At 36.7% G+C, this 69402-nt stretch overlaps 2 pseudogenes; both read left to right on the top strand.

The window, feature by feature from the left end:
• Positions 1-24531: 24531 nt before the first annotated feature.
• Positions 24532-27369, top strand: LOC124975784 (SUMO-activating enzyme subunit 2-like; annotated as a pseudogene).
• Positions 27370-36233: 8864 nt separating this feature from the next.
• On the top strand, positions 36234-37354 carry LOC124975783 (protein DEK-like; annotated as a pseudogene).
• Positions 37355-69402: the final 32048 nt, after the last annotated feature.

The raw sequence follows: 69402 nt of genomic DNA, 5'->3' as shown, positions 1-69402 counted from the left end.
TCTAGCCAGAGCAATTAGACAAACCAAAGAAATTAAAGGAATACAAAATAGAAAGAATTCAAAGTATCCCTGTTCACTGATGACATGATTATATATTTAGAGGTACCCGGAAATTCCACCAGAAAACTTTTAGAACTCATAAGTGAATTCAGTAAAGTAGCAGATAACAAGATCAATGCTCATAAATCCAATGCATTTTTATACATAAGTAATGAATCTTCTGAAAGAGAAGTTAGGAAAACTACCCCATTCACGATAGCCTCAAAAAAATAAAATACTGTGAATCTGTCTTGCAAAAGAGGTGAATGACCTCTACAATGAGAACTACAGAACACTAAAGAAAGAAATTAAAAAAACCTTAGAAGATGGAAAGATCTTCCCATGTTCTTGGCATAGGCAGAATTAATATTGTCAAAATGGCCATACTACCAAAAGTGCTATACAGATTTAATGCAATTCCAATTAAAATCCCAATGATATACTTTACAGAAATAGAGCAAGAAATTATGAAATTCATCTGGAAGAATAAGTAATCCAGAATAGCTAAAGAATTCCTTAGCAGAAAGAGTGAAGCAGGGGGTATCACAATACCAGATCTTCAACTCTACTACAAAGCAATAGTAACAAAAACGGCATAGGTATTGGCACCAAAATAGAAAGGTAGATCAATGGTACAGAATAGAGGAACATGGACACAAACCCAAATAAATACAGTTTCTCATACTAGACAAAGGTGCCAAAAATATGCAATGGAGAAAAGATAGCCTCTTCAACAAATGGTGCTGGGATAAGTGGAAATCCATATGCAACAGAATGAAATTAAACCCCTATCTCTCACCCTGCACAAAAATCAACTCACAATGGATCAAGGACCTCGGAATGAGACCAGAGGCCCTGCATCTTATAGAAGAAAATGTAGGTCCAAATCTTCAACATGTCGGCTTAGGATCAGATTTCCTTAACAGGACTCTCATAGCACAAGAAATAAAAGCAAGAATCAATAACTGGGTTAGATTCAAACTAAAAAGCTTTCTCTCAGCAAAGGAAACTATCAGTAATGTGAAGAGAGAGCCTACAGAGTGGGAGAATATCTTTGCCACTCGTACTTCAGATAGAGCACTAATTTCCAGAATATATAAAGAACTCAAAAACCTCTACACCAAGAATACAAATAACCCAATCAACAATGGGCTAGGTAAATGAACAGACACTTCACAGAAGAAGATCTACAAGCATTCAACAGATATATGAAAACATCTCTAGTAATAAGAGAAATGACAATCAAAACTACACTAAGATTCCATTTCACCCCAATTAGAATGGCAATATCCAGAATACAAGCAACAATAGGTGTTGTCGAGGATGTGGGGAAAAAGGTACACTCATACATTGCTAGTGGGGTTGCAAATTAGTGCAGCCACTCTGGAAAGCAGTATGGAGATTCCTCAGAAAGCTTGGAATGGAACCACCATTTGATCCAGCAATCCCACTCCTTGGCCTATACCCAAAGGACTTGAAATCAGCCCACTACAGAGATACAGCCATATCAATGTTCATAGCTGCTCAATTCACAATAGCCAGATTGTGGAACCAACCTAGATGTCCTTCAATTGATGAATGAATAAAGAAACTGTGATATATATATATATGTATATATATATATATATACACACACACACACACACACACACACACACACGCACACAATGGAATATTACTCTGTCATAAAGAATGATAAAATTATGGCATTTACAGGCAAATGGATGAAATTGGAGACTATCATGCTAAGTGAGATAAGCCAAACTCAAATACCAAAGAAGGAATGATCTCGCTGATAAGCGGATGATGACACATAATGGGGAGTGGGAGGGTTTAGTGTTAGGGTTGGGGTTAGGTTTAGGGTTAGGATTAGAGAGAGTGGCAAGAATGGAGGAAGGAAGTACTGTATAGAAGGAAAAGAGGGGTGGGTGGGGTGGGAAAACAACAACAACAACAACAAAAAACTATTACCCTAGGTAAATGTATGATTACACAAATGGTATGCCTCTACTTCATGTCCAAATAGAGAAACAAGATGTATCCCATTTGTTTACAATAAAAATAAATTTAAAAAAGAAAGAAAGAAAGGAGGAAGGAAGAAAGGAAGGAAGAAAAGAAAGAAAGAAAGAAAGGAAGGAAGGAAGGAAGGAAGGAAGGAAGGAAGGAAGGAAGGAAGGAAGGAAGAATAAAAGAACTGGGAATAAACCTCATCAAAGAGGCAAAAGATCTCAACATTTAAAGTTATATAATAATGAGGAAATAAATTGAAGAAGACATAAGAAAATGGAAAGGCCTCCTATGTCCAGAGACATGTGTAAATGATATTGTTACAGTGGTCATACTACCAAAATATTTTACAGATTTAGGACAATGCTCATCAAAATACCAATGACAGTCTCCACAGAATTAGAAAAAAATAGTCCTAAGCTTCATGAGACAAATATAGGACCCTGAATAGCCAAAGCAATTCCAAGTTGAAATATCAATGCTACAGGTAGCATCACACCTGATTCATATTACACTACAGCCCTATGTAATTATTCTACATAGTACTGGTCTATACATAGATGGCCACTGCAATGGCCCAGAATAGAAGACACACAGAAAAATACACACATCAATGTCATCTGATTCTTGACACAGTTGCCAAAAACAGGATTCAGGGAAACGGCAGTTTTTGTAACCATTGGTGCTGGGAAACTGGTTATCCACATATAGAAAAATGAGGCCAGAACCAAATTCACCCTGCACCAAATTCAACTTACGATGGATTCAAGACCTTTGTATTATACCAGAAAGTACGCAACTCATGCAAAAAATCCTAGGTTCAACATTCCAGCACCCCTAATGTGCAGGTAATAATGTCAAGAGTCAATAAACGGGATTGGTTCAAATTAAAAATCTTCTGCATAGTAAAGAACTCAACTGAGATAGTAAAGAGAGAATGCGGAAGATGGGAGAAAATCTTTCCTAGCTACTGTTCTGACAGAACAGTAATAAATATTCTATATAAAGTACTTAAAGACTTAACACCACCCCCCCCAATGAGTCATTAATGAATGGGAAAATGAATTAATCACTTCTCAAAGGAAGAAATAATAATAGCCAGTAAATATTAAAAAAGGTCACCATCAATTTTAATTACACAGTTATATATCAAAATTACACTTAACTTTATTCTTGCTCCAGTTAGAAAGGCAGTCCTCAATAATACAGTTATGTGACTTCACTGGTGCATGCCTGTAATCCCAGAAGTTGGGAAATTGAGGCAGGAGGATGGCAATTTCAAAACCACCCTAAGCAAGAGTGAGGTTCCAGCAACTGAGTGAGACCCTGTCTCTAAGTAAAATACAAAATAAGGTCATGGATGAAGCTCACTGCTCAAATGCCACTGAGTTCAATTGCTGGTAACCACCCTAAAATCACAATATAACAATTATAAATGATGGAGATGCTGTGGAGATAAAGGACACTTTTGTACTGTTGGTGGGATTGTAAATTAGAACAATCACTCGGTATGTTTCTCAAAAGACAAGGAATGGAACCACCATATGATCCAGCTATAAATACTTCAGAATTTATCCTCAAAATTTAAGCCAACATACTTTAGCATTACACACATACCCATGTTTAAAGCAGCACAATTCTCAATAGTCACATCTTGGAAGCAGCCTCCATGTCTGCACACTTATGGATGAAGACAGAAAATGTGGTGTATAGACGCAATGCAAATTTATTCAGTAATAAAGAAAACCAGGTCCTTTCATTTGCAGGAAAATGGCTGGAACAACTTCAGGCTGTAGATCAGTTTCCTTCACTATGGGGTTATCCTTGGGCAGCTTTGACCCTGTAGAAGAGGTATGCTTTCACCTGGGGCTGCCCTCCTCCCCTACTGAGTCCCTCTCCAACAGTGGCCTCCAATGCTACACTGAGGACCCAGGGCCTACCCCACTCAGTCCAGGCCAAAAAGATGCACCCCCAGGTCAGCAGTCATGCCCCATCACTCATCATCTCAGCAGCCTAGAGCTGTGGGTGTCCTAGAACTGTGGACTCCTTCCACCCTTCACCAATGTGGCCTGTATATCTGCTGGTAAATTTCAGGGAATTTATGCCCAAGGAATCTTCCCCAGGTCCTTCCATATCTCTCCTGGACTGGGATCTAGCTGAATCCTCCCACAATGCAGAACTGGGGAGGGGAGATTAAGCATGAGGTAGGCCTCCAGGCTCACAGGACCACCCCTCTGGACTCTCTCTCCAGCCCTGACTCTGCTCAGTGACTTGCACTGAAGGTCATGAGCAGCATGGGGTGGACTGGGGAAATGGGATCTCCATGTCCTTAACAGGTTTTACTGTGGCACCTGGCATGGGGGAGAAGGGAAGGAGGGTGGGAAGTTGAGGAGGGGACTGAGGAGACCCTGAAAGCTGAGACATCTTATTCCCAGGCTGCTCACAGTGACTGACTGTGCAGGGGACAGGACAGCAACTCAGTGAGGAGCCAAGAGTCAACACTCTTTGGAGTTCCCACAGAGAAGCAGGAACTGGGAGGACCTTTTGTCTTCCTAGAGCCCAAGACTCTGGAGTTCCTGCTGATAGAACTGGGGCCTTCACTAGCATCAGAAAAAAGAGAAAATTAAATTTAATCACAATTTGGCCAAAACAAAGAAGAAGCTGATCTGCCAACACTGCACAGCATCACTGCCATCCACAGACCCAGAACTTGGAAACATGGAGGTGGAGACACAGGGCCCTGTAAGAAATAGGGTCATTCCCCCCAGTCCTGCCTTCCTTCCTGGGCCAAGGTGTGGTATGCCCAAGCTTTCCTCCTAGCCATGGGATGGCTGACTGCGGGAGCTGGAACCTTGGAAACAAATGGCAGGCACTGAGGATAAAACAATTTGAAACTTCTTTGAAATTCTCTCATTTTAATTGGACCCTGCCTCTGTCCCTCTTCTAGTTTTTCCTACAGTCTTGAGGGGTGTGGTGTTCCCTGTCATCAGACCCTTTAAGTGGGATTGTTGCAGAGATTCCCTCAAGGGCACCTAGAACTTGTGAATGAGAAAAGCCAGCTTGCAGAGCTGCCAATGTCTTCCCTAGTGGATTATAGGGGAACACACTCAAAAGCCTGGGCAGCACCTGGTTTGGTAGGGTTGGCACCTGGCCAGTCTCACTCTGACAATTTCTCCCTCCTGAGCAACTGTTTTGGAAGACTTTGCTGATTGTTCTGAAGTAGCCTGGGTCTGAGTTGCCAGAATTGACATGTCCTGTTCTTTGGTCTGATTGGGTCCCTGCTCAAAGGGGAAGTGACAGACTATAAGAGTCAGTGGAAAAGATACTTTTAGTCAAAGTGAGCATGAAAAAAGGTTCAAAGTGTTTACTCTGCCTGCGTGGAGCCCCGAGGCATTTCTGTGGTGTGCCAGAGGAGAGACAAATATCAGAGAAAGCTGCAAATCCTCGCACATACCACTGCCAATTCTGAGCACAAAGGCACATGGCAGACCCTCCCCTCCACATCTGACCAGGTTGGATGAGGACCTCTTTTGTTCTCCAATCCAGAGGACTGAGCCTGACCATCATCATGGAGGGCCACAGACACCTGCCTTCTGGGTTTTCCTAAAGAACCCATGCTGCCTTTCATCAGTAGGGAGGCATATATTTCTTTTGACCTCTCACTACAAACATTGTTCCCTGCAGGGACAGAAATGCCTCAGGTCAGGGTTATTCTTCAAATATCCAGGGTCAAATACTTTTAGCCAGTTATTGTCCACACCATTATGTCCCTTTTAATGATGGATTGGACACTGTCTCAGTCTGTTGCAAAATGTGCAGTCACATTCCTAGCCAAAGATAAAAACTGCCCCAGTATCCAACTGTCCTCCAAGACTCAGGAGATCCAGAACCTGCCAGAAGATCACAGCAGAAGAGACCTTGGACCTCACCCTGTAGTGTGCATGAGTCTTCCCTTGAGTGTGGTCACTGGGTTACAACAACCACAGAGTCTGGTGTAGTGGTCACACCTGGAATGCCAGTTACCAGGAGACTGAGGCTTGAGGATCCCACATTTGACGCCAACTGGGGCCATTTACTGAGACCCGGTTTTCAAATTAAAAAAAAAAAAAGCCTGGAAGAAAGCCCCTGAGTTCCACATGCAGTAACTCAACTCAACAAATGCAGGTGTGTCTTTAAACATCCATAAATGGATGTTTCAAGAGACAGCATCAGGGCCCAGGATGATCCCTGACATCCTGTGGAGGAGGAGAATCCCCAGTAAATACAGTCTCGCCATGACTCACATGCCTGGTTCTGCCCCTCACATAGCTGTCACCTTAGCTTGGCTAGGTGTGCCTACATGGGGTTGCCCTAGTTTTTATCTTGGACTTTGTCTCATCTTGACCTGGCAGGGCTCAGCCCTGAATAAGGTCTGGAACTGAAATCCTGGCCTTGTGTCTTATCTCCTCTGTACACATAGTCTTACTTTTGCTCATGGGGTTAAAGCTAGAACTGTCAAAATCCCAGAATGAGTCCACAACACTGTGGGTTTCCCCTGGAGATGAATACTTGGCAGACCATGACTGTCATCTCACTGGAACACCCAGGCAGAACAGCCCCCTGCCACAGAACAGGACCTCACCCCTCCTTCACCAATTTCTATCTGCATCCTACCTTGAAGGTTTCTGGCTATACCAGACAGTGTGGCCCTGAAGCAGATGGTCTGTGTTCTGGTACATGGCCTTCACTTGCTCCTTGGGTGCCATGGGCCAAGGGACATCAACCCCATGAGCTTCCTCTGCCATCTGGAAACTGAGGCAATCATTACTCCCTTAAAGATTTGAGGCAGATGGTCCATGACCACAGGTGTGAGGAGCATCCTGCAAGACCGAGGGCAGAACAGGTGCTCTCAGCAATTGAAACTCTGCCCTACCAGCTCCCCAGCAAGATAAATCCAGGAGTTCCTCCTGCCTCCATGCCCACAGGTCAAAGCCCACATGGGTGCCTCCCTCCCAGGACCCTGTCTTTCCTTCCCTACACCCCCACGTGCTGTGTGCTCAACTTCTCTGCCTTTCCACCCAACATCCACAGTCTGTCTCCCCTGGAGCCTCCAGAACACCCAACGGAGGCCCAGTCTCAATGCTTGGGCTTGTCCTCAGGATGAGGCCAGTCCTGCAGCTCAGAGAGGGCCCAGAGTGACTTCAAGGATAGTGTCAACTCTGAGGCCATGGCCCCTTGGGGTTGACACACAGGCCTGGCTGAGGCAGTCTTGAGGGATGAAGTCCTGTAGGAGAAGCTTCCGGGATAGCTGGGAGAGAGCCACAGGAAATGGTAAGCAGCAGTACATGGCTCTCCAGGATGAGGCAAGTGACCAGAGCAGAGCTGCATGAGGGAGGACCCCTCTCTAGCATCCCTCACATAAACAGACATTCCACCGAGACCCACCTGAGCAATGCCAGTCTTCCATGATCACCTACCTGTGCACAAATGCACATGAACCCATGGTAAAACTGCAGAATCACACATGTGCAGAGCCAGGGACACCTTGGTTGAGTCCATGCCACAGTGCCTACTCCCACTCCCGAGGTGTTCTTTGCAGTGTCACCTTGGCCCTGTACATTGTATCCAGCTCCTCCACTTCTTCACCTTGATTCTTCACCACTGGAGTGCTTCCTTCCTGGTCTGAAGAAACAATTTTCACATCATATTGCCCTGCATGGGTTCCTCCTGCCTTACTGCATGAACATCTCCTCCCCTTTCAAGTGCTTCTCAATTTTCAGACATAGTCCAGTGGCAGTGCTTCCTCTGATTGTTCCGTATGCATCAGTGACCCCAGGAAAACCAGCTTAGGACTGGGCATGTGCTTCTCCCATTTCCAACGTACTCTCCAAGTTCTTCCTACTGGCTCATTGGACTTGTATATTTGGAAATGTCCATTTCAACTCCTCCTCACCAGTACTTATTATTTTAGAATTAAGAAAAACCTTTGCACACAAAGAGGGTTGCATCTGACCTCCCATTCTGCTTTTATTTATTTTGTTGAGGGCTGGGTCCTCAGGTGTCACAGGGTACTTGTCTTTGCCCACACTCTCAGGTTTCAGGATATTCTTTTTTTCCCTGAAATCCCCTGTGGATTACTCTGCATGGAGACAACAGTGATTTCTGAAACCTCTGGCTTCAGGTACATAAGAGGTGAGCAGAACCCAACTCCTCCCAGGATTTTGCTTTCCTCAAGAGGGATGCACCAGGGAGGTCACAGGAGAAGAGTGATGGGAGGGGACAAAGGGTGGGAGGAAGCTGTGGAAGACAGCATCCATGGACTCTGGAGTGGAGCAGGAAAGGCAGTGACTGGATGAGCTACCATAGCTGGGCTATGGACAGAGCTGGCCCTCCCCAAAACCTACCAGTTCTGATGCAACTCCCTAGTCACCATGTGTGCCTGGGAACCTGTGTGCAGAATCCAGGCCTGGACCACGGGTAGGACTGAGTTCTTGGAACTGTCAGCCCACCCTGAGCTCCAGAACCAGGAACTTAGGGGGGCCACAATGGATTGCTGTTCTCCCACCTGCAACCAGAGGATATCTGCACCCAATCTTGCTCTCTCACCTGCTCAGGAGCCACATGAATCATGTTCACAGGCAAACATTATGCTGCTGTACTACAGATCCCTTCCTGGCCATGCTCAATCAGGGTAACATGAGGTATGTACAACCCAGAAATGGGCAGCCACCACCTGCTGTGGGATGGTTTATAGATTGACTTCGTTTAATGCAGTGATCTAGCAAAGTATAATAATGCAGGAATATGTATCTATGTAGCCATTCCATCATGAAGAGCTAGAGAAATGTGAGGAACTCTCTTCCAGTACTCAAAACTAGCATCCATTCCACCAGGAACAACCACTTGTCCTGCACAAAGGAGCTGAGTGCCACAAATTTTTCAATTGATCTGTTATTTATAAGTGACATTTTTCACCAAAATTCTTTGCAGAACTGCACTTAACTATCATCCAGTGATCACTGTGGAAGTTCTCTGTAAATAGAGAACAGTGAATAATTACTAGGAGTCTGATCTTATCCTTGGTGGGCCCATGGACACCGTTAGCTGACTATAGACTCAGAAGTCCAGTCATCAGGGAAGGAGGTGGTGAGTAGCACTTGATCTGTGGATACACTATGGAAAGAGGGTGTCTTAAGATTATAGTAAAACACTGATCACACATCCTCTGCACTGGGGAGATTAATAATCACTTCAAAACTTCCCTTCAGAGACCCTGTTGATTGACATCAACTGGCATCCCAGGTGGGGTGCAGGTGAGGGACCCTGGAGGCCTCTGCAATTCCAGGAAGGCTATGGGGACTAAAAGAGCACAGGAAGAGGCTCAGATTCCAAACAGGGCCTCCACTCAGCCCACACACATTCTTTCCTAAAGCACCTGCTCAGCCTGGACTTCTGTCCCTCTCCTCATTTGTACTTCTCCCACTGGGTAGAAGCAGTACAAGATGGGGATGACCCCAAACACTGGAACTAAACATGGGAAAGGAGAACACACACTCATTTCCCAGCACTTTCTGTGGGGAGCAGTTGACCAATCTGGGACAGACTCCAGGTGAATGAGGAGGCAGGCCATGAGGAGGACAGTGGCTCTTATTACCATGAATCAGTGCCCTGGAAGGAGGACAAGGGTGCCTGGTAGGAGGACAGATCCCCTGCTCACAGCCTTTCCCTGGGAGGGCTCAGGAAGGAGAAAGGATGTGCAGAGGGAAGCTCAGGTGGGGGCACAGGAAATCTCTGCCTCAGTGCTTCTGAACCTCAGCACAGTCAGCTCTGGCATAGCTATAAAAGGTCCCCTGTAGAAAGCCTGTTGGCAGACTCAGATCTATCCACTCAGTGAGAGGACAGAACAGACCAGCCAGGGCAGTCAACATATTCATGAACCACAACAAGTTGGGCCATGAAGGGCACTGTGGACTCAGAAACACTCCTGCACCACAATTGATGGAGGCAGTACACAACTCAAACAGGATCCCAGAAAGAACCCCTGACCCAGCTCAACTAGGGACAGGAAAGACAGGAAAGACTCACTCATCCAGAGAGACCAAAGGTATCCAGGAAACTGGAGGATGACCCTCACCATATTTTCATAAAGATGTAACACTAGAGAGAGTGCAGTACTCACAGGGAGGCAATTGTGAACCCTCTGCAATGAACAACAACTGGGGTTTTACAGAGGAGATGGAAGTTCCTGGCCTCTGCTGATTGAGGGTACTCGTCCACAGAATAAGAGGAGACTGAGCTCTGGCAGGTCAGGGGCACTAACTTAGAGGACCCAGAGGAGTCTGATTAATGGCAGGCGAGGGGAAATAACACAGAGGACCCAGAAGAATCTGACTTATGCTGGATGAGAGCTGAACAATAAAGAACAAAGAGGAGATTGAGCACAGAATGATATGGGGTGCTCAGTAACAAAGCCAGGGAAAACTGAGTGCCTGTGGGTTAGAGGTGCTCACACTCAAAACTCAGAGGGGTCTGAGCAAGAAAGCTCTAGGGAAATCTAGAATAGACCAGAAAGAAAACTGAGTACTTACGGGTAATGGGCACTCACACAGAGAAGCCAGAGGAGAATGACTGAGGAATTCCTAGGGAACATTGAAGCAAAAAAAAGTAGGAAAAACTAAGCAGTGTTAGGACAGTAGTGCTGACCAAAAGAACCAGAAAACTATGACCTGCTTAGTCTCTGTGTTTATGTGGCCTCTATTATTTTCTTAGCTTCTATGGCTTAAATAGTCAACAGGACTTTAGTTTTCCCATGACCTCAGGAGCTTGTTTGGCATGAGTAGCCTAAAGAACCTTTATAACTTCTAGGACCTGTGAAACATCTAAGACCTGTGTATCTGCAAATATCTGCAAAACCTCTGTAACATTTAAAGCCTCTATGGCCTGTGAAGCCTCTAACATCTGCAAAGACTTTATGTCATCAGTATCCTTAATGAACTGATTTGCCTCTATTTCCTGCACAGACTTACTGTCTCTGCAGCCTCTATGACATGGAGAGTCACTGTGACCTATGTAGACTTTATAGACTGATTTATCTAAACTACCTTAGTAGTCTCTTTGTCCTACTTAATCTGTATGACCTGAGTAGTTTAAGCATTGTGTGTGTCCTATATGATGCTAGTAGTGTCAAAGACATTTGTAAGCTTTATGACCTCAGTAGCCTCTGAGACCTATTTAGCCTATGTGTTCCCTTCAACCTCTATGATGAAAAAAGACTCTATGAAACTTAATCTTCATGAATTTTACTGACCAAATAATATGTGTTCCATCATTGGCCTCCATGTCCTGATTGAACTTAGTACCCCCTATTACAGACATACCCTCTAAGACCTGAGTTGAATCTCTGACCTATGTAGCCTTGATGACCTTAGCCTCTCTGACCTGTGTAGCCTTAATGACCTACACAGTCTACATGGTCTCAGTATTCCACATAGCCTGGGTAATATGTATAACTTGAGTACCCAAATATGTGAGCATCTCATTGATCTGAGTCCCCTCAATAAATTGATCTCATTGATCCAAGTCAACTCAATAAGTTGAGCAGTCCCTATGAATAGCGTAAACTCTAGAACATGTTACAGCCTCAATGACCTTCAGAGTCTATAACAATTATATATCCTTTATGGCCTGAAAAGTCTAGAAAAAAACAGTAGATTATTCACTATGTAGAGTATTCAAAGTAGATTATTCACTAGTAGAGTATTCACTATGACCTTGTTTTATTAACAGCCTGAGTCACTATATTTGTCAGCTTCAGAACTTCTAAAGTCTGAGTGACATCTAAGATCTACAGAGCTTTTAAGGATTGACTAGTCTCTCTACCTATGCTGCATACATTCTGTAATATCAAAATACTGTATGAACTGTGTAGACTCTATGACATATGGTGCCTCTATGACACATCTTTAGACTTTACTGCCTCAGTAGGCTGTATGTTCTGAGTAAAATTTTGTCTTGCAAAGTCCGTATGATTGTGTACATCTGAGACATGCATAGTCTCTTACATTCAACTGTCTATGTCTGGCATAGTCTTTGACTTTCAGAGCCTTTAGGGCCTGTGTAGCCTAAGTAACCTATGTTTCCTTTATAGTAATTGTAGCTACATCATGTACAACCATAGAAATGAAAAGTACTCCATTTGTGTAAAATAAATCAAAATGCATTTTGCTGTCTTGTAACACTAAATAGATAAAAAACAATAAAAATATTAGTTAATTAACCTTAGTAGCTGCTATAGTCAGTGTAGTCTCTTTGAATTATAAGACCTCTAATGATCTCTGTAGCTTCTGTGGTATTTAGTCTGTATGACCTGCATAGCCTCAGGGTATTATCCTGAAAAGTCTAAATTAACTCATTAGCCTCTATGATCTCAGTTGGTCTTAATTACCTTTGCACCTATGAGGTTTGAGTAGTCTCAAAGTCTACAAGTAAACATAATCTGTGTGCTCTGTAGACCTGCATAATCTCTATGACCTGAATTATAACTAAAAACTGCATGGCTTCTATAACCTCAAAGTTACCTCTGTGACCTATGTAATCTCTACCATTTTCATAGCCTCTGTAATCTATAGAGCCTCTATGACCTACATAAACATATGTCTTGAGCAGACTTTCTGGTCTGAATAAACTCTATGACCTGCATAATCTCTTGGAGCCAAATAGCCCCTATGGCCTGCCTATTTTCTAGATCCTGAATGGATTCTATTGCCTGATTACCTGGTATGACATTAGCAACATCTGTACCCTAATATATCCACCATGATCTGCACAAGCTCTATGTCAGAAAAGACACTCTGATCCTCCTAGGCTTTATGACCCAAGTGGCATCTATGACCTATGTAGTGTCTATGACTTGGAAAAGCCTCTACTGTATGTATGTGCTGGGTGTTTTCTGTGCTGTATTTGTGTTCTGAGTATCCTAAATGACCTTAGTAGCCTCTATGACATGCATAGCCAGTATGGCATAGTCTCTATATCCTGAATAAACTCTATGACTTATATAGCCTCTAGCATGAATAGCACCTATGATCTGCATAGCATGTATGGTTTGAATAGACTCTTTGGCCTTTTAGCTCTGTGGTTTGCATCACTTTTATGACCTGAGAATCCTAAATGACTTTAGTATCACTTTTGTCCTTAGTAGACACTAAGATTTTTGAAGGTTTTATACCTTGATTAGCCACTATGAACAGCACAGTCTCTATGACCTTTTTACCATTTATGCTGGTTATACACTATGACATACATATCCCATAAAATCTGTATATCCTGTATAGTCAGGGTATCCTGTGTTCTGTGTGCCTTCTATAAGTAGGCTCTATGATCAGTCTAACTTCTGTGGCTTTATAACCTTCATGACATGAATAGCTTCTACAAAAACGAGTAACCTTTCTGAACTTAGAGCCTAATGTCTTGAGTTTGCACTGGAGGTTGAATATTCTCTATTCCATGAGTAGACTAAATTACCTTAACAGACCTTGACCTGCATAGCCTCTATGACTTGAGTAGCCTTTTTGATCTCCTTGGCATTTTAACCTGAATTTTCCTTGTGAGCTAAGTTGTATGTATTTTGTGCATAGCTTCTACGACATCAGTAGCCTCTCTAAACTGTGTTCCCTCTGTTATTTATGTAACTTTATTGTCCTGCACAGTTATGATAACCTGGGAATTCTCTATGGCCAGCAGAGCTTCTATGGTCTAAGTTGTCTCTATGATCGATATACTTTTCTAAGTCCTGTGTACCTTCTATGTCCTGAACAGCTTCTAAGAAGTGCATAGTCTCTGTGACCTATGTAACTCCTATGACATCCATAACCTTATAGACCTGCATAGGACCTATGTCCTTGGTTTCCTCAATGTTCTTTCTAACCTCTATGTCCTGAGTGGAAAATTTAATCTATGTAACCTGCATGGCCTGCCTATCATGTATATGTGCCAGAGACTCTTTATCCAGCATAATCGATGTCCTGTTTAGCCCTTATGTCTTGAGCAGTCTAAAGGATCTTAGTAGCTACTGCAGCCCTAGTAGCCTAAATAAATTTAAAATTCCCAAGACATGTGTGAACTCTGTGTCCACTATACATATATGACCTTGTATATTTATCTGTAGCTTCTATGACCTGATTAGATTCTATGACCATACAATCTATAAACTGCATATATTCTTTGACACATGTAGCCTTTAGAGTCTATGTATCATTTTTGTCTGTGTAACCCATATGACCTGGCAAGCATGGAAAGAATATCATCTATTGCCTGCATATCTTCAATGACCAAGAACCTTGCATTAATGGGGTAGTCAGAGTCAGTATTGTAAACTCTGTGTCCATTTGTCTTCTACTTTTTTAAAGGAATTTTTTCAATATTTTATTTGTGCATACATTTGTGCATAATGGTAGGATTTGCTACATATTCACAAATGCACACAATATAGCACTATAATTTAGCTAATACTATTCCCCTGTTTATTTCCTTACCATTCACTTCTCCCACCTGCATTCTTTTTTTCCTCTTGTCTAATAATTTCAATTTACATGAGATTCACACAGATACATACCTTACTTTTCCCTTTTACTCTAGCTTCCACATATGAGGAAAAAAACAATGTTCCTTGACCTTCTTTGTGTCGCTTACTGTACATAACATAATGCTCTCAATTTCCATTTATTTACATACAAATGACATAATTTTATTTTTCTTTATGGACAATAAAATTGTATTGTGTATGTACACATTTCATTTCCATTCAACCACTGATAGACATCTTTGCTGGTTCTAGTTTGGTTTCTGTGAAATGTGCTGTTATAATTTTGGGGTACATAGATATTGCTATACTATGATGAATAATTCTTTACAATATACACTGAGGTGTGGTATAATTGGGCTATATTACAGTTTACTCCTAGTCTTAGAAATCCATACATTAATTTCAATAATGGTGGACTACTTTGCCATCCCACCAACATTGTGAAAAGTGTTTCATTTTTTTTACATCTTCTCCAGCATTTACTTTTGTTTGCATTCTGGATGATGGCCCATCTGACAAGAATGAGATGAAATTTCAGTGTAGTTTTGTTTTGCATTCCCTAATTAATAATTATTTTGAGAATTTTTCATATATATCTTAACCATTTTTTTCCTTTTTGGATGTGACTGTTTTGGTCATTTGGCTATTTATTAATTGGGGTTTTTATGTTAAATAATTTGTTATTCTTATATTTTAATTATTAGTCTTCTTTAAGAAAAGTACCTAGCAATGATTTTCTCATTATAAATTTCTTCTTTTGCTGTTCAGAGGTTTTAAAATCGATGCCATCTCATTTTTTAATATTAGGCATCAATTCTTCAGTGCTAGGGGTTCTAATGAGAAAGTTTTACATGTCCCTATAAGTTGATGTGTTCATCCCAAATTTTCTTCTGAGAGTTGCATAGTTTCTGGTCTAATTTCAAAGTATTTTTTCCACTTTGAATTGACTTTCTGTGCAGAGTGATAGATATGGTTATTGTCTCATTCAAATACATATAAATAGCTATTTTTCCCAAGCACAATTTGTTATAAAGACTGCTTTGTCAAAGGTTTTTGTCTCCTTTATATCTCTTAGCATCCATGATCTACACAGACTTTATGATCTTTAGTAGCCTCTATAACCTTCATAACATCTATTACTTATGTATCCATGACATGTGTAGCCTCTATGACTTGTGCAGCCTCTATGAAATGTGTTTCTTTTTTGCTCTGAATAACCTAAATAAACTTTATAGTGTTTAAGCCTTAGTATACCTTATAATATCTGAAGCATCTATGACCGGAGTAGGTTCTGTTTTGTGAGACTCTGTGACATGTGTAAACTTTATGACCTTAGTAACCTAAAATAATTTAGTATCCACTACCTACTGTGTAACCTCTATGATATGCATAGTTTTTTAACTTGTGTAACCTGGATTACCTGACTAGACTGAAAGTCCTTATCACCTCAGCCTCAGGGGCCAATGTATATACTATAAACTTAAGTGTTATCTAAGACTTACATAATATCAGTGACCTGCTTCATCTAAATTCCATTGCAGCTTCTGTGGTCTCTGTGGTCTGTGTATCATGCCTGAACTGTGGAACTTTATTGACCCATGTATCCTCAATGATTGAGTGTTGTATGATGTAATCAAACTCTATGAGGTGCTTAAACTTAAAAGCATGATAAGCCTAAATGTCTTTAGCAGCCCTATGACCACTGAAGCCTCTATAATCTGTAAAGCCTTTGTGATATTATTGAGTCTGGGTTCTTAGTGGACTCTATATCCTGCATATTGTCTATGACCTGAGAAACAAAAATGATCTTAGTAAATTCTATGACCAGTCTACTCTTCATGGCCAAAATTACCCCCATGACCCATGTGGTATTTATGGCCTTCATAGCCTCTAGCATAAGCATGCCCTTTGAGACCAGGTTAAGTTATCTGTCCTAAATATACTAAGTGACCTTAGTAACCTCTATGACCTGAGGAGACTCTATGAACTATAAAATCTCTATGGCATGCAAAAATGTTATGACATCAATCTTCTAAAAGAAATTAATAGCTTCTATTACTTAAAACCCTATGAAATATGTAGCATCTATGACCAAAGACCTTTGACCTGAATAGACTTTATAATCAAAGAAGCATAAATTAATTCAGTAGCCTCTAAGACCTGGTTTACTCCTAATACCTGAGTAGTGTGAGACACGGTTAGCCACTTTAACCTGAGTACCCTCAGTGGCATGAGTAACTTCAATGTCCTTAGTTGTGCCTAGGGTTTGTGAAGCTTCTACAGACTCCGTAGCCTGGATAACCTGGGTAGCCTCTATGATCTGAAGAGGGATTTTGGCCTTTGTAGCTTGCAAAATATCTATGACTGATGTATCTTTCATGACATGAGACTATCCTATATCCTGTTTATTCACAGGGTCTGAGTAGCCTCTATGTCATTTTTAGTTTCATGGTCCTTTGTAGCCACAGAATTCTAAATGACCATTATATACATTGTGAATTCTGTATCCTTCATGGCTTGAGTAGCCAAAAAGACTCTAGAAGTCTCTAATGACCTGAAAATCTCTATGATCTGCCAAGTCTTTATTATATGCTTAGCCTTTGTTTCCTTGTGGCCTGTATGATTTATGCAACCACATTGACTTAAGTAGCCTGCATATCCTTAGTAAACCTTTGACCTAGATAACTTCTATGACTTCTTCAACATCTAAGACCCCAGTCTCTATGGAGAGAGTAGACAAATGATCTGAGTAACCTCCATATTCTGGGCAGCCTTTATTAGACTAAGTGTCTTAAAAAGCCTCGCTAACTTCTATGGCCTTAGTAGACACCATGACCTTCATAGCCTCTATGTCCTCTATATCCTTAATAGCCATTATAAACTCAGTGGTCCATATGTTCAATATAGTTTTTCTGACCTGTGCTTCTTCTATGACCCAAGTATTCTCTTTGACATGAGGAGCCCCAACAACCTGTGTAGAAACTAAGGCATGATTATATGCTATATTTTGCAGTGCATTTATGACTCATGTAGCCTTTATGACCTGAATCGTCTCAATGACCTATATAGACTTCATGGCCTGAGTAGTCTCTATAACCTGCACTATGTCCATGGTATTTTTATTTCTATGACCTATGCTGCACATAAACCATATGGTGTACACCACCTTCATGGCTTGAGTAGTGTAAATAGCATCTGTAGTATCTATACCCCAGAAAACATTATGATCTGTGTAGCCTGTGTGATCTGTGTTAACTCAACAACTGCATAGCCACTGTGTCTTCAATGGCCTTTGAAAATTACTTAGCTTCTAATTCACATGAAGCATAAACCGTTAGTGTGCCCTCTATAACCTGTGTACTTTATTTGACCTGAGTGTTCCCTATAACATTAATAGCTTCTAATATTTCTCAGGCTGTAGAGGCCATGTAGGTCTTATAATCCAGATCATGCAGATTGTAGAACTATTTAGTTTACAGAGGCTTTGCATATGCATATGCATAGAGGATACTCAGACATAGAAGCAACACAGCTCCTACTGTCTAGTGGGTTTTAGAGGGCACTCAGTAATTCAGGCTATTCAGGTCATAATGGTTATACAAGTCATGCATATTTCTCATGTCATGGATGCTGTGAAGTCATAGAACATAAGCAGGTCAGTTCAGATACACAGGCTACTCAGTTTTTATGGGCCTTCTCATAGAAGCTACTGAGGTCATGGAGGCTATGTGGGTCATAGGGAATACTAAGGTCATTTGAGATATTTAGGCCAAAACACCTACGATGATTTCTGTGAAGCAACCCATCCCTCTGGAGGTCCCAGAAGCTGCCAGTTTCACATATGAATAGTCTAGCTCCCCCCTTACCCCACCCTGATAACCTGCCAGGTGCAGCCTGAAATAGGTAAACTAAAGTTTGCCATTTGTATTGCTTGAAAAAAAAAAAAGAGAAAATGAAAGAACCCTATTGTGAACCTGCCAAGATTTTTTGGGGGGAGTATGATTTTTCACCTTAAAAACCAGTTTGCTGAAGTCACTGACCACTACTGCTCCTCTTACTTGGAGTGGTAGTCCTGATGCATCAACCTGCTTCTACTCTCCCTCATACTGCCTTTCAGAAATAATTGCAGGTTGTGTCTTTTTCCAGTACTCTTGTTTATTCCTTTAATTCTATATTTTTGAGCTCATAATATCAATGTTTTTTGATCAGTGTACTTTCATTCAACTAGATTTTTTGAGTTTCTGTTATATTGCAATGGAGATTAACTTACAAAAAAAAGCTACAAGACCATTGCTATTGTGTTATGTGTATATTTTGTTGTCTGATATGATGTATATCTATGTGTGTCCTAATATCATGTACATGATATCAAAATTGACACAAATAATGAGTGCACACAAATTAAAATTCAAAATGTGGATACACTTACCTTTGATTTACATGATTTGAAAGGTTAAATTTAAATTGGGTAAACAAATAAAGGTAAAGATGTCTTTAAAAAAATTGCTGGCCCATGGGTTTCTCTAGGTGGTGAAACTAATGCTTACAAAATATCTAATATTCATTTTTTCTGGAACTTTACTTCAACATGGAGTAGAGGACAGGTACTGTTTATAAACTTGTCTGATATCTTGGTTTTTGCAGGAAAAATAAATTAAATTTCATATGTATGAGATTAATCATAAATGTATTTGCTGGAGACATCTGATTAATTTACAAAGTTGGAATGCTAACAGTAAACATAATATCAAGTACTTCTGACTTCTTAAATTCCATGGAATGATAGACTGAAACATTGTGTTCTCATAAATTGGTGAACAAATGGATAAAATTCAATATATGAAGGGTTTAAAAGTTTCAACAGTGTTTCCATTAGCGTACTGTAACTAACAATGTGTTTCATCTTATTAAAATAGAGTAATTAATCTAAGTTCAGAAAATTCATAAGGGGTGTTTCAAAATATGAAAAAAAAATGAGGTCAACAGATAGGAAAAAATAAAAGGTTCTATGTATGAAAATATATTTAGTGGAAGAAAAAATGATTCTGGATAAAAGGACTTTATGTGATAAAATACATGAGGGTCTAAGTTAGTACTACGGAAATCTGTGTGTAAGTAAAGGACAAATTTCAACAAGTTTTTGTGTAACTAAGTTGATTTTATGTATGTGAGATTGTTAAGCTATTTAAGATATTTTCCTAAGGTCAAATACTAATTCACCCATATAAAACAAAGGTTTAACCTATATGTTAAATTGACAAGGATGTCTTTGAAACACTGATTCGCTCTTAATATTATATCTGTTAAATTGTATCCTTTATAGCAATTATTCTTGAAGAAATTGGGGCTTGTACATTTAAGGTTAAACAACAAATATTAGAGTATTGTACTATATGAGAATCTAAATTTTTCGTTAAAAGGTAAGCTTGGTTAAGACAAAAACCTCAATGTAATTTTGTTAGTGTTGCTCTTCTTTGTGTATCAAATGTGTTCATATTTTTCAGGTATAAAATTCTTTACAGAAGAAAATTTAAACCACATTTTTATCAAGCTGCTGTTCTCCACACTAAATTTGCCTGGAATGGTGATTTTAAACCTATAAAAACAAATTTATTTGGAGGTTCATTCATATAATTTAATTTTCCATAACTGAACCTCAGTCTTATGTTACTTTTTACACTGGGATAAAATGTAAATGCATATCTAAAAAAAACTAAGGGCCTAATCTGTTTAAAAGCTTAACATCACAAAACACAAAAGCATTTTGCCATTTTTCCAGATAAAAGTCAAATTAGACTTTCTTTAATCTCTGTTTTAGACTTAGACTTCCTTTAATTTATGTTTTAGATATAATGTTGTATTATGTTTGCTAAGGGACTCTGGTAACAATATCTGCAAACTTCGTAGGATGACATTTTAGAGAGAGTGTGGAGAGCAATATGGAACAGCAGTGATTAAAGTTGAAGGTCTCTGATGACCTCATTGCTGTGGCATTCCAGGTGCCTGAGAATGTTCCTGTACAAGGGCACAGGAGTTCTAGCTGCTCTCAATGCCCTGCATGAGGAGGTTCTGTGCAAGAGTCCTATCAGCTCTGACCATGATCTAAGGCACATAACTCCTGGGAAAGAAGGAATTGTTTTGCTACACAACCACAATGTTTCAGCAGCTCCCTTCTCTGGTTCCTGCCCACCTTACAGTAACTTTAGACAAAGAACTTTCTTGACAGCTACACAGAGCTCCTAACACTGAATTTTGCAACTGTGGAAAAGCTACATAAATTTCTTGGTTTCCGTAAATTTCCTGAGTACCAAGAATAATGCTTACATAGTCTTTAAACTGATAGTGAGACAAATATAAATAAAGAAGTAACAGACCACTACTGCACCCTCTCTCTTGGAGTGGTAGTCCTGATGCATCAGCCTTCTTCTTCTCTTTTCCCAGAATAAGTTACTTTTTGTACTCTAATCTCTGGTGGTCTCACTGTGCATTGATAACTAGACCCAAAACAAGACATATTTATCTAAAGTTACAAATAAAATCTCTCTTGCACAAAAAAATTCAAAAATAAAAATTAAAATTATTAATAAAAATTCTAGAGAGGAAAAAACTTCAATATATAGCATCACAAATAGATTAGAACACTTTGAATATAGATTATTTAGATCTGAAAACAAAATCTATAATCAGGCAAATGAAATTGGCCATAAAAAAGATGTTATGATACTATGAAAACAATATTAAAGAAACAAAACTGAAGAAGAATTAGGATTATTTAAGACTCCAAAATGCAAATTTAAGGGACAAACAAAATTTTCAATGAAAGAGTTTTGAAAAATTGTCCAATTCTTAGAAATGATATGGAGATTCAAAAGATGTTTATAGGATGCCAAATCATTGGAATTATAATACACATACTCTAATGCACATTATATTGAAAATATTTAAAACACAGAATGAATAAAGTTTTAAACTGTAAGACCAAAGTTAGTGATCACATTTCAAGATAAACAAATTAAAATTCCAACACTCTTCTTAACACAGACTCTGAAAGACAGGAGGGTTTGGATTAATACACTAAAAATCATCGTAAGAAAATGGGTAACAATGGGTACAGGAGTCTGTACTCAGCAAATTTTTTCTTCATGGTTTAAAATTATATTAAAACCTTTAAAAATACAAATAAACTAAATTAATTAATATTCACAAAGTCTCCATTAAATAAATACTCAATGAAACATTTGCTGAAGTTACAATAAAATGAACCTGGCATACAAATTAATTACACTAGAAAAAACAGTTAATGAAAGGAGAGCCAAGTCAGAATTCAACATTATAAATAAATCAATATGAAGGAAAGAAAAGCCATCTCTCTATAATATGGGCTGTAAGTGGTTTCAATTCATCCATCAAAAGATATAGAGTAGCATATTTGGTTCTAAAGGTAAGAATAAACAATATGGTGTTTGTAAGACAATTACCTTAAAAACAAAGACATGCAGAAACTTAAGGTGAAAGGATAAGAAAAGAGGTATCATGAAAATAATACCCATAAAAATTAGGAAAGTTATTTTCATATCAGTTAATTGGAATTCAAGTCAAAATTATTCAGAATAGGCAATGAATATGACTTCATCCTGACAAGAAATTCATCCAACAAGATAGGACAAATAAAAAATTTATGACTTAAACAATGATGAATCTATAAGCATAACAAATTTTGTAGACATTAAGAATATAGTAGACAACAATACAATAAAGTTGGATGACTTTAACACATCCCACTCACCACCAGATTGACTATCAAGACATAAATTTAGTCTTGAGTATTCAGAACTAATTAATAGTGTATATCAAATGGACCTAGCAGATACCATGAGAACACATCATTCACCGATGACAGAATTCAATTTATCAGTTGTGTATACAATATTCATATCACATTTTAGGTCACAAAGCATATCTTAAAAGCTGGAAATCATCTTATCAGAAAAGTATGCAATAATATTACATATCAGGGACAACCTGAAAAATGAAATTCTCTTTAATACCAAGAGACTAATTTAATTTTGACTGATAAATTGGCAGGAGAGGAAATGGGGGCAAAAACAAAAAAATACAATGAATAAGATTAGCAATACAATGTAGCAAAATTTCTGAGAACTTACAAACTCAGTAGTAAGAAGAAAATTAATAACACTAAGTGCAAACATTAGAAAGATACAATTATACCAAATAAATTACCTAACATTACACCTTATACATGATATATAAAAAAAACATGTAAATCAATTAAATAAGGAAAATAAAATAAGTCAAGATCAATGAAATTGAGAATAAAAAACACTCTGAATCAGTGTTTTTAAAATATACACAAATTGATATACCCTCAGAAAAATTAACCAAGAGAAATAAAAACTAAAAAAAAAACAATATAAATGCAGTCTATTAAAATCCACTGAATCAAAAAATTCTATAAATTTGGTAACAAAACTGATACAAAATTTTAAAAATATTGACATATTCCTAGAGAAAAAGGACATACAGAAATTGTATTATTAGATTACAGACAATATTAATACAACAATATCATATAATGTAATTGAACAAGCTACCATATTATTACAACAAATAAAGGTGCAGAACTGGATACACATTCCTTACAAATGGAAAGAAAAACCTTATCCAAATTCTTCACAAATTGCACTATAGAATACAAAAGGAAGGGACACTACCAAAATCCAAATTTTATTCTATAAAGGAAGTATCATCCTAACAACAAAACCAGACAGTGATACATCAAGAATTACTTCAGAGAAATAACTGAAGAAAACTTCAGAAAAATAACTTCAGCAGTTAAGTCAGTGTTTATAATAACACAATTCAGAGTAGTTAAGCTATGGAATCAAGCTAGGTGCCCTTCAAAAAATGAATGGATTAATAAAATATGTTATATATGCACAATATGGCACTTGTTAGTAAATTGATCTTACAGTGGAGGATTATTCTATGTGAAATAACCCAGACCCAAAGCCAAATGTCAAATGTTTTCTCAGATAAGGAAACCTATTTAAAAATAAGTGGTAAAAAGGGAGAGAGTAAGGAAAAAGTGGGAGAACATTCTATGAAAAAAGGAGAAAGATTGGTGGATCAAATTAAGGTGATGGATTGTGAGAGAAAAGGGATGAGATAAGGTAAAAACAGTGGAAAGACTATGACTTAACTTTCCCTTGGACATATAAATATAACAAAGTGAAACTCAAAATCTTGTATATCCATAAGATACTAATTAAAATAAAACATATAGGTCTGTAACAGAAAGATCATAAAAATTACAATACAGGAGGGTAAAACAGAGGAGGGGAGAGAATAAAGAAGTATGATAGACTGAATTAGAGCAATTTATTCTAAGTTTTATCTGTTAAAATATATTTTAATGTTATATATAACAAAAAGAAGCAATAAATAATGCTTTCCTTAGAAAATTATTAACCTTACCATTATTTATAGCTATAATTCTCTAATTCAAAATTAAAAAGGAAGTTACAGCCCAGTAAATATATGCCCCACATCCACACACCCCACTCAAAAGAAAGTCAAAAACAAAATGCCTGAAATTTGATCAAATATTGTGGGCTTAAATCCCTCTTTGCATTTAAGGAATTTTACTGTTTGTGAGTCAGCTGTGTTGCCTTCAAATGGCGACTGCGACTGCAATACTTATAAAGATGGCATTTTTTATGATAATAATATGTACAGAAATTGCCCAACATTATGTGAGTCATAAGTGATTTCTTAATGTATTGTTTTCAATTTTAAACATTTTACCCTTCATTTCTTGCATTTCAATTATAATTTTTAGTGTAATTTTAATTCCTGTTTTAAAGTAAAATTTGGCCTCTGCCATGGCTAGTGAATGTCCCGCCATGGCACTGTCTCAGGGGCTTCCCTGGGAGCTGGCTGAGGCCTTGGCTGGGAGCTAGGTGCTGGTGGTGGGCGCCAGCAGCATCGGCTGCAAGTTCCTTAAGAACCTAGTGCTCACTGGCTTCTCTCACATTGACCTGATGAGGAAAGTGAGATGCAATGGGATTTAGGAATTTACCCTGAGTCATGAAGCAAGTGGCAGGACTCCTTTGGGGCTGGCGCCCCTCTACTGAGTACAGCATAGATTGATCTGGATACTATTGATGTCAGTAACCTCAACAGGCAGTTTTTGTTTAAAAAGAAACATGCTGGAAGATCAAAGGCACAGGTTGCCAAAGAAAGTGTACTGCAGTTTTACCCGAAAGCTAATATTGTAGTTTACCATGACAGCTTTACAAACCCAGACTATAATGTGGAATTTTTTTGACAGTTTATATTGGTCATGAATGCATTAGATAATAGAGCTGCATGAAACCATGTTAATAGGATGTGTCTGGCAGCTGACATTCCTCTTATTTAGAGTGGGACTGCTGGTTATCTTGGATAAGTAACTACTATCAAAAAGGGTGTGACCAAGTGTTATGAATGCCATCCTAAGCCAACCCAGAGAACTTTTCTTGGCTGTAAAATTCATAATACACCTTCAGAACCTATTCATTGCATAGTTTGGGCAAAGTATTTGTTCAACCAATTGTTTGGGGAAGAAGATGTTGATCAAGAAGTGTCACCTGGCAGAGCTGACCCTGAAGCTGCATGGGAACCAACAGAAGCTGAACCCAGAGTCTGAGCATCTAATGAAGATGGTGACATTAAACGTATTTCCACAAAGGAATGGGCAAAATCAAGTGGATATGATCCAGTTAAATTTTTTACCAAGCTTTTTAAAGATGATATCAGATATCAATTGACAATGGACAAACTATGGCAGAAAAGGAAACCTCCTGTTCCGTTGGACTGGGCTGAAGTACAGAGTCAAGGAGAAGAATACAATGCATCAGATCAACAAAATGAACACCAGTTGGGTCTGAAAGATCAGCATGTTTAGATGTAAAGAGCTATGCAAGTCTTTTTTCAAAGAGCATTGAGACTTTGAGAGTTCATTTAGCAGAAAAAGGGAATGGAGGTGAGATCATATGGGATAAGGATGACCCATCTGTGTAGCCACCCGCAGCAACAGTTGTGTGGGTATTTATCAGAGGTGGACTGAAAATAAACTACTTTTCATATATTCACTAATTTATAGAGGAAGAGAAACTATGAGAGAAAGATAGGCTTTGCTTAGAGGAAGAGAAACTTTGCTTATCAGGAAGAGAGACTTTGCTTAGAGGAAGAGAAACTTTGCTTAGAGGAAGTTTTAGAGAAAGACAGGCTTGCTACACTTATCAGAGATCTGTTTCTTCTTAGAGGTGCATCCTGCATCCTGTGAACTAAAGGATGCAACTTAGAGGTGTGTTCTCAGTTCTCCACTCTACGATTTGCCTTCTGCCACTGCCTACTGCTTCCTACTGCTAGCTGCTGCTTCTCTCTGCTAGCTGCTTCTTCTAGCTGCTTCTTCTCTCTGCTAGCTGCTTCTTCTCCTAGCTGCTTCTTCTTACTGCTGCTTCTGCTTACTGCTGCTTCTTCTCTCTGCTAGCTGCTGCTGCTTACTGTTGCTAATTGCCTTCCGCCTACTGCCCGCTTATATTCCCTCCAGGAGGTGGAGGGCAGGGCCACGCCAGTTGAGATCAGGCAAGGAGCCATCTGCCCTATCATGACAAAGGTCAAAATGAGCAGCCATGAGCAGGAGCACTCGGGAACACCTGTGCACCTGTTGTGTGCATGGACTTAATTGAATACGGCCAATGATAAATCACCTGGGTGTGCTTATGTTAATCAACCTCCTCACTGCCGATGTGATCAAAAAAACCTCCAGTTGGTTGCCAGGCACCATCCCGGCGCAGCCCACATGGCACAGTCCCCAACACATCTGCAATGGATTTTGTCACTTCTGCTGCAAATCTCAGGATGCATATTTTCAGTATGAATATGAAGAGCAAGTTTGATATAAAATCAATGGCAGGTAACATTATTCCTGATATTGCAACTATTAATGCAGTGATTGCCAGGTTGATGGTGTTGGAAGGACTGAAGATTCTATCAGGAAAAATAGACCAGTGTAGAACAATATTTTTGAATAAACAACCAAATCCAAGAAAGAAGCTGCTTGTGCCTTGCACACTGAATCCTACTAACCCCAGTTGTTATGTGTGTGCCAGCAAGCCAGAGGTGACTGTATGACTGAATGTCCACAAAGTGACTGTTCTCACCTTACAAGATAAGATAGTGAAAGAAAAATTTGCTATGGTAGCACCAGATGTCCAAATTGAAGATGGGAAAGGAACAATTCTAATATCTTCAGAAGAGGGTGAAACAGAAGCTAATAATCATAAGAAGTTGTCAGATTTGGAATTAGAAATGGCAGCTGGTTTCAAGCAGATGATTTCCTTCAGGACTACACTTTATTGATCAACATCCTTCATAGTGAAGATGTATAAAAGGATGTTGAATTTGAAGTTGTTTGTGATGGCGCAGAAAAAGTGGGACCCAAACAAGTTGAAGATGCTGCCAAAAGCATCACCAGTGGCAGTGATGATGGAGCCCAGCCTTCCACCTCCACAGAACAAGAGGAAGATGATGTACTCATAGTTGATTCAGATGAAGAAGGTCCTTCAAATAATACTGATGTCAGTGAAGAAGAGAGAAGTTGCAAGAGGAAATTAGATGAGAAGGAGAAAGTCACTGCAAAGAGATCACGTACAGAACAGATGGAAGAACTTGATGATGCCATAGCATTAGATTGAGCAGAAACCCTCTTACTACATTAGTTCATCTGCGCAGAACCATATTGTTTGTTATGTCCTTTGTTCCAAAGGGAAAATAATGACAATGGTGACTTAAAAATGATTCTGCTCCCTTTGAAAGCATTCATTTCACTAGAACTATTGGAACATTGAGGTATGCTGTATTGAAAGTAGGAGTATAGTTTTAAAACCCTTTGAACAAAGTGTGTGCATAACCAGTTATGAGATGAAACACCACAATGCATGTTGCCTTTTTAATGTAAATACCCTTAGGTATTATTTAATAGTTCAAAAATATTGTGGTTTAGTAAAGTTGATACCTGGCTATAAATATTATGCCTTTATTTTTGGCTAGAAGAAGAATTACTTTTAGCCTAGATCTAACCATTTTCATACTCTTAACTGACTGAAACAGATTCAAAGAAATATCAAGTGCTATGCATTGAAACTTGTTTTTAAATGTTAATTGGCACTATGTATATTAATGTAAAACAATGTTAATTTACTCAAATTTTCAGTTTGTACTGCCTGGTATGTCTGTGTAAGAAAACCAATTTTTGTGTATTATTACAATTTCAGGTTATTTATATTTGATGTTTTGTTAAAGTCAAATATACTGTATACTTATGGACCAAATAAATGGCATCTGTATACTTGTTTTAAAAAATAAAGTAAAACTTGTTTGAGATTCCCTCAGTTTTTTAAAAATATTAATTTTGTTATGAAAAACTGAATTATATTTGAAAACAAAATCCAAAGTACTTCTATGTAACCATTACAAAATTTCCCCAATAAATTCATGGTTATATGAGCTTTCTAGAGCAACATAAAGAACAAAATTGTGCCTTCATTGATCATTTCTTATGTCAAAGTACATGATCACCTGACTCGATTTTCTGGGTCTGCATTGTCCTTACCATCATGATAGAACCAATTGTCACAAGAAATTTGTTGACAACGTGGCAACCAGGAACACACTTTTAAAAAGCTTGTTCAAATATCCCTTGAAAAGCTCATTCAATGATAATGATTACTGGTGGGGCATGGCAGTAAATGCCTCCTGTAATCCCTGCCAAATGGGAGGTTAAGTCAAGAGGATAATGATTTCAAGTCATCCTCAGTAACTCAGTGAGGCTTTAAGCAAGTTAATGAAACCATGTCTCTAAATAAAACATATAAAAGAGCGGGGATGTTACTTGGTGGTGAAACAGAGCTGGGGTCAATTCCCAGTACAAAACAAAATATTTTAAAATTATATTTTTGGAGCTTTTCTTCATCTTACCATATCTATGTTTATTTACAAAATATTAAATTTTATGCTTCTTTTATTTTCTTTTATTTCTTTCAGTCTGATTTGGTTATTTAGTCTGATATAATTTGCTTAACATCTCTACTTTACATAGCAACAAATTCTCAACATTCTGTTATTTACACTAATATGTTATCCTGGCTTGGAGTTATCCATTATTAAATCTGTTTGCCTGATATTTATAGAATAAAAAATTCTTTTTTAAAATTCAATTTCCTTCCTTTTGTTAAAGTTTAATTTTCAAAAGATATTTATTTTATTTGTCTTGTTTTATTTTACATGTTTACATAACAACTGAAAAGTAGTCCATGTTTCATATTTCTACTCTTATAATACTATATTTTACAACAGGTGAATTCTTTCTAAATCTTTGTGATTTTATTTTGGTACAGAACAGTAAAAGAACAAACCCTGTCCTCTGACAGTAACACTCCCCCATACATATTAACCTCCTAATTACAGGAATCCACTAATATTTGATCTTTCATGGAAAAGGGGACTATGCAGATGAGAAGAAGTCAAGAATTTTAAATGTGAAGATTGTTCTAGGTCATCTGGTCAAAGTCAAGTTTATCACAATGGATTTTATGAGATGCAGCTAAGAAGGCAGTGATCTGAGTGGACCTGTGACCATGGGAATAGGTATTTGGCTGATACTTAATAAATATTAAGAACATGACTAATAAGTAGCGATTGCAGGAAGCTCTGGAAAACTGTAGGGGGAAAATAGAATATGCTCAAGTTGAGCATTCAGATAGGAGCAGCCCTGCTGTCACCTTGACTTTAAGTCTCAAGTTCCATATTGTGCTTTTGAACTCAAAAACAAGATAATACACATATTTTAAATGATGAATTTTTGGTAATTTTCTATGAACTCAGTAAGAAACCAATACAATAAGAACAACATTTGCCTATTGATGAGATGTTGTATGCATAAATTGTTATGGGGAGCAAATTAAGAACAGACTGATCACCACTGAGAAGTACAAATTTGAGAGTCTTTATTAAGCCAACAGGCTAAATGTCTATTGGGAGAACAGCCTCAACCATAGGGTTGCAGGTGTTTTTATATCATAAATCAGTCAATTAATCATAAGTGTCTGTTGTTATGATTCAAAATTAAAAACCAAAATCATGATAACTGAAATAATCAGCAGAGGAGGAAGAGTCAAACAACCCTACCTAAGTAAAAACTAAAGAATGTTTACTTACACCCAAACAATCATTATTGACATCCCTGTTAACATGGTACATTGTTTAGGAAAATTAGGAATCAAAAAGAGAACAATTTTTTATTATACAAGAATTTTTATTTTGTATATTTGTATTGCTAAACATGTCATGCTAAGTAACTGAGGAGGGGTGTTCCCATGGGAGAAAGCTAAAAAAATGAATGGTGACAGAGGTGGGGCATTCCCATTGGAGAAACATTTCCTACATAACATGGAGTCTCAGAGCAAAATGGAGTCTCTTTGGTCATTACCTATATAGCCTGGCCTGTAACGTTTCCATAGAGTCAAATCTGTCAGTCCATCACAGGATGAGATATTCTTAGAATCAACTCCAAATTCCAACATTCATCTCAACCGGTTCTACATACTGTAAATGGTATTTATGATACATAGGCATTATTTCCTGAGTCAAGCATGATTCTGAGCCTGACCACCTCTGATACTGTCATATCTTCACCACTGTGGAAATTTGGTAATGAAGTGTCCATAGATACCTAGAAAGATTATCTTTCTTTAATCTATATGAATATACACCAATCTCTGATTTTGGTACCAAGTGCAGTGAATGAATGTTGAAGTTAATGATAGAACATCCAATGCAAAATGGGCATCTACTCATTTGATGAGCTTTAGAATTTCTGCAGTACTCTAAATATGACCTGGATCCCTGAACTCTGTGATGTCATCAATAGGTTATAATGCACTGCTGAGGCCTTAGTGATAGTTAATGTCTGAACAATCAAGATGTACTGAGCACTGCTCAGGATCATTATTTAGTGGAGAGATAGCCTAGGTTCAGTTTATATATTTTCTCTTTATTTACATATTTTATTCTTAGTCATCATCACATAAGTTTTGGAGAGTGGAGATTCTGAGAAAAGGTATCCTGAACTGAGTAGCCCAATGAATAGAAGGCAAAAGAGGAACTATCTGAAAAACTTCTTCATCTCTGAGCCTGTGAGGAAATGAAAGGGTATGTGTTTTCTTCTTCTATGAGCCTAGGATAACTAGAACAGTCTTCTACAAAGAAAGATGGGAGACTTGTAGTTAGTTGGAGATGAGTGAAGTATTGAGAGATAAAAAGATCAAGGCAAGTGACTTGGATGGAAAAAGGATGGAAAAAGGGAGAAAGAAATGTTTTTCTTTTTCCTGAGGTCTTCTTGGACACAAATTGAGAAGAAGCAAACATTCAGATGATCCCCCTGTTTTCTCTCTACCTTTGTACCTAGGCCACCTGCACAATGACATTGTGTATCAGTCAATTTCATTTCAATAATCTTCTTCATTTTTAATTTTGTAAAATATTGTGTAAGTTTTCTAATAGTGATTTTCTCATTTTTTGAAGATGAAAGTGGCTCTGAGAAATGAAGGAAATAATATAAAAAGAATAGAATGTTAAATTCTACAAGGATGTATATATACCATGAAATATACACCTGTGTATAATAACTGCTTATTTTTCAGGCTGTAATATATAAATGTAGGAAATCTTATGTGGAATTCAAAGAAAACAAAGGGCATGAATACACAAACACACCTAACTAACCTTATCTAAATTGATATAACATTTGACTCTTCCTAAGATACGTGAGAGTGGTAGAAATATATATATTCACAATAAACAAAAAGCTAATGTGTTTGGTCCATTTTTCAGTGGTGGTAGTGAACAAATTGGACCCAACCCTAACATTCCAAATTCTGGCTCATATTTCTTAATGCAATCTGATAGTTCAAACAAAAATTTCTAAAACTTATCCAATATAGTCAATGATAATTTGGACTCACTTGTTTAGCAATACTCAAATGAAATCCTGAAGTGTGAACTTTCTTTGTGCACATTCAAAACCAAACGTATTGAAGATGCTACTGAGTATGAGCTGAGATATGCCAAGTATATACAGCTAACCATATCCATATTGACACATGTAACTCAAACACATAAATAGACCAGGGAAAGATACATTTACAATCATTGTTTTTACTTATTTTGTATCAAGTGCAATTATTTGCCTATTAAAAAATTACCATATACATTTGTAGAAAAAGCCTAGGCGATAGTAATTATCCCGAGAAATCTCCTTATCTCTTAAGTAACAATTCATAACAGAGAAGAAGATGGAAAGAACATGTGTTCCTCATGGTATAATTTATTTTTCTTGGACTTAGGTGGTAGATATTTTATCATTATGATCACCCCATTCAATGCAACCTTGGACATAAACATTCCACCAGACAGTAAGAAAAGAAAAGAGCATGGAGAAGTGTGGAATTTGTATAGCCCAATCTGGAATTGGCATATATCACTTCCACTCCCTTTCACTTAAAGAGAGCCTAATAACATGATCACAGCTAAATACAAGGAAACTTGATAAATGTAACTTAATACTATGCCCAGGTTGAAATAAAATATCTAGGAGTTTCTGAAAATTTAACAAATAAAACTGTGAAAATAGTCATCCATAGCATGCATTGACATAAGAAATATTGCTATCCATTAGTAGAAGAACATAGATTTTTATCCACACAGATGTAAACTATGCATGTTCACTGAATACACCAGTGAATAGACTGTTACTCTCTACCTAAAGAATAATAAATATATATAAACAACATACAAGAACCACAATACTTACTTGAATTTACTTTCTTGGTAAAGCTGGATATATTAAAAGTTGTTTAGGAATGAGCCAGTCAAATTCATGTTAAATTGTCTGAAGTTTATGAAAGCAATAGCATTATCAAACAGGCTCACTGTTGTAGGAACTTCAGGAATGATCTTGACTGACCCAGTCCAAGAGCACACCACATTCATATATTTTCATAGGTTATATGATTCCATTATTTCTCCCTAGACAAATCTACACCCCCTACTTTCTTTTTTCAATTCCCAACAATCTATCAAAAACATATTAGTTCTCTATGCTTAATTTTGTAATTTTTAGATAAGAAATTATTACTTTGTAGATGAACCTAAATTTACCAACCCTTTCTTAACTTTATACAATGAGTAATAAATCATATAAAATTTTTTCTAGTTCCTCTTATTCTCTAAATGTTAAAATGTCATCCATTTCCCTTATGATTATAGACTGCTCATTGCTACTGCTTTTGTTACATGAAACAAATGAGTGCATTTTGGACTACACATAAATGGATATTTTGACTGAGAATTTGGATCTAGACATTGATTTTTACATTCTCACATTCTTTGTTCCCTTTGATTAAAAAAGCATAATTGCTTCAGTCTCAAAAAGAAAGTTTTATTACTTTGAACTTCTAAAGAACATGAAAATTAAAAACCCACATACTGTATGCACCAAAACATTAAAGTTTTATTCACAAGAAAGAAAATCAATAAAAATAAATACGTCTCAAAAAACACACAAACACAAAACAAAAACATCATTCCTTCTCAAACATAACTATCATATTCATATTTGTAAACACCCATTCAGACACCCGATTTGCCCAGTATGCTCTGAACTTATACAGACCAAGTTCACTCTTTCACACAAACTTTTCACTTCTGACTGTGAATTACATACATGGCATAACTTGCATAAAGGAAGTTTACATTCGTGAACATTTAAATAATGGGTGCTGTGTTTGAATAACATTTTGAAAAGTAACAGTGACATGAGAACATGAATTTTATTGATTTAAATAACCAAATTTTATCAACATTTTCATTCGAATTTTTGAATCTCCAGAATATGAGAAAAAAGATAAATAGAAGTTTAAAAATAAGGAGAAGATAAACACATATATTAACCAAGGGTGGTAGGTTTGAGGAGTGTTGCTGGTAGGGTCTAGTTGGAAACACCAAGTATTGAAACATTCCATTTCCCTGTCTGAGTCAGAGGTAAATGTACAAAACAAAATAAGTATTTGTGGGATGGGTCAGAAAAGCAGTGAGGGGTACAAATGACAGCAGGTGAACCACTGTTTTAACTGATAGAATTGTCCCTGATTGACTTCTAGATTTTTCTCAGGTAATTTGTACTTCCTGCTATGCAAAATTTTACTGGAGACAAGGAACTGTAGTGTGTGGGTCTCCAGGGTCTATGACAACAAAACAAAAATTGACAAAAATTGGAAATTGTTTCCTACCACATAAACTTTTTCACTCTCAGTAATGAAGTTTTACTGGATTATATGTAGGCTATTCCAAATGAAGGAAGTCTAATCCAAACTCCTAAACAGTGAAAAAAGTAATCATAAAAGTTTGCTTATTGGCAATACATGCAATTTGCTTTCTGTACAGTTATGGGCATTATCTGATTTTAGAACTTAGCACAAGATATTCAGAAATAATGGTTTAAAATAAATCCTTAACTCCCATACAGATTCATATTTGTATCATTTTCTTTGAGTTTCAAACATACATATGTTTATTCAAATCATGTGTATTCTTCAGAGGACATTGCTTTGGTCCTGAAGAAAATGGTTCATTCTTGTGACTCCTCTTTCTATATACACACTTTTTTATGCTTACAAGGAGAAGAGTATAACAGCAATGTCTAGGTAGAGCAGATGATTTGGAATCAGAGCATATCTGATGAAACCCACCTTAGCACCTCTGCTCAGTCTCAGGCAAAAAGTTGTACCTTAGACCCAGTTATAATTTCACCTACTCTGTCATTTTTTTAGTCTATCTTTTGTATCCCATCAACAGGACCTCATCAAAAATCGCCTTCCATTTTCCTGAAATGAGACAGACATCATTATATATACATGATTATGTGAATGGTTTGTGTCTACATTGTGTACAGTCACAGAAACGAATAGTTGTACCCCATTTATGAACAATGAATCAAAATGCAGTCTGTAAAAGTAAAAATTTAAGAAAATTAAAAAGAATTAAAAAATAGCATTTCATATTATGTTGGAAGGGGAGAAATTATTTATTTTTTGGAGAAAATGTCATATGAAATAGAAGAGGTTAATGTATGTGTACAGTGTACTCAACTTGTCAGTGAGACCTAAATGTTGACAAAAGTTAAACCATGCCTAGTATTAGACCAATGATGTATGTAAAACATAGAAGACACACGAATTTTTATTCAAACATCCTTCCAACATTTCTATAGACAATGACTTGCCAAATATGAGTTAACAAACTTTAAGTACAGAGCATGTAACTACAAGGTAGATCCTTCAAATAAAAGAGAACGTTTTTAAATTTTAGAATGGCATATAATTACACAATTTGTTTGATGGCCTATTAGTATGTTTAAGTCTACATAGGATATAAGTCCATAACCAAAGCACCATCAACAATTCTTAAAATTAATTAAAATTTTAAGAATTAGTAAAATCACTCTAAAAATTTTGAAACTGGAGATTACCATGCTACATGATAAACCAATTCCAAAAATAAAGGCCAGAATTCTCTCTGATATGTGAATTCTAACACACAAAAAGGGGTGGGGAATAAAAGTTCATTGGACTAGCCAAGGGGGATAAATAAAAAGGAGGGTGAAGGAATAGAGATTCCTTAGAATTAATCGGGCATAATTTTCCTATGTTTCATACATAAATATACAACCAATAAAACATCACACCATGTACAACCACAAGAATTGGATCCTAATTAAAATGTTACACTTCATGTATATATTATATGTCAAAATGAACTTTATTGTATATCTAAAAGAACATAAAAGACTTGAACCTACATATAATATGTGCAATCATAAAACTGCTACGCATGTGAATTTTTTCTTTTTTTACCAGGGATTGATCTCAGGGTCACTTGGCCACTGAGCCACATCCCTAGCCCTATTTCTGTATTTTATTTATAGACTGCCTCCCTTTTGCTGAGGCTGACTGCACTCATGACCATCCTGCCATGGCCTCCCAAGCCATTGGAATTACAGGCACACAAAACTGCACTTGGATATGCATGTGAATTTTTACAACCACTTTTGAAATCTTTGGTGTTTCATGTAGAGATGGACATATTCTTCTGGTGTTGCACAATGAGTCATTTTTAGGCATGTACGTAGGAAGAATGTCTACGTATGCTTACCATGCGAAAGACTAATTACTGTGGCATTATGTGCACACTGGAAATAATTCAAATTATCTATTAGTAATGAATGGTTAAATAAAATAAACACCATTACTTTAAATGGAATGCAACACAAAAATTAAAATAAAACACAGTCACATTAAAAAGATATGTAAGAGCTGCGCAGAGTACAAGCGTCACGCCAGACAGCGGCCTGCAGCCTGCGGGTTGGCATTGGCCCCGCCGCCTCCCGCAGCCGCCTCGTGCTCTTGCACGCCAGGCCCGCGGCAGCCGCCACCTGTGGTCTACCATGTCCACTTCTGCTTCCACTGTGGACGGAGACAGAGCCCCCGCCCAGCCCACGTCTGAGACAGAGCCCGAAGGCCAGGCCCCAGAGCAGAGAGCGAAGAGGAGGAGGAGGAGGACAACAACGACAAGGAGGATGAGGAGGAGAAAGAAAAGAGTCTCATGTAGAAGGCAAGAGGGAAAAGAAAAAAGTAGAGAGGTTGACAGTGCAATTGTCTTCCTTACAGAGAGAACTATTTACAATCACACAAGGAAAGGGGCAGAAACTTTGTGAAATTGAAAGGATACATTTCTTTCTGAGCAAGAAAAAAAAAAAAACAGATGAACTTAGAAATCTACACAAACTGCTTTACAACACACCAGGCACTGTGTCCTCATTTAAAGAAGAATGTGGGACAGTTCAGTGGCTTTCCATTTGAAAAAGGGAGTATTCAATATAAAAAGAAGGAAGAAATGCTGAAAAAATTTAGAAATACCATGTTAAAGAGCATCTGTGAGGTTCCTGATTTGGAGAGATCAAGTGTAAATAGTGAGCTAGTGAAAAGGATCCTGAATTTCCTAATGCATCCAAAGCTTTCTGGCAAACCATTGCCAAAATCTAAAAAAACTTCTAGCAAAGGCAGTAAAAAAGAATGAAATAGTTCTGGAATGGCAAGGAAGGCAAGTCCTGAAATTCTATCTGATGAATCTAGTAGTGATGAAGATGAAAAGGAAAACAAGGAGGAGTCTTCAGATCATGAAGATAAAGAAAGTGAATAGGAGCTACCAAAAAAGATCTCTAAAAAATAAAAAGCGAAACAGAAAGCTACTTCTAAAAATAAAGTCTGTAAATAGTGTAATCGTTAAGAAGGCAGATAGTAGTACCACCAAGAAGAATCAAAACAGTTCCAAAAAGAAAGTGAATCTCAGGATTGTTCAGATGATGAGCCTTTAATTAAAAAATTGAAGAAACCACCTACAAATGAAGAGTTAAAAGAAACGGTAAAGAAATTATTGGCCAATACTAACCTGGAGGAAGTCACAATGAAACAGATCTGCAAAGAGGTATGTGAAAATTACCCTGCTTATGATTTAACTGAGAGAAAAGACTTCCTAAAAACAACTGTAAAAGAGCTAATTTCTTAAGATAGAGGACAGAGACAGATGACTCCTTCCCATAGATTTGAAGATCTGATTTATAACATTATACCAGCAAAGAGAATGTATTTCCTTTTCTAAATCCTTATTAAGCATTGTGTTGGTAGGACTTTTATCTTGAGTGTTACATAAGTCAGTTGGGCATTTTAAATTGCATTTCTATGCAGTTTTTAGTTAAAATCTTGCATGGCAGTAATTGTTCCTTGCTTTTATAGCTGTATTTTGTACATTTTGGATTTCTTTATATAAGGTCATAGATTCCTGAACTGTGTAAGTTTTAGTGTACTTAATATTAGATTGCTTAAGACATATTTTAATCAAGTAGAACAAAACTATTATAGCCAGCATTTATACATGCAGACTTGCAGTGTTTACTATGCATTTTGAATACACATCTCTTCTGTCAGTGTGAACACTCAGTGACAGTGTGCTTATCTTTAACAAGCTATAGCTGGCCAGGTGACTAAATTGGAACTTTTCTCCTGCATGTGTATATATGTCAAATTTTCAGCATGACAGAAATGACAGATGTTATTTTTGTATTTTTAAAAACCAATTTGTTGTACATAAAGTTTTTTTATTTCTTTTGTGCAGATCAGTTTTTAAATTCAACATAGATACATATCTTTACACTCGTAAACTATGAAATGTCAGCGTTTGGCGAGATGGTGTGACAGCAGTGGAAGTCAGAATTCAGTGACTAGTTAAAATCTTGCATGGCAGTAATTGTCTAGTTGTGCTTTGCCTCCAAATTGTCATCTGTTTATAGTTTGTGTTAATTCTGCAAAAGTATCTGTGGATGCATTTTATATTAAGGACAGACCAAAATCAACACATCAAAGCTTCAAGAACTTTGGGAAAGGGTGGGAGTAAGTACAAGCACATGTGGCTTAGAGTAAATGAGCTGATTTTTTATTAACTGCTTTTGACCATATAAAATGCTGATATTTACAGGAAACCTGGCCACCTTCATAATTATGATAAAAGTACTCGGTATAATGCCAGAAGATAATGTGTAGGTAATAGCAGTTATCTCTGAAAAAGAATTTCTCAAAAGTAATATTTTTAACATTTAAAAAATGTTGAATCAGGGTGCTTGGCTTTTAAATTTTGACCAATCAAGATTCAAGGTGATCAACATAGGGATGGTTCCTGGTCCCATCCATGACACTCCCCCTACTCCCAAGATCCTGTAATTGGGATGAAACCCAGGGGTGCTCCAACACTGAGTCACATCCTCAGCCCTTTTGGAGACAGAATGATACTAAGTTGCCCAGACTGGCCTCAAACTTGTGATCCTCCTGCCTCAGCCTCCTGTGTAGCTGGGTTTACAGGCTTTCATCACCATACCCAGCCCACTCCTGAATTACAAGACTTAATTTTTTTTTAATTAATGGTCTTAATCAGTTTAAACATGCTGCCTATGAGATATTTGATGCACCAATTGAGTGTTTAAAAATCTTTGCATCATAGAAATGTATATATAAATGATTTAACAGGTATTTTCACAGGTTTGTTTCTTGATAAAGTCAAGACATTAGGGAAAGATATACTTAATAAAAGTGAATGGAATAAGCAACTAAATGAGACCTAAAAATTGGCCTTTGATTTTAAATATCTGTTCTTACAAACCTTGTCAATAAAAATTAAAGTCGTGTTTTAAGTCTCTTGAAAAAAAAGTATATGTAAAACTTGTGATTCTCATCATGCACTTATTTAGGCATAATTTAGAAGCTTAAGCTCCATATGTCTTAAATCATAGGCCAGTCTGTTAACTTTATGGTAATGAGTGTACTGTATGACATTCTTCTTATCCTGGCTTGCCTCATTTAGTTTTTCCTCAAATTTTACCTGAATATTTATGTAACTGGAGAAAGAGCGATGATTGATCACATAGTAATCTCAGAGTTTTCATTTAAAATACTCTTGTGGTTAGATAATTACCCCAAGGCAGAGTTTAATTTATGAAAAAAATTTAAATATGACAGTTTATTGAACAGCTTGGAACTACAAGCCAAATGTTTATTCTTTTTATGAGAAGGAAATTGTTACTACATTTATGCTAAAAAAAGATATATTTTAAATAATTCATAAGAATATATATTTTCAAATTTTAGAAGGATCAAAGAGGAAGAAAAAGTAAATATTTCAACATTTGTTGATAAAAGCATACTGTACTGAATTAGATAACACATCATTTTTATAATGAATTAAGCCAACTTTACAAAAAAAATTTATTTTGCTCACAGATGTGAATATTCTATAGCATTGCACACCCACCTCATCTTCAGTAAGGGTTCTCTTGGTTGCATTGAATCAGCATGGAATACAATAGTGTGAGCACAAATCAAACTTAGTGTAACAACATCATTCAGGAGGCCACATTCAGTTGGAGAAGGTTCAAGATTTTATACTAACTGTCTCATAAAAAATTACCAAATTATCATGATAAATAAATCAATTATTTTTTAATAAAACAGCAACAATGACCTAAGAAACTCCCACCTACCCCCACCTTTTAACACTTACAAAGAATATCACATCACCACATCAGGGATCATGTTCTGACCCACAAAACTTAGAGGGATGATAAATGTATCATATGCAAACCGTAGAATTCTGGCAATTATCTTTCAAGATTTTTATTTCTCACACAACAAAAAGCTTTTGTTTCTTCTCCAATAATCACAAAATTTCAAATATTTTCATTATTACTCAAAAGTACAAGAGTACTGGGTGCTCCAGAAAAAGACTATAATCCCAACTGAGAAAGGGGGTCTTAAATTTGAGACCAGTCCAAGCAACTTAGTAAGACCTTATCTCAAAATTTTAAATGATAAAATTGATGTGTACATAGTTCAGTGTTAGACTGTCACTGAGTACAATTCCTAGTACTGAAAAATAGTGCAATTCCAAAAACCCCTCTTAGACTCAAGGCAAGATATTTATGTATGTGCATGTTTTCATTTATGTGTATGAACCATGAAAAAATGACAAAAAGTAAACATTCTGATTCAAAAAAGTAGAAATACGGAAGTAGAAAGGTGGAATCAGTTCAATGGAAATTGAAATTCAGAAGGGAGATATTAAGATTTAAATGTCTAATTATAGGGGTTCTGTACACTGTGGTGAGGGATGGGCTCTCAAGGTCTTTGATACTCTCATAAATTATTTTTTTTATGTCAGTGGTCTTCCAAAACTGGCATGACATACACCTGTTATTTTAATTGTTAGCAGCCCCCCACCCCGACCCCGCAGTTCTGCACTCACAGCTCTATTAGGCATTCCTATTCAGGGTCTCCCTTCAGGGGCACTGGCCCTGTGATAAACTAACTTCTGTCCTCCAAGAATTTTCTCTCATCCAGAACTGGAACCTGTCTTGACCTTAAAAATTATGACTTTTATAAAACAAATTTAATGTGTATTCAAAGCAACTCCATGGAAAAAAATCAGTCTGATATACCAGAAACATATATAACTTAGTGCTGCTGGACTGCCTTAAGCATATTTGTTCCCTCAACACAGGGATCCCACAGGAGACTGGGGAAAATAATGTATGGTTATTTTTATTGAAAAAACAATGCCTCTACATGTCATTTTCATTTTTCTGCTAGGAACCTTGATGACTTGTGCATGTCACATTACACAATCTCTCAATGGGTGTAATAATTCTATTCAGCTATTCTGACTTTCTTTTTATTCTCTATAGAAGTTTTAATGTTGATAATTAAGTTTATTGGCACATGCAATACTATTTATACAGAATTTTTGAGAGTTTTCTTGAAATACACATAATTACCATGGTTTCCTGTGTTGTTCTGCAGCCCTACTAGAATAAATTATAATTCCTCAATCAGTTCAGAAAAGCTGACCTGAAAGATAACAAAGTGTGAAGAATGTGTTTAGTATTGTGTGTTGGCAAATGCTTAGAGGCATCAGTTCATATAATCATATATAACTTGAAAATATACATTAACATATATATGGAGATATCCACAATTTCTGACCTCACCTACATAGGACCATCAGTCATTAAGGAAAGATACCAGTTTTGGAAACCAACAAAATATCAGAGGTTACCTTTTGGCCTAGTGTTCATGTAGCATGGGATGCCCTGAGTGTATCTCCACCTGAAGGAAAGGCTATAACCCCAAATTTTTGCTTGCCCGACTGGGGCTTGGCCATTCTCTTGTGCTCTGGGAAATCCTTCTCAATTATGTAAATTCATTTTCCCAGTAACTACTAGAAAACCAGAGGTGCCTTTTATTCCCATTCTGAGAGTTTATTTTCCTCAGGATTTCAGCATCAAAGTTAACTATTCCATTAGGGGAAAGCAATTTTATATTTCCTGTATTCCCAGCTGGGTTTCACTCCAAGGCCTCTAAGTCTTCTCATGGGAAGAATAATTCAATTCACCTTTGTTTGATCAAAAATTTATTTCATAATTGAGAAGTAGGCCAGTTCTAGGAATCATACATCATTCAAAATTCCATATGTCTTCATTCCAATCTGATCAATTTCTCTTTGTGTTTTTCATACAGATCACTCAGATTCAAAAAGCACTGAACTATAAAAAAATTATATTTTTGAAGTTTATGCCAATTTTCATAGTGTTGGATTCATACTTCCAGAAAATGCGTCATGTAATGAAAGATCTCTTTAACACAGTGGTAAATTGGCCTGCAGGGTTAAAAAAATGTATTGGTTCAGATCTCTCACACTCTGTCAGATAAATGGAAACTATCCAGATTTAATCCCTCAAGATAAGACCCTTCCAAGGGAAAATGATCCTGTACTTTCTTCAAGGAACACCTTGATGGATGCATATTTCAAGGTATCCATTCTGCCAAAGGTTTTATAGTGGGCTTGTGTGTGTCACATCATGCATTAACACTGATTAATTTATTGTATTCACCTTCTCTCTCTATTAAAGAATTTTTCTATATTAATAATTAAGTAATTCTTTAATGTTTAAAATGTTTGTTACTCAGAATTCTCATGCATTTCTCCCAAATATAGAATTTCTAGAGTGAATTCATGTTTCTTTGCAACACTGTGACAAGAAATTTTGTTTCCCTCAATGGTCTTTCTTCTATTTTATTTTGTGTGTGTGTGTGTGTGGTGCTGGGATTCAACCCAGTGTCTTATGCTTGTAAGGCAAGCACTCTATGAACTTAGCTGTATTCCCAACCATTTTCTTCTATTTTAAAGCAAGTATATTTTTTAATTGTATCTCCAGCATCTACACATGAGGGAAAATATACATATTTATTGTTGCATATCTGTCATATTCCTGTGAATGTAAAGTTCTACAGTTCCATCCATTTTCCTAAAAATGCCAAAATATTTTATTTTTATGGATGAATAAAATGACTTTTGAATATTTGCTCTCTGAGTAGATGGGAGGAAAAAGTATCAGAGGGCCAGTTAGATAAAATAAGTCTAATTATTGAAGAACTAAGGGGGAATTTAAGGCAAGAGCATATCGAGCTCAGAGAAGTCCTGAGACAGTCTTAATCTGATCTGAGGTACTTGGAAAAGAAGTTCCCCATTAATCACCAGAGTATGAAGCAAGGAATCTCTCTTCTCTCCAGAATAGCCTCTTCCAAATGTAAGCCCTGGTGTGCAGGATACTTCCAAAACTCTCTGTCTTTAACCCACTCTCAGTTATAACTGTTCTCTCTCAAGTGGCTATAAAATTGTATATGGTCTTTCAGGGCCTCAAACACTTCCTGGAATCCAAATCCCATGTCTGTTCCTAATTTTTAACAATTTGAAAGAGAGCCATTGTGTGAACATACCAAAATAGTTCTCAAAATTGGGTGTTTTTTTCAGGCATTCACAAGACATCCTTTCTTTACAAAAAAAAAAAAAAATCATAAAATATCCTACCAGTTCATTACAATAGATTATCCTTTATCCTTACTTTTTCAGGGATGTCAATTGGGAATATTACCTGACTATGAGACTTGCCTCCTAGTTCGAATTGAGAAACATAACAATAGACCATTGTCTTGTGACTTTGAGGGCTAAAGACACAATTTTAAATGAAGCTTCTACTTGGCAAATATCCTGCTTAAGTCAAATAATTATCAAAATGTATTGTCTTTCATCTTAGTGCGACCTTGTCCTATCTGCAAAAGATTTTTTTCCCCACTTTGTGTTGTTTTCAAAACAACCTAGAATTAAACGTATTGAAATTATTGCACTTAGTAGATTAACCAGTTTGTGGGATGCAGCTTTAAATTGAGACATGTTCATAAGTGTGAATAAACCAAATGGCCCTTTTCTATTTATATGATTGCATGTAGGAGGAAAATCTGCCACTGTGAAGCCCTGTCACGGGTGTACAATGCATTAGTAATCGAAGAAAGCCAGAAAATAATCTGATAAGTCACCAGAAATATTAGAGCACGCTCCTACTCATCCCTCTGTCTCACAGATAAAATACCAAGTTCCCACTCCTCGGCAATGCATAAAAAATGCCCTAACTTTTCCATACAACTTTTATGAAAGAAATTTTTAAAAGTTAGGTTTACTGGGCACCATAACTGGTTTAATTATAAGCTCAGAATGAAGAAAATGGCCTCAGAAGGGAAACAAAATATCACATGATCTTACACTTGGACCTATTTTACAAAAAGGGAGAAAAATGGTTCAAAGAGTGCTATTTATGAATATTTTACCTCACATTCTCTAAATGGTCCTTTTCTTCTTCCTTACATGTCTTCCTGATATCCATCTGAAATGTAAGCTACTTTTAGCAGTGCCCAAACTGATTACAAACCAGAGGACAACTTTGTCACCTTTAAATCTAAGCTTCTGTGCAACATAGCAGATTGTTTGCTTTTTTCTTATGCTCCATGATTTTACCATTTTAATAAATTCTTTCCTAAATTCTTAAAAAGGAAGAGACAAAAAGATTGAAAACCTTGAAAATCCAACTGCATCAGGCCTGGGAATGTCAGGGTATGGCATAATCCCTGTGGATTTTTTTCTCTTCTCCAGATGAGCACATTAAGGGAAAATGAATGAATGTCACATTTGAAAGCTTTTATTACCTTGTAAACACTTTCCTGAAGACTTCCTGGGCTTACACATTCTATGAGTATCTGATCTGGGTCTAATCTGATTGAAAAGTCAGCTCAATTGCAATTAATACTTTCCATATGATTTTTACTGGAATATTATGGGTGTGTCATTTTTTTGAACCTCTAGTTCTGAGTGCAACGTGTTGTGTTTGTTTACAGTTTGGGTTTCTGTGTGTGTATGTGTGTGTGAATTTACTTTTGGTATTACACCAATCAGTCTTGTCTTGTCTCACTGGGGTTTCTATTCAACTGCTTTTTGATTCTTGTTGTCTTTACTTGGAGTTCAATTATTTAAGGGTTAGATCTTAAATACACTGGAAAAGAATCAGATTTTTTGAAATGATCTTAGGAGAATATATGTTGATGATAAAAGAGGATCTTCCCACTTGGAGAATGAGTGGCTACCTGGATCTTGATTTCAGTGTCCAGCAAGGCTGAAAAATTCTACTCCTAACATCCCCAAATTCAGAGACCCTTCACATGTCTGAGTCATAATGTAAAAATTCATGACTGAGTTTTAAATGATTAAATAAAATAAAAGAGTCTGTTTAATGACTATCTCTATGTCTTTTTTAATCCTGTCTTTGGTAAAATAATACCTGATAAAAGCTATGAAAACTTTCTTTTGTATAAATTTCATGAATATGTGTGCATACCTATTTATTGTATGTTGCATTGACATATGTACTTTTCTCAATATATAATGGACAAGGTGCCAAAATTGGCATATTGATAAAAAAGCATATCAGTATTGGCATATTGATAAAAAAATTTATAACTTACAAATTTATAAGTGGATTCAAATGACTTTCAGTTCACTTGATTAACTTTAGTTGGATAACATTTTTACATGTCTTTAAATTTACTAACCCACTATTTTGCTTGGTAGTCTAACAATATAGAGTTGGTTTCTATGAAATCATTAATATATTACTTTGGCTTCTAGGAATTTTTTTAAAAAGGAAAAGGTAATTTCAAGTGTTAAGTAGGTGGATGATATCTTAGTTTTCCTGGGTAGCATACATAATTTCATGGATAACTTAGCTTTAACAATAGTGGACTAAGTATTTATAAATATATTCCTCAAAGAGACATCTGATTAATTTGTAACTGCTCCATACAAATTCAAGTATTCTTGGTTTCTTAAATTGTATAAGACAGCATGTTTTGTGTCTACCAATGGGTTTTATTAAATTGTTGGTATATTGAAAAATAATTTGATTGTTTTGTTTGTGGAATTAGGTTTTCAATAAAAAGAAAGTGACTAAGACAATTCTGATTACATGTGTTGTTCTATATTCAAAATATTTATCTTTCTACTAAAGTATAATAAAGAATAAAGTACTTTACTTCATTGAATAAAAAGTTATTTGTCTGAGTTCATTAAGTTTATATAGCTTAATTTAGAATGTAAATTTTAAAAGGAGTTCAACTTCAGAAAAGAGAGAAATAAGAACATTGTAGGTATGAAAATGTACTTTTTTGTAAAAAATTAAAAGATGTTTTAAAAGAGAAAGCGTTTTGAATTGTAGTGTAATGTTTTTGATGTAACATCCAGGAGAAAAAGAGAGACAAACCTGAGGATGTAAATATTAAGTATTTGTTACTGAAAGCTGGGTCCTTTTCACTCATGCCAGCACTATAATGAAGACATGGTTTTGAGAAAAAGGAAAATAAATTCTATTGCTCTGCTGTTGTCTATGTACTTTAGTGACACTGCACTGGTATTGGAATATATTAAAATTACAGATGTTATGCAGACTACATAAATTCTACTTATAGGAAATATATATGCACACATACACACACAAATACCCATAGAAACACACACAAACACACACACACACACACACACACACACACACATATATATATTTCTTTGAGAGAGAGAGACAATATGATGCAATTTTTCTAGTCACACCCAATCTGACTATGGTTATTATGTAGTCAATCCCCATCACATAAATGAAATGATTAGATTAACACTCTGTTAAATGAATCATTTTACCTCAATCTGTAGCATTTCTCACACATGAGATTTTTAATGGCACCCTGTATTCACTCATAAAACTGGTCTATATTCTCTCACTAGCATAGTATTTAGGGCCTGCCTAACATTTTTTTCATTACTGGGTGTTGAACTCATTTGCACACTACCAATAATCCACATGCCCAGGTGTATACTGTATTTTATTTAGAGACAGGGTCTCACTGAGTTGCTTAGCATCCCAACCATTGCTGAGGCTGACTTTGAAATTTTGATCCTCCTGCCTCAGTCACCCAAGCCACTGCACCTGGCCGGCCTCCCTAACCTCTAAAAATGAAAAAGCATCTGTCACCTAAGTGGCTTTTATGACCCCTAATATCCTAACTTGAAAACCCTCAATAATTTTATGCATAAACTTTATTATCTGAGTAACCTAAAGATCATAAGTATTTCTATCAAGGGATTAATCAACTCATTACATTAGACCTACCATAGTGTAGTATTTAATCTATGACTACTTTCACATTCTTAAACACATGAGATATTGGGGACACCTGATATCAAACAATAATATTACATTCCAAAACCCAAAACATCATAAAATTTCCACAATGCAAAGTAAATTAGTCCACTAGGTGTGATGGCACATACCAGTGAGGATTATGGCTCTAACAAAGCCAAACAGTGAGGCATTAAGCAATTTGGTGGGACCCTGTCTCTAAATGAAATACAAAATACAGCTGGGGATGTGACTCAGTGGTTGAGTGTCTGAGTCCAATCCCTCGTATCCTGCCAAAATATATGTACTCCTTTTCTAAGAGTCCTCATATTCTTAAGTGTTCCAACACTGACAAAAGTCCAAGTCCAAAGACTTCTCAGGGGTTCAGGGAAATTATTTAGAATGAACACCTCTAAAAATCAAACATTATATGTATCCAATATATAAAGGCACAGAATATGCATTTCCATGTGAAGAAATATGGGCATTGAAAGATGGGATAGGACTAAAGCAAGACAAAATCCAGGTTAAAAAATGAATCCTGTATCTTCACATTCAGTATCTGAATCCACAGGGATCCCAACTCTGATACACTTTGCATGTTCTCCCAGTTCTTTCTTTGAAATATCACTGTAATCTTCTGTAAACTCCTGACTCCAGTATTCTCCAACTCTGCTAACCCACCAGCACTAGGTTGCTGCCAGAGTCTGTGTCTTCTCTATCGTTGGCCAAGACTCCTGGGATCACAGCTGCAGCATTCTCTGAGTGACTGATTGGCTCAGCACAGTGAGGTGTTGGAGACCCGCAGGGACACTAAATCTATAGGGGGAAAACTGCAATACCTTGGATTCACACTGCTAGAGCAGAAGATGCATGAACAACATGAAAAAAAAAAAAAACAGTGGAAGAAAGTATCCCAAATAAATCTAGATGTTGCAGCATTAGAATCCAATGACAGCATGGTAGGAGAAATGTCAGAAAGGAAGTTCAGAATATACATAATTAAAATGATCTGAGAACAAAGGATGAGATAAGAGAGCAAATGCAGGCAATGAATGATTGCACCAATAAACAGTTAAAAGAAGAAATGTGAAGCAAAAGACCATTTCATTAAACAAATATTCTGAAAAAAATGAGAAATCCTTTAAATGAAGGAAAGAATAAATCAAATTAAAAATTCAATAGAAAATATAAACAACAGACTAGATCACTTGAAAGACAGAACCTCAGACAAAGAAGGCAAAATATTTAAACTTGAAAACAAAGGTGACCAAACAGAAAAGATGGTAAGAAATCAAGAACAGAAACTCCAAGAATTCTGGGTTATAATGAGAAAATCAAATTTAAGAATTATTTGGATTGAATAAGGCATAGAGATACAAACCAAAGGAATGGACAACCTATTCAATAAAATAATATCAGAAAATTTCCTAAACCTTAAGAATGAAATGGAAAATCAACTACAAGAGGTATACAGGACACCAAACGTACAAAATTACAATTGATCCACACCAAAGCACATTACGATGAAAATGTATAACATGCAAAATAAAATTTAATTTTAAAGGCTGTAAGAGAAAAGCAACAGATGACAAGTAGGGGGAAACAAATAACAATATCAGCAGATTCTTCAGCCCAGACCATAAAAGCTAGAGGGGTTTGGAACAACATATTTCAAGCTTGGATATAAAATGGATGCCAACCGAGCATCTTATACCCAGCAAATCTTACCTTCAGATTTGACAATGACATAAAACCCTTCCATGATAAATAAAAGTTAAACATTTTACAAATAGAAAGCATAAACTAAAGAACATTTTCAGCAAAATATTTCATCAGGAGGAAGTGAAAAACAACAATGCAAATCATGAAAGGGACAAACTACCCTAAAGGAAAAGTCAATAAGGAAGAAACCAAGTCAAGTTAAAAAAATAAGCCAAAGTGACTGGAATACAAGTCATATCTCAATAATAACCTTGAATATTAATTTTCTAAATGAATCAAACAAAAGACACAGACTGACAAATTAGATTAAAAGGAAAGACCCTACAATTATGCTGCCTTTCAGAGACTCATTACATAGAAAAAGATACCCACAGACTAAAGGTAAAATGATGGGAAAACACATGCAATGCACATGGACTTATTAAACATGCAGACATTTCCATCCTTATCAGATAAAGTGGAGTTCAAGCCAAAGTTTGTCAGAAGGGATAAAGAAGGACATTGCACAATGTTTAAGGGAAGCATAAATCAGCAAGTCATAATAATCATATATATATATATATATATATATATGTATATATCCCAAACAATTAAACATCCACGTCTGTCAAACAAATCCCTCTCAATTCCAGGAATCATATAAACCACAATAAAATAATACTAGGTCATTATAGCACACCTCTATCACCATTGGACAGATCTTTCAAACAAAAATTGAACAAAGAAATCATAGACCATGATAACAAAACCAGAGTTTAGACTTAACAGACAAATATAGAATATTTCAATAATCAATGATCTAGTACACTTTCCTCTCAGCAGCACATGGATCCACCAATTAAAGAGACCATATGTTATGCCACGAAGCTACCCTTACCAAATACAAAGAAAAGTAGAGATACTACCTTGTATTCTATCAGAGCATGATGGATAGAAATTAGAAATCAATGATAAAATAGATAACAGAAACTAATCCAACACCTGGATACTAAATAATATGCTACTGATTCATGCATGGATAACAGAAGACATCATGGAGGAGATAAAATTTTAAATGTAAACAAGAATACCAATGTAACATATGAAAATCTCTGGGTTGCTGTGAAAGCAGTACTGAGCGGAAAATTACTTGCATAGAACACATTCAATAAAAGAATAAAAAGTCATAAAAATGACCTAACATTACCACTCAAAGTCCTGGAAAAAGAAGAATATATCAAAACCTAAATTAGTGGAAAAAAGGAAATAATTAAAACCAGAGCTGAAATCAATGAAACTGAAAAAAAAAGAAACAATTCAAGAAATTGACAAATAAATGGTTGGATCTTTGAAAAGATAAACAAACTTGATAAACCCTTAGCCATGCTAATGAAGAGAAGGAGAGAGAAAACTCAAATTACTGAAATTCGAGATGAAGAAAGAAATACAATGACAGACACTATTGAAATACAAAACACAATTTGAAGCTATTTTGAAAATCTATACTCCACCAAAACAGAAGTCATCCACAGGTTTCTAGAGACATATGATCCACCCAAACTGAATCTGGAGTACATACACAATTTAAACAGATAATGAAATAGAAGAAGCCATCAATACCTACCAACAAAAAAAAAGTTTATGACCAGATGGATTCTCAGCTGATTTCTACAAGACCTTCAAAGAAGAACTCATTCCAATACTCCTGAAAATATTCCATGAAATTGAAAAGGAGGGAACTCCTTCCAAACTCATTCTATGAACCAAGTATCACCCTGATACCACAATCATTCAAAGACACATCAAGGAAAGAAAACCTCATACAATATCCCTAGTGAACATAGATGAAAACATTCTTAACAGTATTTTAGCAAATCCATGCAAAATAGTATTTAAAAGAGTGCACCAAGATCAAGTGGGTTTTATCCCAGGGATTCAAGGTTTGTTCAACATACAGAAATCAATAAATGTAATTCACATCAACAGCCATAGTGTTAAAAATTATATGATTATTTCAGTAGATGCAGAAAATGTATTTGATAAATTACAGCATTCCTTCCTGCTCAAAATACCAGAAAAAATAGAGTAGGATAATATCTCAAAATTGTGAAAGTTATCTATGCTAATCCCATGACCAATATCATTTTAAGTGGAAAAAAGCTGAAAACTTTGCCCCTGAAAACTGGAAGAAGGCAGGGATGCCCTCTTTCACCACTACTATTCAACATCCTCTTTGAAATGCTAGTCAAAGCAATTAGACAGACAAAGAAATTAGAGGGATACAAATAAGAAAATAAGAACACAAACTACCGCTATTTGCCAATGACATGATTCTATATCTTTAGAATTCAAAAAATTCCTCCAGATAACTTCTAGAACTCATAAATAAATTTACTAAAGTAGCAGGATATAAAATCAACACTCAAAATTCTAATGTATTTTTATTCATAAGCAATGAATCCTCTGAAAGAAAAATTAGGAAAACTATCATTCACACAATAGCCTCAAATTCTCATAATATGAAACATCTCTTTAGGAAAGCTGTAAAAAATTGAACAAGAACCATGGCAAGAGAGAGGCCTTGTGGGATGCAACCAGGAAGGCTATAGTGTAGAAGATGCACAGTTCTTTGTAGAGAATACCACAATGTCATGTGTCCCACATCCTGGATATGGAATTATGGTCTTGTTTCTCCAGCTGAATTTTATTCTTTTTTTGTGGGGAGGGGGTGCCAGGATTGGAACTTGGGGGCACTTGACCAATAAGTCACATTCCCAGTACTATTTTATATTTTATTTAGAGACAGGATCTGACCAAGATGCTTAGTACCTCTCCTTTCGTGAGGCTATTTTTGAACTCACTATACTCCTGCCTCAGCCCTCTGAGCCTCTGGGATTGCAAGCATGCACCGCTATGCCCAGCTTTTAGTCTTGTTTTGGTCCGTCCTTACCTTAGTTTTGTTTTGGTCTCATCCTTTCTTTATATATTTCTTTATCTCCCTTGGTAAATATAAATGTTTACCCTGTGTCATTATACTGGATATATGTAATTGGTTTTGGTTTTCACTGAAATGCATGCTGAGGGTATACCTTGAGGCTTAGGGAATTTTGGACTTGGAATGCTGGAACATTTATGAATATGCCAACTCCTGGAAATGGACTAGAAGTACTTTGCCCTGTGAAATGGGTATAAACCTGTTAGGGGTCAAGAGTGGAAAGTCATGATTTAGGTATGAGATGTCCCCAAATCTCACATATGTGAGGATGTAAGAATGATCTGGGGTAAAATAATTAGATTATGATAGTTGTAATCTGAGAGGTGAAGTAAAGCCTTGATGGATTAAGACAGTGTTAACTGTTGTAAACTAAGGTGTGGCTGGAAAGTGTGGGTCACTGGGAATTTGAAGAACATGAACATCATAGAGGCTACATAGTGAATAGAGAATAATTTCTCTTAAACACTATACAGGACATAGTGTCTATGGAGTTAATAGGAAGTACTCAGTGAATTAAGGCTATTCAGGCAATAAGGCTATGCAGTTCACAGAGAATCACATACCATTCCAGATATGAAGGTCATGGAGGTTACACAGTTGATAAAGACTACATAGATCATGGAGGCTTCACCTGGTGTCAATATGGGAGAGTTAAGTGACTCACCCCATAAAAAACTATGAGCATCATAGGGATGAAGCATGTCATGAAGGATACTCATCATAGAAGATGTGCAAGTCATTGAAAATACACAGGTAATTGAGGCTATGAATGTCAGCAAGATCACACAGACAATATAGACCATGCAGTGTTGATATTTGGAGATGGAGTATTTGCTGAGAGTGAGGATGACAATGTCTACCCAGTAGATTTAGACATCAGAGACCAGGCATGGAAGGACAGTTCTAGTTTTACTTAGGATTGTACATGACATATATAGACACATTATCCAATCAGGTTAACATACTTGTTAAAACGTAACAGAGCCAACCAATAGATAAGCTATATGTCATATTAAAGTAAACAAACCAAGTGTGCCTAAGTGGTTCTGCCCAGCAATGGGTCTGAGTCAAAGAACTAGGGGAACGGCAGGCTATAGCACAAAGCATGAGGCGAGGCAGTGCAGGCGAGCTCATCTCACAGCTTGCTGGGATGCCTGATGAGCGAGGCTTCCCCTCAGCTCATAGTTCAGCCTCAGCAACTGCAAAGGCCTTCAAATCATGGCGAGTCTTTACCATTTCCTCAGTTTCTCTGACCATGGTGTCAGTGACTTCTGTCAGATCAACTTGAGGAATGTTCCCTACATTTTCCCCTTCTTTACTAATTGAAGCTAGTAGGGTCTTTGCAAGTACTTGTTGTGATTTGGCACAGTAAGCTAGTCTCTTAGAAACAAGATTGAGCAAACAATGAAACCCACATATGCATAAGAGTACAACAAATATTAGTATGAGCACAGTTACAAAATGTTGCTTTAACCAAGACATGTCTGGTAACCAAGAATTCAGCCAATCTAGCAGGCCTATATTTCCAGGTTCTTGAAGAATGTTATTAACAATATATTTTAAATGACTTAGCTCTTTGGAAATAGAATTACCATTATCAGTTAAGTTGAAACAACACATATTCTTAAACTCCTTACAGCCCTTATGGTGTAACAACAACAAATAATCAATTCCAGCTCTATTATCAAGAATAGCTTGTCGATGTTGCCTTTGTTCCCCATTGAGCATTGCAATAGCCATAGTGGTATCATTAATACATTTTACCATGGCACGGGCTAATTTCATGACTCCTTTATATGCCCCTACAGCCAGTGTGGGAATTCTTACTAAAGAAAATGTTAATGCATCATACTCTGCCTTAGATAACAAAGTTACAGAGTCATCACAATTTTCGTCAAGAGGAATGGCTCACATACTGATTCTCTGAGAGGGAAGGTGTCAAAAAAATCATGAGACAAGGGTACAAGTACAGTAAGTCTGCTAAAACAACAAAGTGTATCATGTGACAATATTAGCTGGAATATAATTAAATGTTATAATGTTTTCCACAGGAAAAGAACCAGTCAAAAGGCAAAGGAACATGTGCATATGCATAACTAATTAATTCAGTAGAACTACAATTAAAAGAAGGATTTCTTACAGCCATGCATTTCCTGCTACAATTTTGAATTTCAGCACATTTATCTGTTTGATTAATGGCCACTATGGGAGTCAGGAATTTCATATCATAAGAGGGTTTTTCACTTGAAGGCATACCCCAATTATAGCATTCTTTATAGAAAATATTCTTTTTTTTTTTTTTTTTTTTTTTTTTGTGGTGCTGGGGATTGAACCCAGGGCCTTGTGCTTGCATGGAAGGCACTCTACCAACTGAGCTATCTCCCCAGCCCAGGAAATATTCTTGTTAATGGCTAAAAACTTTGTCATATTCCTTATCTCTTGGACAGGATGACAAACAGGTAAAAGGCAAGATCCTAGCACCATTCTCATATGTGTATCTTGATGGATACAAATTTCTGAGGAATTAACAATTTCCACCAAATGAACCCAAATATTATAATGAATATGATTGGTTAAAGTAGAAGTTGATAGGACAGAGGAATGAGCATTGGAATTAGCAGTGATTATAGCACACATTAATAGAAATAATTTCCCAGGCCCTGGATTGGCCTGAAGTGACATCTGCTCCATTTGATGTATCAGATTCTTCATATCTCCCCATATTATGGGGTATAGGCATCTTGATCACCATATCGGTCCTGGTGTGGATCAAGCATCTTCATCCTCAATCTTCAATTGGGCCATCTGCTTGGTGGTGGTGTCACCTGCTTTTGCTGTTGTGACTGGTCTGACATTTCTTGCCAGTACCCAGATGGTCAATGTTGTTGATTCTGGAAAGATACAGCTAAAACCTTGACATTGGGTTAGAAAAGGATGAGGACCATTCCATCCATTTGTCAAGGGATCTTTCCATCTGATCAATGGCAATGGTGATAGAGATGATAGAAGTCATCCCCAGTGTTTATAAACAGGGGTATTCCATGCAAATCAAAAGTGTAAAAATTTCAGGTAAATAAGAAAGATGTTAGTATTTCTCCAGGGGAGGATTAGTCCCCCTTTCCTTTTGTATTTGAGTTTTTAAAGAATGATTTGCACATTCTATGATTGCCTGTCCTTGCAGGTTATGAAGAATACCAATAAGATGATGAATATTCCATGAGTTACAAAATTGTTTACATTGAGAACTAACAAAATATGGCCCATTATCTGTCTTCAAGGACCGAGGTATTCCCATTATCAAGAATATTTGTTTTAATGCCTGAATGGTATGTTTTGTTTTCTCACCACTTAAAGAAATAGCATAACTGTAACTTGAATATGTATCTGTAATTACATGAACAAATTTTAATTTTCCAATAAAAGGTACTTGAGTGATATCCATTTGCCATACCTTGTTTGGTTGTAGCCCTCTAGGATTTACACCTTGAGATTGAAGAGGTACTAAGGGGTGCATATTTAGCACATGTCCAGATCAAATGTTTGCATGAGGAAATAGTTAGATCTGGATAAAAATGATGTAGAGACTGAGCAGACATGTGAAATCTAGCACATAGCTCTTTTGCTTATTGAATTGGAGATGTATATATGTACATTATCAATTTATCAATAGTTTCATTGCCTTTAATTAAAGGTCTTGATAAGTTAGTATGAGATCTTATATGTTTAAAAAACCAAGGACAAGTTGGATTCTCTATTAGAAGCTTTAATGTGTCCATCACTTGATCAAGTGGGAAAAATGAAGGTCTAAAATTAGAGTATGGGAGATTTTTTGTTACTTGAGTTGCATAAGCACTGTCAGAAAAGAGATTAAATGATTCCAAGCAAACCTCAAATTACTTAATTACTGCTAATAACTCTCCTAATTGTGGCAATCCATTAAAGTTTTTCTTTATTATTATTTTTTGTAGGTGATATGATTAATATCCCCCAACAAGTATTTTTCACATCAGTAAAAATTATATGTGGCTTCTGGGAAGTGTTTAGACTGAGGAAAAACTTGTTGAGTATCAATAGGTAAAGTGTTCAAAGTTTGAAGAAGTTTGTCTTTAGCAAAATGATTATTTCTTTAGTAAATCCTTCCATTAATATTTGATGATTTAAATTGTTAGCTAGTAATGAAGCAAATTGGTCAAGTGAAAAAGGAAGAATTATAGTGTCAGGTTCTAGTCCATATTGAGAACATATTATATTTAATAATTTTTGAGCTAAGAGTAACCATGTATCCACCCATGATTGTATCTTAGATAATTTACTTCTAGCCAAATGTACCTAATATAAATGTTCTAATTGATAATTTAACGCTGTAGGAGTACATCTTGTAGATAAGACTATACACAGAAGTGGTCTGAGGGGATCATATCATCTTAAGCTCAATGATTGAATTTGCTTATTTATCAATTTTATAGTCTCCTTAACTTCTTTAGTCATAATTCTAGTGCTAGTAGGATCAGATGAACCTTCCAAAAGCATAAATAATGGTTGTAATTGATTTGTAGTGATTGGCAAGGCCATATCCAATTAATGTTTCTGCATAATTGCTGTAATTCAGTCAAAGAATAAGAGTTTACAATCTGTAACTGCAGTGCTAGAGGGTGAATTTTGTCTGACAAACCATACCCAAGAAACGAGTAAGGTGGCACATTTTGAACTTTATTAGAAGCAATATTAATGTCCAAATATAATAAATTTTGATGTAGTTGGTTGAATAATTTATTTAATATGTCTGCATCTTGATGTGCCATTAGGAAATCATCCATGTAATGAACTATGTAGCATAAATATGTCATGGCCTTGTCACATGTGCCACATAATGTTGACACATTGTAGAGCAATTTTTCATCCCTTGAAGTAAAACTGTCCATTGAAATCTCTTTGAGGGCAGACTATGATTAACTGTGGGAACAGTAAATGTAAAATATGGTTTATCTTCTGGATGCAGAGGAATCAAAAAAAAAAACAGTACTTTTTTCTTTGTTTTTTGTTTTCCTTTTTTAAATTTATTTTTATGGTAAACAAATGGGATATATGTTGTTTCTGTTTGTACATGGAGTAACAGCATACCATTTGTGTAATCATACATTTATATAGGGTAATGGTGTTTGATTCATTATGTTATTTTTTCCTTCCCCCCTCCCACCCCTTTTTCCCTCTATAGAGAGCCTACTTCCTCCATTCTTGCCCCCCCTCCCAACCCCCATTATGTGTCTTCATACGTTTATCAGCAAGATCATTTGTCCTTTGGTTTTTTGACATTGGCTTATCTCACTTAGCATGATATTCTCCAACTTCATTCATTTGTCTGCTAATGCCATAATTTTATTATTCTTTATACCTCAGAATTATTCCATTGTATATATATACCACAGTTTCTTTATCCATTCATCAATTGAAGGACATCTACGTTGGTTCCAAAATCTGGCTATTGTGAATTGAGCAGCTATGAACATTGATGTGGCCGTATCTCTGAGGTATGCTGATTTTAAGTCCTTTGGGTATAGGCCAAGGATTGGGATAGCTTGGTCAAATGGTGGGTCCATTCCAAGTTTTCTAAGGAATCTCCACACTGCTTTCCAGAGTGACTGCACTAATTTGCAACCCCACCAGCAATGTATGAGTGTACCTTTTTCCCCACATCCTTGCCAACACCTGTTGTTGCTTGTATTATTGATAATCGCCATTCTAATTGGGGTGAGATGGAATCTTAGTGTAGTTTTGATTTGCATTTCTCTTATTACTAGAGATGTTGAACATTTTTTCATATACCTGTTGATTCCTTGTAGATCTTCTTCTGTGAAGTGTCTGTTCATTTCCTTAGCCAATTTGTTCATTGGGTTGTTTGCATTCTTCGTGTAGAGTTTTTTGAGTTCCTTATATATTCTGGAAATTAGTGCTCTATCTGAAGTATGAGTGGCAAAGATTTTCTCCCACTGTGTAGGTTCTCTTTTCACATTGTTGAAAGTTTCCTTTGCTGAAAGAAAGATTTTTAGTTTGAATCTATATCAGTTGTTGATTCTTGCTTTTATTTCTTGTGCTATGGGAGTTCTCTTAAGGAAGCCTGATCCTAAGCTGACATGTTGAAGATTTGGACCTACTTTTTCTTCTATAAGATGCAGGGTCTCTGGTCTGATTCCAAGGTCCATGATCCTTTTTGAATTGAGTTTCCTGCAGGGTGAGAGATAGGGGTTTAGTTTCATTCTAAACTAAGTTTAGTAGTTTGAGTTTCTCTTTCCTTCTCTTTCTTAGTGTGGCTAAGGGTTTTTCTATTTTTTTACTTTTTCAAAGAACCAACTTTTTGTTTTGTCAATTATTTGAGTTTTTTCTTTTGTTTCAATTTCATTGATTTCAGCTATGGTTTTAATTATTTCCTGTTTTCTACTACTTTTGCTGATATCTGTTCTTCTTTTTCTAGGGCTTTGAGCTGTAATGTTAGGTCATTTAGTTGTTGGCTTTTCATTCTTTTCTGGAATGTGCTCCATGCACTGAATTTTTCTCTTAGTACCACTTTCATAGTGTTCCAGAGATTTTGATATGTTGTATCATCATTCTCATTGACTCTAAGAAATTTTTTAATCTCCTCCCTTATGTTTTCTGTTATCCATGTTTCATTCAATAGCATATTATTTAGTCTCCGGGTGTTGGAATATTTTCTGTTTTTTTATTTTGTCATTGATTTCTACTCTCAGTCCATTATGAATGATAGAACACAAGGCAGTATCTCTATTTTTTTGCATTTCCTAATGGTTGCTTTGTGGCATAACATATGGTCTATTTTTGAGAAGGTTCCATGTGCTGCTGAGAAGAAAGTGAATCTGCTTTTAATGGCTGGAATATTCTATATAAGTCTATTAAGTCTAGGTTATTGATTGTGTAATTGAGTTCTATGGTTTCTTTGGTTTTTCTTTGGATGATCTATCTAGTTGTGATAGTGGTGTGTTAACGGCATCCAGAATTATTGTGTTGCAGTCAATTTGATTCCTGTATTTGAGAAGGATTTGTTTGATGTACAGTTATGCACCATTGTTTGGGGCATAAATATTCACTATAATTATGTCTTCCTTATTTATGGTTCCATTAAGCAGTATGAAATGTCCTTCTTTATTCATTCTGACTAACTTTGGCTTGAAGTCCACTTTATCTGATATAAGGATGGAAATCCCCACTTTTTTACTGAGTCCATGTGTGTGGTAGGTTTTTTCCCATCCTTTCACCTTTAGTCTGTGGATGTCTTTTTCTATGAGATGAGTCTCTTGCAGGCAGCATATTGCTGTGTCTTTCTTTTTAATCCATTCTGCCAGTGTATGCCTTTTGATTGCTCTGTTTAGGCCATTAATGTTCAGGGTTATTATTGAGATATGTTTTGTATTCCCAGTCATTTGGGCTTATTTTTGGTTCTTAACTTGACTTGGTTTCTCCTTTGAGTGGATTTTCTCTAAGGTAGTTCCTCCCTTTGCTGTCCTACATTGTTGTTTTTAATTTTCTCCTCATGGAATATTTTGTTGAGAACATTCTGTAGCACAGGCTTTCTATTTGTAAATTCTTTTAATTTTTGTTTATCATGGAAGGATTTTATTTCATCTTCAAATCTGAAGGTAAGTTTTGCTTGCTGGGTATAAGATTCTTGGTTGGCAACCACGTTCTTTAAGAGCTTGAAATATGTTGTTCCAGGCCCTTCTATCTTTTAGTATCTGGGTTGAGAATTCTGGTGCTATCCATATTGGTTTCCTCCTCTATGTAATTTGATGCTTTTCTCTCACGGCCATCAAAATCCTATCTTATTTTGAATGTTAGACATTTTCATTATAATATGCCTTGGTGTGGATCTGTTGTGATTTTGTGCATTTGGTGTTCTGTAAGCCTCTTGTATTTGTTTTTCCATTTCATTCTTCAGGTTGGGAAGTTTTCTAATATTATTTCATTGAGTAGGTTGTTCATTCCTTTGGTTTGTATCTCTGTGCCTTCCTCAATCCCAATAATTCTTAAATTTTGTCTTTTCATGATGTCCCATAGTTCTTGGAGATTCTTTTCATTATTTTGTCTTCATTGTCTGAGGTTCTGTCTTCCAAGTGGTCTAGTCTTCTGGTGATGCTTTCCATTGAGTTTTTTATTTGGTTTATTGTTTCCTTCATTTCAAGGTTTTCTGTCTGTTTTTTTTTTTTTTTTTTGAGACTCTCTATCTCTGTTGAAGTGATCTTTTGCTTTCTGCAGTAGCTCTTTCATCTGCTTATTGGTATTATCATTCATTGACTGCATTTGCTTCTTATCTCATTCTTTGCTTCACAAATCATCTTAATCATGTATAATCTGAAGTCCTTTTCTGACATTTCTTCTAACATACTGTCATTGGATTCTATTAATATAGAATCTAGATTTGTGTGGATCATTTTCTTCCCTTGTTTTTTCATGTTGTTCATGTATCTTCCCCTCTAGCAGTGCAGATCTGGAGTATTGCAGATTTCCCTCTATAGGCTTATAGTGGCCCTATAGGCTTCCAAAACCCTTTCTGTAAGGGGAGATCAATATTAGCAGTGCCTAATTCAGACACTATGCAATCCTAGACCAAATAGCCCCTATGAGGACAATAACAGTATTGTCACAATAAACAGAATGAGTTCAAATATTATGTTCAGTAAAACAATCAGATTTTCAATGACGTCTGCAGTTTCTAATGGAGGACAAAAATGATGCAGAGAGATGTAGAATGTAGCTGTTAATGGGATAAGAAAAGAATATACAGAAGTTCTAGATAATAGAAAGGGTGAGAGTGTAATCAAAAGAAATTGGATGTTAGCATGCAAAAAAGGGAGAAAGAGACTTTGAGGGAACAAGTAAACAAAAGGGAAAGAGAGCAAGAAAAGTAAAGAAATAAAAACTTAAAATTGTTCAATGAGAAAAAAGAAAATCTATACTATAACAGTCATAGTGTTCAAACCTCCCAGTGTTCAGTAGCCTTATGCATGAGAGGTACCTGACAAGAGCTTCCAGTCTCAAGCAGGCATCTGAGGATGGGATTTTCCCAACCTGAATATCGGAGCTATGGCTTCCAGGATTATCCAAGATGGCTGCTCTGGCTTCCAAATGTATTGGCAAATGGGGAGCTGCAGCTCAGATTGTGGACGTGGTCTGCTGTTGGTCCTGGAGGCAGGGTGCAGTTGGTCAGGCAGGGTTCCTGGAGGTTGTGTGTGTTTGGGTGGTTGCGGGATCCTGGAGGCCAGGTGCAATTAGTCGGTCTCAGGTCCCAGTGCTAGGGCACAGTCATTTGGACCGGGGGTCCTGGTGGCAGGGAGCAGTCAGTAGATGTGAGGGCCCCAGAGGCAGGAAGTGATTGGTTGGTCTGAGGGATTCTGGATATGGGGCTCAATCAGTCTGGTCAGGGGTCCTACCAGGCCTGGTTGTTGTCTCAAAATGGCAGCAGCCACGTGTAATCAAACCTGCAGGTACTGTGACAGAGAACTTCCAGGCAACAGCAGGCAGCTGGTGCTCCACTGGCTGTAGGCGATCAGTTTGCTGACTGTTGTCAGACGATCGGGAGGTGAACCTCATTCGGTGGGTGATGGATAGGTGTAAGGCAGGTGTTGGACAGGCAAGAGGCAGGCAAATGGCAGATGATAGGTGCCTTGACAGTGAGCAATCTGCACACAAAAATGGCATCTATATGCTGGCAGACTGCAGGTGATCACAACATACAAATGGGGTAAACAGCAGGGGATCGATAAGCAGCAAAAACTGCCTCACCAAGAAACAGGTATCCTCTGCTTGAAACCAAAGTTACAGATCCACAAGGAATGCAGCCCCCTCTAGTCCGCCATCTTGGATCTTCCCCAAGAAACAGTGTTGATATCTGTTATTATAATATGGCAATTCTTTGGTTTACAGGACAGATGTGGCAGTCCTGGTTGCAAAGTTTCCATTTTTTTCATGTGGGCATTAATGGCTTTCAAATCTGTAATAATAATCTCCATTTTTTTATCTATTTTTTGAGTAATAAATATAGAAGTATTATGAGAACTAACAGAAGGTTCAATATGACAAGCTTTCAATTGTTCTTTTTTTTCTTTTTTTTTCAATTGTTCTTCAACTAATAAATTTAAATGTTTGAGCTTTTCCTGAGTTAATGGCCACTGTTTTACCCATATGGGGCCTATAGTGTCTCATTGCAAATTTATAGGATCTGGTTTAATAAGCAGGACTGTGGCCTTTAGAATTGGGGGTGCCTCCCACTTCAACCTGTTTTGACATGAATAATTATATCATCATAGGAGACTTTATCATCTGCTGTGATCACTGAATCCATACCTTCCAATAAATCTCTGCCAAATAAGTTTTTATGTAATCCTTCCACAACTAAAGGAGTAATTGAGCCTTTGCTACCATCCATGTCTTCCCAAACTATGAGATGTTTAAGTTTTGGGGGAGGTTGTAGTACTCCTATCCCCTGAACATTAGGCTTTTGTTCTACTCTGCATTCTAAATTGTCAAATTTTTCCACTCTTAATAATGTTTTATCAGCACCTATATGAGCTACACTCTTAAATGTTATTCCATCAAGCTTAACTTGCATTCGAGGTTTATTCATTTGCACTGGAATAGTCCATATTACTTTTGGATTATTTGTCCCTTTTGGTTGTGGGACTGAGAGCTACCCCTTTTGCCATTTTAAAGGCTTCCCTCTATTATCAGATTTTGATCTAAAGTCTCTAGCCCAGAGAAAACCTTTATGATATTTTGGACATTTAGAAGGAGGAGTCTTCAGTGATTATCCTTGTCTAGAATTTTTAGATGGGCATTCTCTTGAAAAGTGTCCTTTTCCTCCACAAGTCCAACACATATTTGACCCTTTCTCTGGAATCCCTCCCTTTACATTTAAGGAAGCAGCTAAAGCTTCTGCTCATGCCATAGCTTAAGCAGAATTTGTCACTATATCTCTGCATGCTAATAACCAATCATCTATATTTCCATTTCTAAATGGAGCTATAGCTCATCAACATTCAGATATCACCCATTTGAATACCACCTCTTTAAGCAGTACCTCTCCTGCTGCAGCATGTTCTACCTTGTGATTAACTGCATCTGTGGCTCTAGCCACAAAGTCTGCAAAAATTTAATTAGGTTTTGGGATTACCTTAACTAACAGCTTAGAAGATTCCTTAGTAGGGACCTCTTGTAGAGCCCTGAGAGCACACAATTGAACCTGATCAATATATTTGGGTGGTCCCAGTGCCTGTGTAGCCATAGATGCATAAACTCCACTACTCTGTAAATAATCTATGTTTAATGGCATAGTGGTTGTTCTATTTCTTTCTGCTTATTATTCACATTGATCCATATATGCAGCTTTCTAGAGTAAAATTTGCCCTCCAGGCAAACAGGCACACATTAACTGCATCCAGTCAAAGGGACAGTTTAAATCTAGGCCAACTTGTTCTATCATCTGATCAAAGTATGGGGATCTTATGCCATTCTCCAAGGTGGCTTTTCTCAATGATTCTATGGTTTCAGGTGGACGTGGACACCACTATTGTGGCCTTTGAGCAATTTTATTACTGGATTAGCTGGAAAAGTTGAATTACATCATCATTAAACTCCAAATATTTTTAAAATCATGAAGCAGAGGGACTGATCATGCATTCGAACCTGCAGTAAAGTTTCTAGAATTGCATTAGTCTTTGTAAAGTACCTCCCATGGGGACTTTCTTTTCCACTAGGTGAAGTTGTTTCACTCTTTTGTTCTGGATAGGGTGAAGGGGGATCATGAGAAATGCCACCAGACATGTTTCTTAGCTGAGATTGAATGTATAGGAATGTCCTGTTCTCCAGTTACTTGCAGAAGACAGAGAGGAGTAGCTGGAGCAGGGTCTATATTTTGCTATTTCTGCTGCATGTACTCCACCATTTTCCCTGGGCAGGACTAAAGTTTTTGTTTCACTTTCTTCTATAGTCCAAGAGAGTAAAATTTCTGGATCTACATTCTCTATTGAAACTCCCTTTAAACAAGCATAAATTGCTGTTATTTTAGGATAAATGGTGCTGGTGGGATTAAACCTTCTCTCACTTCTGCCTTTCTAGCACTACATAAAATTTTCCAGGCTGGGGAGATAGCTCAGTTGGCAGTTGCTTGCATTGCAAGCACAAGGCCCTGGGTTTCATCCCCAGTACTGCAAAATAAATAAATAAATAAATAGAAAACAAAAATAAAAAATTTTCCCCCAGACCTCAGGCTCCCAGACATTAGCTCCAGAAATCCAAGGAGCTATTTTTTGAAACATTTCCCAACATGCTAGTAATTCTCTTTCAGACACTTTAACTCACCTACTTCATAATAATTCTTTCAAAGCATTCACTTGAGGCTCCCTCACTGAAGGAGGTAAATTACCCATTATGGAGGATCACTCAACTGACCTGAGGAATGTCAGCAAGTCCCTGTTCAGGCACCAAAATGTTGATATTTGGAGACAGGGGTCCACTGAGAGTGAGAACAATGATGTCTACACAGTAGATTCAGACATCAGAGACCAGACTCGGAAGGAACAAATCTAATTTTGCTTAGGATTGTACAAGACATATATAGGTACACTATCCAATCCAGTTAACACACTTGTTAAAACATAACAGAACCAACCTATAGGTAAGCTATATGTTGTACTAAAGCAAACAAACTAAGTATGCCTAAGTGATTCTGCCCAGCAACAAGTCTGAGAAAAAGAACCGGGGGAACAGCAGACTCTAGCACACACCATGAGGTGAGGCAGCATGGGCAAGCTCACATCGCAGCTTGTTGGGATGCTTGATGAGTGAGGCTTCCTCTCAGCTCATAGCTGAGCCTCAGCAACTGAAAAGGCCTTCAGTCCATGGCAAATCTTTATTATTTCCTCATTTTCTCTGTCCAGACTGTTTGTCTTATTTAGGTAAGCTGAGAAATGTTCAGTGACTGCTGTCAGATAAGCTTGAGGAATGTTCCCTACAATGTAGGTCACTGAGTGTATATAGCCAATAGAGGACACAAATATAAAGATATTACATAGATAACTGGGACTACTAAGGTCATGGAGGCTACAGAGTTTATATAGTCCACTCAAACCTTAGAGGCTAAGCAGTTTATATGGGTTACTAAAATCCTTTAGACTAATCAGGTTATAGAGACTATATTCAGGTCAGAAAAAATCATGCAGGTAACAAAACCTCTGTACATTACAGAGAATACTCATATTATAGATGTTATAAAGGCAATTGAAGATATAACACTTAAAGATACTATTCAGTCCATAAATTCTACATAGATCAGAGTTTTCTCAGGCCATCAAGGATATGCAGGCCATAAAAGTTTTACAGGTCATAAAAAATGCTCAATTCACCAATGCTGTTCAGGACACAGAGGATATATGTGCAATAGAAGCTACTTATACACTTATGTTCCACAGGTTATAGAGGCTACTGAGGCAACTGACTCTAGCAGGTCATAGAAGTAACTAAGTTTGTAGAGAGTGTACATTTATAGAGGCTACACAGATCATAGAGGGATGCAGATATTAGAGGATTCAGTATACAAATTACAAATGTCATAGTGTCTACTCAGATCATGGGGGAATGAAAGTCATGAATAATTCTGAGATCCTAATTTCTACTCATCTCATGGAGAATACACAGGTTACAGGGAATATTAACATCTTTTACTCTACAAGCCCATAAGACTATGAAGGTCTATGACACTCATAGAGGCTATGTATGTCATAGACACTATTAAAAAATGGACAGGACATTGAGGATACTCACCATAGATTCTTTTTAAATTTTTGTATTTATTCATTTTAGTTATACATGGCAATAGAATGTCTTCTGACATATCATACATACATGAATTATAACTTCCCATTTTTTAGTTGTACATGATATGGTGTTACACTGGTCATGTATTCATATATGAACAGAATAAAGTTTTGTCTGAATCATTTTACTGTGTTTCCCAATTTCATCCCTTCTACCTGCCTTTCACTGACTTCTGTCTAATCTTTGGAAACTCACCCCTCTCTCTCCCCCTAATTTTATTCTCCTTTATGAGTAATACTCCATTTTATATATACATATCACTTTTTCTTTATTCATTTATCTGCTGAAGGCCACCTATGTTGGTTCCATAGCTATATAAACATTGATGTGGCCATGTCACTGTGGTATGATGATTTAAGTCCTTTGGTTGTATGCTGAGGAGTGTAATATCTTTCTCAAACCGAGGTTCTATTCTGTTTCCTGAAAAATCACCACACTGAAGAGTGCTTGCACAAATTTCCAGTCCCACCAGCAATGTATGGGTATACCTCTTCCCAACATCCTTGACAACATTTATTGTTATTTCTATTCTTTATAATTGCCATTCCAACACAAGTGAGTTGGAATCTTGGTGTATTATTAATTTTCATTTCTCTAATTGCTAGACATTTTGAAGAGTTCTTAATATTTTTTTTACATTCATATTTCTGTGAAGTACATTTTGAGTTTCTTTGCCCATTTTTTTATTGGGTCATTAGTTGTTTTCTTGTTAACTTATTTTAGTTCTTTTTATACCTTGAGATTAATGCTACATCTGAGGTGAAGAAGGTAATAATCTTCTCCCATTCTTTAGGTTCTCTACATGTTCTTGATTTTTTTTGGTTAAAGAAAGTTTATGAGTTTGAGAGCATCACATATATTGATTTCTGATATTCATTCTTGAGTTTTAAGCATTTTGTTGAAGAATTAATTTCCTAAGCCAAAATGATGAATATTTGTGTCTGCTTTTTTCCAGTAGGCCCAGGATTTCTCTTCTAATGCCTGCATCCTTGATCCATTTTGAGTTGGGTTTTTGCTTGGTGAGGTATAGGGGTCACATTTAATTTTATTGTATATGGATTTCCAATTCCCCCATCACCATTTATTGAAGAGGCTATTTTTCTCCAATGTATGTTTATTACACCTTTGTCTATTATGAGATAAACATGTTTATGTGGATTTGTCTCTATGTCTTCTATTCACTACCATTGTTCTTCATGTCTGTTTTGGTACTAGTACCATGGTTTTTTGTTACTATAGGTCTTTAGTATAATTTAAGGTTTGTTATTGTGATTCATCCTGCTTCACTTTTCTCAATAAATATTTCTTTGGTTACTCTGGGTTTCTTATTTTTCCACATAAATGTCATGACTGCTTTTTCTATTTATATGGAAAATGTCATTGGAACTTTCACATGAATTGCTTTAAACCTTTTGGTACTATGGCCAATTTGATAATATTAATTCTTTCTATGCAAAAACATGGGGTATCTTACAATCTTCAATTTATTTTAGCATTCTATAGTTTTTATTTCAGAGGTCTTTCCCCTCTTTTTTTGCATTGATTCCCAATGCTTTTATGATGGTTAGAGTGAATGGGATAGTTTTTTAAATTTCTTTTTCAGATACTTAACACTGATTTCTAGTAACTCATTATTTTTTTTTTTCAATTTCTTTGACTACATCCTAGATTTCATTTACTTTCTGGACACAGATTCTAAGGTGGTCAAAAAAGCTATTCAGATAATAGGGGCTACTAAATACACTTAGGCTACTCACTTCAGAGAGACAACTCAGATGTTTAGATATTCAGGTAATAAAGATTATGAAAACTATAAAGGCTACATATGCAGAGCCTTCTAATGTCATTGAGTCCACTCAGCATATAATGATTCCTGAAATCCTGAAAACTACTCAGGTAATAAATTTTGGTAATGCAATAAAGGCTATGCTTGTCCCTCCTATCTACAGAGGATATAGAGCCTAATTTGACCATATAGGCTACTCGGGTATCCAAGTAATGGAAGTCATAAACCCTACAATTTATAGATACTATGCAGATCAAAAAGGTTATTGAAGGCTTTGAGGTTTTGCAGGTCATAGAGGCTACAAAGATCAGAGAGGCTTATAGGATATAAAAATCTTGTGATTAAATGCCTTTCTCCATTCATAGAGACTACTCTGGTCATATAGGGTACAGAAACAATGGACGCTAATAAGTCCATAGATAGAAGACTGGTTATAAGAAATACTCAGGTCATTGAGTCTATGCAGGTCGCACAGGCTACTCAAGTCATACAGACTACTCAACCTGTGTATACCCTATGACCTCAGTGTCCACTTTATCTTTGAAACATCTGTGACCTCAGTAGTAAGTATGACTATGCAGGTCACATAGTGTTTCTAAGGTCATTTTGGTTTCTAAGGCCATAGATTATGTGCAGGTCATAGAGAACCCTTAGAATTCAGAAGTTACAAATATCAAAGAGACTACAAAAATCACAGAGGCTGTGCAGGTCATAGGGACTATGAAGTTCATAGACACTACGAAGATCTAACTGGCTACTGAGATCATTTAGGCTATACAGGAATTTAGAGGGTACATAGTTCAGAGATGCTATATGGGCTATATAGTCTGTGAGGTCATTGAGGCAGGTCATGGTGTTTTCATTATTCATAGAAGTAGCTCAGCTCATAGAAGCTAAACAGGTCAATGAGTTTACACAGTCCAAAGAATCTATGTAGGTTATACAAACATCATAGGATTTAGAGGCTTTGCTATTGATAAAAATTACTCAGTACATAGATGCTATGTTGGTTATAGAGCTACTCAGGTCATTAAATCTAATTGGGTTTTAGAGGTTACTGAAGAACAGAGACCTATTTGGCCTTAAAGGCTACACAGCTCATAATTGCTGTGTAAATAATAAAGAATCTCCAATCCATGGAAGAATCAAATGTCATAGACATTCCACACCTCACAGAGGATATTCTAGAGAGGCTACATATATCATAGGGGATAAAAATGTAATTTAGATTTCTCATGCCAAAGAGGTTAAACAGGTGATAGGAGCTTCTCAGAACATTTAGAAAATTAAGCCATGAAGGATTTCAAATCATAGAAGTACTCAATCATAGAGTTATTTAAGCCCAGGATTATATGGCCTACTAAGGCCATATAATCTATTTAGACCATAGAACTTACTATGTTTACTTAGGCTGCTAAGGGCATTGAGAATATTTAGGGCCTAAGAGCTATAGCAGTCATTAAGGATTTTCATGTCATAAAGTTACCCATGTTATAGAAGCTAGGGTGATCTTATAGGTTACTAGGTCATAGAGCCTACAGTGAATCTACTGACTACTCAGTTCACAGATAGTTCAAAGATGAAGAGGATACTGAGGTCATAGGTTATACACAGGTTATTTAGGGTACAAAGTTATTAAATAGGAAATGGTAATATATTGCAAAGGCCCCAGAGGTTACTCAGGCCTCACAAGCTGTGAAGGTCACAGGGTCTCTGTGGAACAATGAAGACATGCAGGCTACCGAAGCCATTTATGTTACTCAGATTTCATATTATGAAGGTGATAGAGGCTACATAGGCCACAAAGATTATGAAGAACATAAAAATCATGCTGGTCATAGAGGCTCTCATACAATCTACACATTTGTATATATGCTACTTAAATCCCAGAACCTACTGAGGACATACAGGCTACACAGGTCATAAAGGTTTTGCTAGACATAGAGGCTTGTATGTAACATAGAATTCATTCTGATCATAAAGGATTAACCAGCAACACAGGCTATTCACTCCATAGATGCTACTCAGTTCATAGAAGCTTTAGGTCATAGAGGCACCTAGGACATAGAGGTTACTCAGGTTATGAAGACTAT

Source organism: Sciurus carolinensis, unplaced genomic scaffold (genome assembly GCF_902686445.1).
Source record: "Sciurus carolinensis unplaced genomic scaffold, mSciCar1.2, whole genome shotgun sequence".
NCBI classification, from domain to species: Eukaryota; Metazoa; Chordata; class Mammalia; order Rodentia; family Sciuridae; genus Sciurus; species Sciurus carolinensis.
Note: the sequence above shows the minus strand (reverse complement) of the source record. Positions and strands in the feature narration are given on the sequence as shown.